The following is a 72,089-nucleotide window of genomic DNA, read 5'->3' on the forward strand; positions in this document are numbered from 1 at the left end:
ATTATTTCAGATCCCAATGGATCTGAGACCCTAAAGAAGAGTGCTGATTGCAATTCCATAGGATAACAGGTGCTTTCTGATTAAAGATTAGACTGCAGATCAGGATAGCAAGGATCACATCACCTTGCAAGCACTGAAAACTTACAAATCCACAGAATAAGTTTTGAAAATAGATTTTATTTTTTTAATTAGGCAATCAAAATTTAAATAACAAAGGTACTATTTGCAAAATCAACAAATATACTTGACTAGATTCAGTTAAAAATGTTTTTAGCCCCAACTGCAACAACTATACACAGCTTTAAAAAGAACATTTCATAAATCTACAAAAAATAAATTTGAGCATGAAAAATAAAAAAAACTATTTAAGGGACTCTATTCTCTAAGCAGCATTTAAATTTTGTAAAACAAAAGTATTTCTTGGACTGATTAAATATCTACAGCTATTTTTTCTTTACAAAACTACATATATTCTTAATAGACTAAGTCATTAATAATGACCCAGTATTTCTTTCACTTCAATTTGAATGATTTATAAGCTAAATTTTAACAATCACAAAAAGATTTATTTGTACTAAGATGTTATCGCTTTTGACAAAAAAAGCTTAAAATATTTCATATTTTAAAAGAAAATCAGCTACATAACTTTTACAATACAACCTATGATCTTTTCAGTTTTGTGAGGGCTATTGTATTAAAAACTTACAATCACTCCAGTGGCTGACATTGGTATACCCTAGGTCTTTTCTTCTCCTTACTTGGATCACAGTTTCACTTAAGGTCACTTAGGCCCATCCCCCTCCCATCCCCATCCTAAAAACAAAACAAAAATTTGAAATAACTTTGGACTGATCCCAGTATTTATATTAACATTTAAAACTCCCACTTCTGCAAGTTGATGCAAAGAATATTAATAAACTGAAGGGATGAAATTGCTAATGCTTTTCCAAATACTGCTTAGAAACATACTTGTCAGCATCTGTACTTGGTTAAATCTATATCCCATACTGATCTACGGAAGGAAAAAATAGGTCTAATAACAAATATATATATATATATATGTATACATATATATATATATATATATACACACACTTTATATATAAATATATAGTAACTGATATCAAGTTTCATGACAAGTCAGGGAAGAAATTATAACTTAAAAGTCAGGTTTCAATGTGAGAAAAATACATAAATGGATAAATTTAGTCATTACAAAGGTGTTTAATTTTATTTTCCTTTTTTTCATTTTCCCTAAGATGTTCTCAATGAAAATAGATTTAAAAAACAACAACAACAACACCCTGAAATTTGAAACAAGAAAGTGATAGGGAAGATGAAGACACAAATTCCAAAGAAGGCAACAAAGTCAGAATTATTATAAGCAAGTTCTTAAAGAAAAATCTAAACTTAGCATAAGCTTAATAAGAATTCCTTGAAAAGTTGTAAAAATTTTTTTAAAGTCAAATAAGAGTGGTAGAGGAAAAATCAGATAGGGAAATGAAAGCAAAGTAATAAAATTATAAAAAGAAAACAACTTGGTAAAGAGATTCCAAAGTAATTAAGAATATCACCTTAACAAACAGAATTGATCAAATATAAAAAAGCACAATTAAGAAAAATTATTAAAATTGCAATTGGACAAGGAGAAGATAGTAAATCTAAGAGACATCAAAAATATTTTTAAAAAAAATCAAAGAATAAGGAAAAAAACAAGTGAACTAGAATATACATCAAGGAGAGAATTTAAGAATCATTTGACCACATCTGACCAAAATGGTAGAGAGAAGCCAGGAACATTTTAATGACAGAATCCACAAAAGAAAAGAATGGGACATCTTCCAGGAAGGTATATCATGTGGAGAGCATAACTTTGCCTAGGTCAGAGAACAGAAACATAAGGAACCAATGGTAGGGATGAAGTGGGGATTAATATGACATTCTTGGCTATAGGGGAGATGTTCAGTGTTGGCCTTTGCAGGCCAGACTCAAGTCTTCTGCACAGTAATGAACTGGAAGAGATCCAGTATGAGTGCCAGGATCACATTCAGCCAACTTGGCTAGTGTGGTAAACCCAATCGGGACAGCCCCTGGGATTTATAGCCCAGTGTACCTAATGTTTCGCAGTGCAGACAGCATAGAAACAGTCGCAGGTGACTCCACCATCACTAACAATCAAGGAAATGGTTGACATCGCCAAAATTTAAAGTCGAGAGAGAGAGAGAGAGAGAGAGAGAGAGAGAGAGAGTGAGAGAGAGAGAGACTAAGGCTTTCCTTATCAGTTGGCCTACTGAGCAACCCACCATGAACTTGCTAACATCTATTGCTCCAGGCCAGTATGCAAGCCTTTAAGGTTTCTTAACACCTAAGGCCAGGGCAGATGAGTTTCTCCCCAAGCACAAGAATCTTGGACCCAGTAACAAATCCCAAAATGATTTAGAAAGGTCAGAGAAAAACAGGGAATATTGAAAATTACCTTGGAGAAAAGGACTGGCAAAATACAAGCTCAGAAAAGGAGGACAGAAAGGGTACTAAATATGAAATTTCAGTCCAGAAAGACTTCCTAGAAGAGCTATGAAATGATTTTAAAATTCAAATAGAAAAATTGGGAAAAGAAATAGAAGACTAAACAACATCTGCTACAAAGAGTGACAGAAAAAAAAAGAAATTCTTTAAAAATACAATTGGACAAATGAAAAAATAAATAATTACCACAAAAATGCAGTTGGACAAATGGAAAAGAAGATGACAGTTTCTTTAAAAATAGAATTGACCAAATGGAAAAAGAGATGCAAAAGTTAACTGAAGAAAATAAGACAGGGACTAGTGAAAATTTATGATTCTATGAGACACCAAGAATCCATTCAGCAAAAATTTAAAAAATGAAAAAAGACAATAAAATGCAAAATATCTCATTGGCAAAACAGTTGACCAAGAAAATTATATAGGAGAGAAAATTAAAGAATAATTCAACTACCTAAAAACTATGATGGAAAAAGAGAGCTTGGATAGGATTCTTCATGAAATCATCAAGGAACATTGCCCTGCTATCTTGGAATCAGATGACAAAATAACCATTGGAAAAAATTCACCAATCTCCTTCTGGAAAGGATCCCAAAATGAAAACACCAAGAAATATTGTAACCAAACTCCATAAGTATCAGATCAGGGAGAAAATCCTGCAAGTAGTTAGAAAGAAGAAATTCAAATACTGAGGAGGCACAGTTGGGATTACACAGGATCTGGCTGCATCAACATTAAAGGATCAAAAGGCCTGAAATATAATATTCTGGCAGGTAAGAGAGTTTGGTTTACAACCAAGACTCAGTCACCTAACAAAATTGAGCATACTCTTTCAAGAAAAATAAAATGGACATTTAACATGATAGCTGATTTTAAAACGTTCCTGAAGAAAAGGCCAGAATTGAACAGAAAAAAAAAATGATCTTCAAACAGGAGAAATAGTAAATACATGTAAAGGTAAACACTATGTAAAAGACTGCTATTCATTAAGATTACACTGTTTTCATTTTACACTTGAGAATTGTAAATCTATTAGAGGGAGTATATATAGACTGAAAGTATGGATATAAGTTGATTTTGATAGGATGATTTTTTTTTAAATTACTTTTAAAATGGTAGATTGTAATGATACAGGAGTAAGGGGAAGCAGAATGGGGTAAATTATATCTCATGAAGAAGTACAAAGGACCTATTACAGTAGAGGGAAAGAAAGGAGGGAATGAGAATTGTCTGAATCTTACTCTCATCACATACATTCAGTTGGGTTTAGAAAATTGTCCTACTTTTCAAGTATTAGGATGGGAAAGATAGGATAAGGGGTGGAAGATTTTAGAAAAGGGGGATAGAAAAAGAGGAAAATGGAAAGAAGGAAGAAAAGGAAAGGTGGCTGATGGAAGCAGGGACAGACTGAGGGACATGGTACTCAGAAGCAAAACACTGGTGAGGAGGAATAGGGTGAAAGGAGTGAAACAAAGTATAAATGGAGGAATAAATAGCAATTATAAAAAAGAAATAAATGAAGAAATATTATATACATCCTTTTCAGATCATGATACAATAAAATTCCTGTGTAATAAAGGGCACTGGAGAGATAGTTCTAAAATTAATTAGAAACTAATAGCACAATTTTTAAGAATCAGTAGAACAAAGAACAAATCATAGAAATTATTTTATCCAAGATAATGACATTAAGACATACCAAAACTTGTAGGAGAGAGTTAAAGCAGTTATTAGGATACATTTTATATCTCTAAATGCTTACATGAGAAAAATAAAGAGGAGATTAATCATTTGATTATGCAACTAAAAAAGCTAGAGAAAGCAAATTAAAAATACCCAATAAAATGCCGAATTAGAAATTCTTAAAATCAAAGGACATTTTTTTGGTTTATTTATTTTATATTATTATAGTAATCTTGTTTTTGGATTAAACATAAACCACCCTTCTCCCCTGAAGAAGATGAGAAACCTCAAGAATAGTGAGAGAGAAAAAAAAATACCTCAGTCTGTGTTCAGATTACAATGGCTCTGTCTCTGTGATGAGTTGCCTTCTTTATCATATTTCCACCAGAGAAGTTGCATTAATATTTTCCCCACATTTACTATTACTGACTGTATTTCCCTCCATTATGTTCCTTCCCACTCTCATTTGTTCTATTCTCTATCTCCTTTCATGCTGTCCCTGTCCAAAAGTGTGTTGTATATGAGTGCTCTCTCCTACAGTCTTCTCTCTCTTCTATTACCTATTCCCCCTTCCCTCCCCCCACCTTCTCCCTTATAGCATCCCTTTTTTTCTCATTTTTTTCTCTAGCGTAAGATAGATTTCAAAACCCTCTTAAATGTGTATGTTATTTCCTCTCTTAGCCATTTCTGATGAGAATTAAGGCTCACTCATTTCCCCTTGCCTTCCCCCATTTCACTCCATTGAAAAAGCCTGTTATTGATTCTTATGTGAAATATCTTAGCCCCTTCTTCCTCTCCTTTTTCTTCCTCCTAGTGCTTTCCTTTATCACCCACTGACTCCATCTTTTTACTATATTAAACTATTATATTGTTTCTTGCTGTGCCCTGTCTATATTTGTTCCTTCTAACAGCTCTTAAAAATGAGAAAGTTCATGTGAGTTATCAATATCTTCTTTCCATGCATGACTACAAACAGTTTGGCACCATTAAATTCCTCATAGTTATTCCTTCTCTCCACCTCCTCTATGGTTCACCCAAGTCCTGTACTTGAAGATCAAATTTTCTGTTCCACTCTGGGTATTTCAATAGGAAAATCTGAAATTCCCCTCTTTCATTGAAAGTCCATTTTTCCCCCAGAAAGAGGATGTTCAATTTTGCTGGATAATTGATTCTAGGTTGTAAACTAAGATCTTTTGCCTTTGGGAATATCATATTCCAATCCCTATAAGCCTCAATATAGATGCTGTCAGATCCTGTGTAATCCTGACTATAGAGCCATGGTAGTTGAATTGCTTGTTTCTGGTGGCTTTTAGTATTTTCTCTTTGACTTTGGAGTTTGGGAATGTAGTTACAATATTCCTGGATGCTTTTCTTTTAGGATCCCTTTCAGAAGGTGACCAGTGAATTCCCTCAATTTCTGTTTTTACCCTCTGATTCTAGGATCTCAAGGGCAATTTTGCTGTATTATTTATTGAAAAATGAAGTCTTAGGTTCTTTTTCTGGTCATGACTTTCAGGTAGCCCACAAATTTTGAAATTATTTCTTCTGGATCTGTTTTCAAGGTCAGTTGCTTTTCCAATGAGATAATTTTTGACCTTTTTTTGGAACAGTTTAATTTATTCTTGATTTCTTACAAAGCCATCAGCTTCCTTTAGTTGCATTCTGCATTTGAAGGAGTTATTTCTTCAGAGAGCTTTTATTTTTTCATCTCTGTTTCCATCTGACCAGTTCTGTTTTTTAAAGCATTCTCTTCATTTGCCTTTTGTTTTGAGTTTTCCATTTTACCTAAACTGGTTTTAATGTTATTTTCTTCAGTATTTTTTGTATTTCTTTCACCAAACTGATGATTTGGTTTTCATGATTTTTCTGCATTGCTCTCATTTCTCCTCTCAATTTTTCCTCCACCTCCTTTCATTGCTTTTCAAAGTCTTTTTTGAGCTAATCCATAGCCTGAACCTGTTTTCTATTTCTCTTGCAGCCTTTGGATATGGAATCTTTGAGTTTGTGATCTCCTGAATCTTCCAAAACTAAAATAATTTTCTATGGTCAAATTCTTCTTTTTCTATTGTTTGCTCATTTCCTCAGTCTATGACTAATTTCCCACACTTCCAAGGCTTGGGGGGGCTTTTGGAAAACCCCACTAGGGCCTCTATTCCTCCAAAGTCTTATGCTCTTTTATCTGTGCTTTGATATGTAGATGACCACAGGCACTCCCATCTGCTCTGGAGCTGTGAGGAAGAACCCTGCTTGGCTATTGCAGTATGGAAGGCCAAACTGCAACCTGGATCTGAGTGTGGGAAAACAGTTGAGTCCTGCTCCAGAGAGAGCAGCAAGATTTCTGCAATCTCCCCTACCCCCTTACCATCTGTGGGCTGCACTCTGGAGGTGCAGACTGGCTTCCCTGATTCCCACTTCAGCTTCTCACCAAAGGGATGCTCTGAGGCCAGCACTCACTCTTCTCTCATTCTAGTGCAACAGAGTTCTCTCACAGCCCCTTCAAGCTGTTTCTGGTGATCCCTGGGCTGTGCTGTGCTGTGCTATGGTCACAGATTTTTCCCAACCCACAGAACCCACATTTCCTGTGGAACTTCTAAGTTCTCTTGGACTGGGAAATTGTATCACTCAGTCTTTATGTGGATTCTGCCCTTCTGAATTTTGGCTAGAGCCATAATATGTTGGCTTTTGGAGTTTTTGGGGGAAGGAGTTTCCGGTATTTCCTGCCTTCATGACATCATCTTGGCTCTGCCCCCAAAGGAGAGAAATTAATAAAATGGAAATTAAGAAAACTTTTGAACTAATAAAAAAAATGGAGTTAATTTTATGAAAAAAATAATGAAATAGAGGATATTTGGTGAATTTTATTAAAAGAGAAAAAAACAAATCATGAGAATTAAAAATGAAAAAGGTAAATTTACCACCAATAAGTAGGATTTAAAAATAATTATTTAGAACTACTTTGTCCCTCTGCATGCTTATGAATTTGAAAATCTAAGTGAAATCAATGAAAATTTGCAAAAATATAAACTATCCAGGTCAAACGAAGAGGAAAATAAGTACTTAAATAATCCATCTGAGAAAAATAAATTGAACAAACCCCAGGGCCATAAGGATTTATAAATGAATTGTACCATTCAAGGAACAATCAAGATCATTTAGGTAGTTCAGTGGATAGAGTACCATCCCTGGAGTAAGGAGGAACTGAGTTCAAATCCAGCTTCAGATACTTGATACTTACCAGCTGTGTAATCTTGGGCAAGTCACTTAATCCCATTGCTTCACAAAGACCAAACCAAATCAAACAAAACAAAACAAGGAGCAATTATAAAATAGTATATATATATATATATATATATATATATATATATATATATATATGTATGTATGTATGTATATATGTATGTATATATATGTATACATATATGTATATATAATATTTATATATTATATACGCATAATTTATATAATATAACATAATTATATCATATATAAATTTTATATATTTATATATATTCGATAAAATTAAGTGAAGGACTTCTACCAATCTCCTTATGACATCAATATTATGATGATGTCTAAATCACGAAGAGTCAAAACTGAGAAAGAAAATTAAAGAATAATTTTCCTAATGAATATGGATGTAAAAATTTAAATGAAATATTAACAAAAAACAAGTTATCACTAGAATAATACACTATGATGAAGTAGGATTTATATTAGGAAAGTAGAGTTTGTTCATTATTAGAAAGACTATTAACATAGTTATCTAATAGCAATAACAAACAACATATGATTATTTGAAAAGATGTTGAAAAAGTTTTTGGCAAAAATACAGCACCTATTCCTATTTGAATCACTAGAGAGCACAGGAATAAATGGAGTATTCCTTAAAAGATTAGCATTATCTATCTAAAACTATCAAAAATATTATATGTAATGGGGAGAAGCTTGAAGCCTTTCCAATAAGATCAGGCTGAAACAATCACAGATGATGTGATGATATACTTAAAATACACTAGAAATCATCTTAAAAGCTACCTGAAACAATTAACAACCTTATAGCAAAGTTGTCCTATACCAAATAAACCCACAATTATATTACTAACATTATATATTACTGACAAAATACAGCAGCAAGGGTTAAAAAAAGAGAAATTTCATTTAAAGTAAATGTAGACAACATAAAATATCTGGAAGTCTACTTGACAAGACAATCTCAGAAACTATTTGAAAGCAACCAGAAACCACTTTTCACACAAAAAATAAGATAAAAACCAACTAAGCCAATAGTTAGTTCTAGCAATTATAATATAAATGACAATTCTACCTAAATTAAATTGCTTTTTCAGTATCATAATAATTACACTTCCAAAAAATTCCTTTATTGAGCTAGAAAAATAATAATTAAATTCAAAAGGAGGAATAATATGTCAAGAATATCAAGGGAAATAGAGAAAAATTTGGAAAAGAAGGTGGCCTAGCTATACTAGAACTAAAATTATATTATAAAACATTAGTCATCAAAACTCTTTGATACTGGCTAAGAAATAGAGTTGTGGACAGTTGAATAAATTAGGTGTAGAAGGAACAGTAGCAAACAATGATAGTAACCTGTTATTGATAAACCGAAACATTCCATCTTCTGGCATAAGAACTCACTCTTTGATAAAAAAAAAAAAAAAAAAAAAAAAAAAAAACTGCTGGGAAAACTGGAAGATAGCATAGCAGAAACTAGGTATAGACCAACATCTCACACCCTATACCAAGATAAAGTTGAAATGGATATGGGATATAGGTATAAAATATCATATTACAAGCCAATTAGGAGAACACAGATTAGTTTACCTGTCAGATCTTTGGAAAGGGAAGAAATTTGTGACCAAAGAAGAGATAGAGAGCATTATAAAATTCAAAATATATAATTTCGATAACATTAAATGAAAAAAGCATATTTTACAAATAAAATCAATGAAATGAAGTTTAAAATGAAGGCATTAAGTTGGGAAAAATCTTTTGCAATTAGTGTTTCTGACAAAGTACTCATTTCTAAAATATATAGAGAATTGAGTCAAATTCCTAAGAATTTAAGTTATTCTCCAATTGATAAATGGTCAAAGGATGTGAAAAGGCAATTCTCAAATGAAGAAATTAAATATATCTGTGTTTTTAAAAAAGTTCTACATCATTATTCATTAGAGAAATGAAAATTAAAAGAACTCTGAAAAGGCAGCTAGGTGACACAGTGGATAGAGCACTGGCCCTGAAGTCAGGAGGACCTGAGTTCAAATGTGACCTCAGATACTTAATAATTACCTAGTTGTGTGACCCTGGGCAAACCACTTCAGCCCACTGCCTTTCAAAAACTTAAAAACAAACCCAACTCTGAGATGCCTCCTCCTCATACCTATCATATTGACTGATATGATAATAATAAAAGGAAAATTAACAATGAAGGAGGGGATTTGGGACTCTGGTACACTAATATATTGTTGATGGAGTTGTGAACTAGTCCTAACTTTCTGGAGAGCAATTTGGAATGGCATCCAAAATTTAATAAGAACATGCATATCCTTTGATCCAGCAATACCACCACTAGATCTTAATCCCAAACAGGTAACAAAAGGGTAAAAACCCCACATGTACAAAAATATTTATAGTTAATTTTTTGTATTGACAAATAATTGGAAATTAAGGATGCTCATCAATTGAGGAATGACTGAAAAAATGGTGACATGAATCTCATGGAATACTATTGTTCTGTAAGAAAACATGAATAATCTGACTTCAGAGAAGTATGGAAAGACTTGCATGAACTGATGCTGAGTAAAGTGAGCAGAACCAGAAGTATATCATTCAAAATAACACCAATACTGGGTGATGATCGATTCCAATGGACTTGGTAATTTCAGTAATACAATAATTAAAGAAAATTCTAAAACACATGTGAGAGAAAATAGCATCCATATCCAGAAAAGGAACTATGGAGTTTAAATGCAGACAAAGTTTATTATCTTCCTTTTTCAAAAGTTGTCTTACATATCATTTCTCTCTCTCTAATACTTCCCACCCTTTGATCTAATTATCCTTTTGCAACATGATTACTATGGATTTATATTTAGCTTGTTTATGCATCGATAGCCTATAAAGGATTTCTTGGAGAAAACTGAGAAACTGATAACCTTGAAGGAATGATTGTTAAAAACTCCTGTTGCATATAGTTGGGAAAACAAACAATCATATAATTACATAAATTAAGAAATAAATGATAAAGAAAGATTTGAGTACCTAAAAGTCAAAAATCAAGGAAAGAGTTCTCATCATATTCCAAGAAATTATCAAGGATAATTCAAGTAACCAGAAAAGAACTCTTCAAATACCAAGGAACAATAATCAGGATCACACAAAATTTAGCAGTTTCTATTGAAAAGAGTAGAGGGCTTAGAATTTAATATTCTATCTGGAAATGCAATCAAGAATAACCTACCAAGCAAAAATGAATATAAATCTTTTGAAGTAAAAATGAACATTTATTGAAGTAAGTTTCCTTTATGAATTTTGTGGAAAACTTCAAATTTGAATAGAAATTTTGATTTTCAAGTTTAAGATACAGAGAAGCATAAAAAGAGAAATATGAAAAAGAAATCATAAGGGTCTCAATATGTTAAACTGTGTAGTTTTCTTATTTTGGAAAGGGATACAAGTAATTTCCAGGTGCTTTATTATTATTTAGGGAGTGAAAAATATTTTATAACTAAAATGGACATGGGAGCAAGTCTACTATTGGTATATAATAGAAACAAATAGGTGAAAAATAGGGTTAGACTGGAATAACGGTGAAAGGAGAAGAAAAATGCACAAAGAAAATATGTTTATAGTAACATGAAAATGTAGGGCAAGTGGGCATTTATACTTAAGAGCAATAATATGTCATGAAGTTTGTCAATTTTTGCACATGATGACAAAATCATAACTGAAAAAGAAATTAAAGGAGTAAAATATGAGAATCAATTCAAAAAATAAAATTTATAAGATACAAATATAACATTTTTTACTTTGGTTCTCTGAATCAGTTTTTACAATGTAAGAAAGAAAACTAATGAGCAGACATCAATTAATATAGGAAAAAAACCTTGGGAGGAATTTAGTAGTTCACAAGTTCAGTCTTGAACTCTACTAACTTTAATCACAGTATTCAATCTACAATTGCTTTGTGAGAGGTAAATCAAAAGTTAATGGACTTATCAATATGTTTGAGTCTTTTAGCATGTCTTTCCAGAATAAGAATGAGAATAATTCCTATGTATTTTGTCTTGACTAGTTTACTTCTGTATTGTTGAGTTTAATTCTGTGAACCATAATTGAGGGTGGATATTTAAAAGTTTCCATGGAGAAAAAAAGGACTTCTGGAATTGGAACTACAAATAGTAGCCCTCTCAGCTGTTAACTTACTATATGATTTTGAATAAGTCACTTAATTTATCTGGGTCTCTAATTTTGTATTTGCACAGAGATGTAGTAGACTTATATATAACCTCCGATGTTCTTTCTAATTAAAACGCTGAAGTAGGCAGTAAGAATGGTGAAGTCTTTAAATATTTGACATATGAGCTTTAGTTGAATGAACTGTGGATGCACAGTCAGAAAAAGATAAGATTCAAGAACATGATAGTTATTATGTATTAGAAGTTCTGTCATGAGGAAAGGAGAATAGATTTATTCTGTCTGGCTTAATTTGGAAAAAATCAGAGGAAAGTAAAGAAGCTGCAAAGGCAAATTTATGACAGCAGGTCAATTTTGCTTACAACCATAATTATCCCAAGATAGAATGGACTGTGGGCTATTTCAGAGGTAAGTGGGTTCCCCCCCCCCCACTTCTGTCATCATTATGAATCTTTAATAGAATTTGGATGTTGTTATTTTAATGCAGACTGCTTGTCAAGAATAGATTGAATTGGAAAGTATACATTGAAAGTACCTAAAAGTGTCATTGCTAAGTTAGCAATTATCAATTTATTTACTGATCAAAATCCTTGGTTTTAATTTAAATGTTAGTCTACTTTCTAAAGAGATCTATTGTATTAACTCATTGCTTTCAATGAAAAGATCCATTGAGACTTCTATTATTATTCTACTCTCTTACTAATTTATAAACTGATTTTTGTTGTGTTCCCAGAAGGAATTTCCTTAGGCAAATTTCCTCCTTAGTCATCAACTCTTCCCTGGATAATTTGCCTGCCCCCCCCCATTCACTTTCTCTCTTTTTTTCATTCTTTTCTTCTTTCTTTCCCTTGCTTATTTTTTTGATTTTTCCTCCTTTCTTTACCTCTTTTCTCCCCTGCCATCCTATGGTTACTACTTAATATCTTTTAGAATCATGGTGTTTTTCTATTAATAGTCTCTTCCATAGAAGTAGAATATAGTAAGAGCTTATTAAAAACTTGATAAATTCAATCAAAACATGAAGGCATTATAAAAGGCTTTTTATATTGGTTCACTACTTTAGTCCCCATTTAGGTAATTATACAAAGGACCAGAAGACAGAAAGGGTAGCATGGTGATATGGAAAGAAAACTGGGTTAGGAGTCAGGAGACTTGTGTTGTCCACTGATGTTTGCTGATGCTTAGATGCTTCACTGTGTACTATACTCAAAGCTGTGCTTGAGACAGTTCATACTATCCCATAGTCAAATTTTCAGTATAAGAATTTATGCTTCATTAATCAGTGCAAACTAACAAATAGGGGTGGATTTATTGTTGTGTTAAATATTTAGTCCAAGGAGAAGGAGCCGAGCAGGGGTGGCTGGCATCGTGCTTTCTTCTTGTATGTAGGCTTCTGTGCGCTCTGCTGAGGCTTGGAGGTGCCGCGGTGAGGCGCCGCGGTGGTCATGGCGCCAGAAGATAACCACAGCAACAACCTGCTGGCTGCTGAAACTGCCAGCCTGGAAGAAAAATTGCAAGGATGGGGAGAAGTGATGCTAATAGCTGATAAAATTCTTCGATGGGAAAGAGCCTGCTTTCCACCTGCAGTCGTGGGTGTTGTTTCTTTGGTTTTCCTTTTGCTCTACTACTTGGATTCTTCTGTTCTTTCTGGTGTTTCCAGTTTCATTATAGTTTTATGTCTGGCTGACTACCTGGTACCCATTCTTGCTCCTAGGATATTTGGATGCAACAAATGGACTACTGAGCAACAGCAAAGATTGCATGAAATTTGCAGCGATCTAGTAAAGACACGGTGCGGAACTGTTGGCTGGTGGAGATGTCTCTTCACACTGAAGGAAGAAAAACGTAAAATGTACTTCATGACCATCACTGTTTCCCCTGTTGCAGTTGCTTGGATTGGACAGCAAGTCCACAATCTTTTTCTCATCTACCTTATTGTAACTTTCTTACTGCTACTTCCTGGACTAAACCAACATGGAATCATTTTGAAGTATATTGGAATGGCCAAAAGGGAGATAAACAAGCTCCTCAAACAAAAGGAGAAGAAAAATGAATGATGTATCTCTTTCATTCAGTATCATAAATGTGACATAGTGTTCTAGGGAACGGTTTCTACAAAGTATGTGTACTAAAATGTTACAGAAGCATATTTTTGCTTTCTCATTTAATTTCTGACTGGCTTTTGATAAGAATCTGAGATTGGTCAATCAATTGAAAGGCCAGTGTCTTTGTGTAAAATTCAACAGAATGTGTCTTCACTGAAAAGGACGCCTCTGAACTTATGGTACTTTTATTACCCAAGGTTAACTGAACTGGCATTTTTAGGGCACTAAAACAACCCTATAGTATAGTATTCTTGTAATTCACTAGTAATTCACTTTAATCCTTTAGAATGTTAGCAGTAGCTTGAGTAATACAGTTCATCTTAATAGTGGAATATCTCAGGTTAAACTTTTCCTCCTAGAGAAATAGTGATAGTCTGGGTGTAAAAAAAGTAAATTTCACATCCTGCTTCAAAAAGTTACCTCCATTGATATAAAAACCAGTTTTGTCTCTTCTGATGAAGAGATCAATTAGCATTGATTTTCCATTCTATTCATTATGGAGATAGATAATCACAGAATTACTGAAAAATGGTTCCATGGCCTAGCTAAAGTTAACCTTTCCCCCCTAAGGAATACCTTGGCAATGTGCAGAAATTTGCTATTTCTGCCCAGTAGCAATCTAGCACACTGTTGTCAGTCATTCTTCACACTTAAGATACAGTAACCTCTACTTAGTAAATTCAGAAGCTTCCTTATAGTAACTCCTAAACAGAGTCCTACTGTGATAGGATAATTATCAGAATCCCTGACCTGGAGGAGAGGCAAAGGAAGGACTAATGAGTAGAGTCACCATTAACCAAATAAGAGTTTATGACCAATAGTATTCACGAAGAGCTCTAAGGCCAAACAGTAAAATTCAACCCTAAATTGTTTGTCCAGCCCCACTCTAGTAGATAAAACAGATCTTATAAGATACTATTTTAAATTCTCACACCTATAATGTTATGACTCAAGACACTGCTATCACCATAGTTTTAGTATAAAAACAAGTGGTTGCTCCGGTCCTTTTCGTTGACCACTCCAAAAAGAAAAGGGCTTTTGCTAAAAGCATGTTTGAAAGTCTGCTCCTGTTATTTGTTTTGAATTTATCAGATATTCAATTTATAGTCAACCTAATAGCCAGAAATTGAGTTGGCTTTGAATTTGAATAAAGAAACCTCTGAATCTTGCAGCTCTTCTTCACCAACACCCTGCTCCCTGTGAAAAATGTCAAGGAATGTTTAGAAACAATACTTAAACTCTTAATAAGTATGATGTAGTTTTGTGAATTTAATTGCACTGAAATTAAAACAACTGGGCTGTGATATTTATGTTCTAACAGTAAACTTTTGTTTTCACTTTACTACTGTGGTCAAGGAGCCCATGTAGCATGATTAGTTTTTTGAATGTTGTCCAATATACAAACCACCTGGAAAATATTGCATTTATTTCCTCTTGTAAATAAGCCTGTCTTTATAGCTGTTTTTGTGTGTTGTACTTATTGATGGTCTCTGCTGTTTTAATCCTGTATTTTCCTCCTGTGTTTTGTGTAGAAAGAGGCGAGAAGAGAATAAAGAGGGAAGGGAAAGAATAAAAAAATTAAACTCTTAAAAGATATTTAGTCCAAGAAAGTAAAGTAGAAAAAATTAGTAATATTTAAACTTAAAAGAGTGTCATCTGTATTTATTTTCAGAAAACAATTGCTAAATATGTATTTTGTCTCCTCTGTGCCTCAGTTTTCTTATCTGAAAAATGGAAATAATAATAATATGATCTATATTATTTACCCCTTTGCTCTGAAGCACAAGCAGAATAATGTAAGTGAAGTGCTGTGCAAACCTTTTTTAATGACTAAGAGAAAAATACTGACTCTGGATTTGGAGGATTCATTTTCAATTCATACCATCTCCCCCTTCCTTCCTTATCCCAGAAGGACTACTTAAGAGACTTTGGGCAAGTTACAGGAACTTCATAATGTTTCCAGGCTGCTCTTTAAAGCTCTAGGATACATATTAGCTTGGGATCCAGGATTTTTATTTTTCACTGCATGTAACAGAGTTGAACTATACTTTATGGTCAGCTCTTACTATCATCACTGATTTAAGTCATGGGCTGTTTTCTTGGTCCAATTTTACTTTAGAACTTATATGCACAACCTATTTTATCCTTAAGATATTTACTTCATGCAGAATAAACAATGTCTTATTTCTCCTATGTACAATTTGTGCCATAAAATTCTAACTGAATTCCCTTATTGTTTTCCCATACTTTTCACCTTCCCCTCTCTCCCTTTATCTGCCTGGTACAATCTTATCTATTGAACCATGCTAGGAACACTTGTATTGCAATAGAAATAAATGATAATGAGGAAAAAGAGGATAGGAGGAAGCAATCTCTGGACCAGTGGTTCTCTTTTTGCTAAAAAGGCCACAAGTTTGTGATCAAATGTTCTTTTGGATTGCAATTCCCCCCTCTATAAATAATTAAAACGTGCTTTTTGGTCAGTGAACTTTCCATGGTGGCAGATCCTGACTGATTATTCTTTTATGCCTGTGTCTATGCCTGGAGATAAAGTTTGGTATAATTTCTGAAGGTGAGGAAGGTGAGACGGAATATTAAAAGTTTTAATGATGGAAGGATCAAAAACAAATTTTTCATCAACTTGAGAAATTTGAAACATCCATTTCCACTTTAAGGGAGGTGCAGATTGTGGAACTAAGTGGACATTCAGGAAAGCTGTTGCTATTTATGACTCTAGAGAAGAAGTAGAAAGAAAGGTGGAATGATTACAGTAGAATAGCATTATTATGTAGAAATATAGAGATAGATCTCTTAATGAGAGATAGGTATTGAGTGATAGACCCAATCTATCATCATTGATTACTGAAACATAATTTACTTTGAAGATGTGCAGGCTTAAATAAAAGTTTTAGTATTCTTCACCCATCCTTATCTAAAACTCAGAATCTCAAGGGAATATTATCCCATCTCTTTCTCCCCTAAGAAGATTACCAATCACAGTCCAGAGTCAGTGGGGGACAGAAGGCTAAAATCAAGATGAACAGATGGAGATCTTCAGTTCTGGATACAGTTTCTGAATGTCTTATCAGTAAAATAAATGTGCTTAGACTGACAGTTTGGAAAAAAGAATTTGATGGCGGTGAAAGAAGAAAAATTCTTTTAATGAATGACTAAAGATAAGGCTCCTATTTCCTATTATTTTCTACCAAATTAACTCACAGCAGTAAACTGTTAGAGAGATTATAGACATAAATTAATTGGTAAATTCAAGTAAATAGTGACTCAAAAAAGTCAGAAGTTTTGTATAGATTCCTATTCTGGGTTGATTTTTGAACCTAGGATCAAAAAATGGAATGAATCCAAATTCCTAGAAAATAGGGACTTAATGATTTTGTATCATTAGAACCTACAATAGTGCTTGATGCATATAATTGTGAAATTTAAGAAATTTAAGAAAGTGAAAAAAATCAAGAAAAATAGAAAGCATTATAATTTTAAAATAATTTCATAAGGATCCTCAGGGATCCTCATGTATGTATTTTTTTTTAGATTTTTTCAAGGCAGTTGTGGTTAAATGTCTTGCCCAAGGCCACACAGCTAAATAATTTTTAAGTACCTGAGGCCAAATTTGAACTCAGGTATTCCTGACTCCAGGGCCTGTGCTCTATCCACTGTGCCACCTAGCTACCCCTATGTATGTATTTCTGATCCTGTTTCTATATGAATTTGATACCACTGATTCTAATCCATCCTCTTCTCTTATTCTCTCCCTCTTCTGAGGTGAGGAATCTGAACCCATTGTCTTATCGATGTAGAGAACCTGCAGTGTCCATGTATATCAATGCATATCTGTAACCATACTGCAACTTCAAGTCTTAGACATTTTGGGAGTTTGTGTATATATCATAAGCAGATTTAAGCCCAACCAAGTTGTCCTTTCTCTGAGGTTAGCTTTCTATCCTCTAGGTGTTGTCACCTCTCAGTGAAGTAAATAATGTAATGTATTTTGCAAATCTAGGAAGATTAATATGTACCATCTTTGTAATTTCTATTATTGCTATTAAGTATTTATAAATATTGTTCAACTTTAGATTTCATTAAAAATACAGGGGAAGAAGTCAACAATTGGATTCCCTCCAAAGGCAATTAATTTCTTTTTAGAACAGTTCTAATTGTTAGAAAGTTTTTCCCCCCTTTACAATACATCTAAATGTCTTTCTCTGTAGCTTATTCACATTGCTTCTTTTTCTGGTCTCTGGGGCCAAGTACAACTTGTCTAATCTCTATTTTATGTGACATTCATTCATCTATGTGAAAATTGTTATCATTTTTTCTAGAGTTAGAATCCAAAGCAATCATGAAAGTATCAAGAAGACGCTTTTCTTCTCTGAAATAAGATCCCTTATTCCTTCAATTCAACTTAATATGCCATTATCTTTGGACCAGGAGGTATGTTATTCCCTCTGCTTGGAATGATCTCTGTCTCATCAATCTTCTTCATAAAACAAGACATCTAATTATAATATGCAAATTAATATGGAGCCAGAATATAGCTAAATTAATATATCCCTAGTTTCTTGACATTTTTTTTGTCTCTCTTAATTCAGTTCAAAATTACAAAAATTTATTTGGTTGCCATTTTCCTTTAAGGGGCAACTAGATGGTACAATGGATGGAGCACTAGTTCTGGAGTACAGAGAACCTGAATACAATTTGACCTCAGACACTTATTAGCTGTGTGACCCTTTGAAAGTCACTTAACCCTGTTTGTCTCAGTTTCTTCATCTGTAAAATGATCAAGAAAAAGAAAATAGAAAACTGCTTCAGTATTTTTGTCAAGAAAATACCCTTATTTGATCAAGGAGAGTCAGACATGACTGAAATTACTCAATAATGTGAAGAAAAAATCCATTTGGTGACTCATGTTGACTTTGTTGCTCAGTAATCTCCCAGATACAACTTTTATCTATTTATTATTTTGTAATCAAAGACATCAATTTTCATATAGTCCTTCTGAAATTCATCTCACTAGATTGCACTCAATTTTCTAACCTGTTAAGATATTTTTGGATTCTGACTCTAATCTAACAGTTTTGATTCTTTCCAAAGTGTGAACTGCCAGCCAGCTTGATGGTCATGTCATCTATCCCTTATTTAAGATGTCTGCGCTGAGTCTAGCAGTTTAAGTATGACTTTGGAAAGATATGAACCATAGTCATAAGTAAGGAAAGCTAACCCAATGAAAAGGAGGAAAGCTATTCAATAAGGGTTCAGAAAACACTATGAATTTTCAGCATGACAAAGATCCTCTACTGCTGAACAGTATGAAGTGCTTTGGGATTGGAGCAACATCAAAAACATTTCTTGAAGTCAGGTGACTGGGTGAATTTGCCTTAAATAACCTCACTTTTTAGTTCTATGAACCAATTAAAAGAGTATATGATTCTAAAACTTTTTAAAGAAAATCTACCCTGATTTACATGAAATAAGAGTTGATATTATTCCCACCACACCCCACCACCTGTTAATAAAATGCTGAAACTGACCCTGAATCAGATTAAAATGTAAATAGGAAATATTGAACTAAATAAATAAACTTTAATAGAATACAGAAAATGTTAATATGTGGTTTCTAAGTCAATAGTTAGCCAGAGGCATCCTTATGTAAAATTTAGTGAACTCCCATTTCTTTTTTGAGCATGGTATTGGAACAGCCCTATAAAGGAATGTCTGAATATGAATGAAGCTCTAATGTAAGGGATATGGATAATGCAATGGATTTTGCAGTTTACAGATCTCTCTTCATGTAAAAAGGTTAACATGTGTAAGAACAGTCATGGGAATTCTAAATTTATAATCAGGATGATAACACTTGCTAAATCATCACCAATCACCATAATGGATCAATATAGTTGCTTTGTGCTATGTCACACTTTGTATTTCCTAACCAGCAGCCAGCATATCTTCTTCCCTGGTGTCCCATGGGAAAGTGGGGATGTCAGTTCTTTGCCCCATAACAGAACTTTGAAGGAATTTTTCTTTCTTCTCTTTGGAGAGTGGTTTGAACTTTCTTCTCCCCCTTGTTACCATAAAGCCAGCAAGCTATATATATATATATATTTGGTTAGGCAGTTTGACTTTATTAGCTAAAGGCAGGTCCAGCACCTTAGGTGCTCTTGGGATGGTAGGTTTGCATCTTCTTCACCACCACAAGGCTTCTGGTCTGGCAGGATATTACTGGTCCTACAAAGAGCAGTCATGTGTAAATCTTTCCTTTATTTATTTTTTTAGATGATATATCAGACACTGTTGAGTGTGGTCCGAGCATTTTTGTTGTTTGTGGTCCTCATGGAGGAAGTGGCAGACTTCCTCTCATCTGTCCTGCGCTTCAGTACCACCACAATGTCCTTGCCATCAGTGGCCGGCTCAATGCCTACTGTCTTCTGGTGGATTAGCCCATTGTAACAGAATGAGTTCTGGGCCTTGAGGTGGTTGTGTTCTGTGTTGTACATCTGCTTTTGATTGATGAGGAAGCTGGAGAAATTCCTAAGGACCATCCAATTCAGGTGGGCCAAGGTCAACTGTGGGGGTTGAGTTGAGGAGCTGCTCTCCCAGCAGCTACCTTGATCTTCCAAGAATTCCCTTCATAGAAGATATTTCATAACCACTTGAGTAATACAAGTCCAATGAAGGAGGAAAGTGGAAAGTGGCTGGGTCTTCAGGGGAAAAAATATACACACTTTTATCCCTCCTTCCCAGTATTTGTTTTTGAATATCATGCAAATCTATCAAGTGCGAACATTTTATTTATGTACTTGTACATTTGACTATATTATATAATTGAGTATAATATATTTATATTATATAACATACAAATCAATGTAGAAAATTGTAAATAATCTAAAATTATTATAGAAATCTATAAGAAAGCAGGGAAATGAAAAAAAAAAGGTTAAAAAGTATTTGGGAGACTTCTGACCTGGCAAAGAACACCAAGCAGTATTCTAAATTTTTCTGGTTTTCCCTCAGAACCTACCAGAATCAAGTATCTTAACAAATTTAGGAGCAACAGAACCCATAAAAGAACAGAGGGGAACAATTTTCAGTAAGGTCTGTCAGGGGACTCTGTGTGTGGGGAAGTGGGGGGAGGGACAGTGTGGACATGCCCAGGGCAGAGAGAAGAAACTCAGTGCATGGGTGGGCCTAATTAACTTGTGACTAACCTGAGTTGGGGACTAACTTTTGAACCACAATGATGTGCATGGAGGGAGGATTGTGCTCCTGTGCAACAGCCCAGTACACACATTCAGCCATGGTGGCTGGTCTGGACAACCCAAACCACAAACCCTTGGTGGTCCCAGAGAAACCCCTGATATTATTGGGGAAGGATCTGGGGTTCCCCAGTACAAACACAAAAATAGTCCCAGGTATTCTTACCTTTTCCCAAGTAGACAGTGGATTTACCCAATCCTGATGATCCAGAGAGACCCTCTGGCACTGAATTGCAGGTGAGGACAGCCCAGATCCAGGCCTAGGTATAGGGAGTGGGTGGCTAACTGACATCCCCTACACGGACAACACGGAAAAATTTTCTGGCATTCCTTACTGTTTGGTTCATTGAGTTAACCCCTGGAGTTCCTAACTCCAGTTATCCAGGCCTCTAGGGTTCTCCATACCAAAGGTTTGCAAACAAGCCCCTCCCCCAACATAAGACCCTAGAGAAAGCTAACATCTCAAAATGAAAAAAGACTTGTGTAAAGCCAGGTCTATGTTACCTTGGAGATAAGGATACTAGTTCAGAAAAGGAGGACAGAAGGGATCCTATATATGAAGCTTTGAAGAGTATGTCCTGGTCACCAGCTCAGAAAGATTGCTTAGAAGAGATCAGAAAGGAGTTTAAAAATCAAATAGATTGCAGTTACGTGGTACAGTGGATAGAGCACTGGCCCTGGAGTCAGATGGACCACCTAGCTGTGTGACCTTGGATAAGTCACTTAACCCCATTGCCTTGCAAAAAATAAAAAAATAAAAAAAATCAAATAGAAAAACTGGGAAAAGAAATGCAAGAGAAAAGTAACAGCATGAAATAGAAAATTAATATATTACAACAAAAAGTGACAAATACTTTAAAAATACAATTGGACAAATGCAAAAAGAAAATAACTCCCTCAAAAACACAATTGAGCAAATGAAAATAACAACTTTTAAGAATAGAGTTGACTAAATAGAAAAGGAAATACAAAAGTTAAATGGAGAAAATGCTTTCCTGTAAAATAAAAGGGGATTGGGGAAGTTAATGACTTAATGAGAAAAGAGAACCTGCTAGAACCAGCAAAAATTGACCATATATTAGGGCACAAAAACCTCACAGTCAAACACAAAAAGGCAGAAATATTGAATGTATTCTTCTTCAGATCATGATACAATAAAAAAGTAGAAAAACTGTAAAATCCCTCAATGGTAAATCAACTGACCTGGAAAGTAGACTCAGGAGAGAAAAATTTAAGAATCATAGGACTACTTGAAAACCTTGATCAGAAAAAGAATCTGGATTCTATTCCTCAGGCGATAATTAAGTAGAACTGTTCTGATATCCTGAAACTAGAGGCAAAAAAAAGTCATTGAAAAAAAATCTATCAATCACCTCCTGAAATGTATGCCAAAATGAAAACACCAAGGAATATTGCGGACAATCTCTAGAATTATTATATCAAGAAAAAATCCTGGAATTGAACAGAAAGAAATAATTCAAATGCCAATGAGTCACAGTCAGGATTACACAAGATCTGTTTGTATCAGCATTAAAGGATCAAAGGGCTTGGCATATGTTATTCTGGAGAGCAAGGGAACTTGGATTACAATCAAGAAAAAAAATTCCAGTAAAGCTTAGCTTTTTCTTTCAATGGCAAAGATGGACATTTGACAAAATATGTCACTTGCAAACTTTCCTGATGAAGGACTAGACTTGAACAGAAAATTTGATTTTAAAATAAAAGATTTAAGAGATAGATGGAAAGGTAAATAGGAAAAGAAAATGACTGCTATCTAATAAGATTACATTGGTTGCATCCCTACATGGGAGGAAGCTTCTCATAAATCCTGAGAATTGTAAATATATTACAGGGAATATACTTAGACTGAAGGTATGGACCTTCATGTTATGTTCTTGACTTTGATGCAGTGATTTTAAAAATACATTTCATTAAAAACAGGAGGAACTGTAAAGAGACAGGATGAAGAGGTAGATAAAATGGGGGTAAATTGTATCACATGAAGATGTACAAAAGATCTATTGCAATAGAGGGTATGAAGGAAAGAGGAGAGAACTTCCTGAATCTTACTCTCATCAGTTTTGTCACAGAGGGGGTTTATATCACATATTTAATTGAGTTTAGAAATTTGTCTTAGCTTTCAAGTATTAGGAAGGGAAAGGGAGGAGGGAAGGAAGGAAGACTGATAAAAGAGAGGGAAGGAAGAAGAGAAAAAGAGAAAGGGAAAAATAGGGAGGGTGGTGGGAAGAAGTGGGTAAACACATTGAGGGTGGTAGTATTCAGAAGCAAGACACTGGGGAGGAGGGATAGCATGAAAGGAGGAGATAATTACAAACATGGGGAGATAGCATGGAGGGCAATGGAAGTTAGTAATTATAACTGTGAATGGAATGAATTCTCCCATAAAATGGAAGCAGATAATAGAGTGGATTAAGATCCATGATCCTACAATATACTGCTTACAGGAAACATTTGAAGCAGAGAGATACACACACAGAGTTAAATAAAAGACTGGTGTAGAATATATTATGCTTTGCCTGAAGTAAAAAAAAAAAAAAGTAGGGATAGGAACCCTTAACTCAGACAAAGCAAATGCAAAAAAGATCTCATTAAAAGAAATATGGAAAGAAACTATGTCTTCTTAAAAGATACCATAGAGAATGAAACAATTTCAGTACCAACCATATATGCACCAAGGACTATAGTATCCAAAAAACCTGAGGAGAAGCTTAATGAGTTACTGGAACACATAGACAGCAAAACTCTACTGGTGGGGGACCTCAGTCTCCCTCTCAGAATCAGATAAATCTAACCATAACATAAACAAGAAAGAAGTTAAGGAAGTGAATAAAATGTCAAAAAACTTAGACATGATAGACAGCTGGAGAAAAATAGAATTGGAATAGAAAGCAATATACCTTTTTGCTGTGGCATCTACACAAAAATTGACCATGTATTAGGGCATAAAAACCTCACATTCAAACATAGAAAGGCAGAAATATCGAATGTATTCTTTTTCAGATCATGATACAATAAAAATCGCATGCAATGGAGGGCCATGGAGGGACAGACCTAAAACTAACTAAAACCTAAATAACCTAATTTTTCAAGAATTAGTGGATCAAACAATAAGTCATAGAAAACATTAATGATTTCATCCAAAACAATGACAATAATGAAACAATGTAACAAATCTTATGCTATACAGTCAAAGCAATTATTAGGGAATATATTTTAGCTCCAAATGCTTACATGAACAAAATAGATTAAAGAACCAAGCATGAACTAAAACAATTTGAGAAAGGATTAATTAAAAATATCTAAATACCAAAGTAGAAATTCTGAAAATTAAAGGTGAGATTAATAAAATCTAAACCAAGAAAACTTGAACCAAACCAAAAGTTTGTTTTATGAAAACAAGCAATTAAATTGATAAAATTTTGGTTAATTGGATTAAAAAGAGAAAGAACAAAATGAAATCACTAGTATCAAAAATGAAGAATGTGACCTCACCACCAATGAAGAGGGAATTAAAGCAATAATTCAAAATGTTTTACCCAACTGCATGCCAATAAATTCGATAATCTAAATGAAATACGTGAATATTTATAAAAACATAAACTGCACATATAAAAAGAAGAATTTAAATACTTAAATATCCTTATATCAGATAAAGAAATTGAATAATCCTTCAATGAACACCCTAAGAAAAAATCTCCAGATGAATTTACAAATGAATTCTGCCAAACATTTAAGGAACAATTAGTTTCCATTCTAAATAAACCATTTGGAAAAAAAGTGTATGTGAAGGAGGTGGTCTGCCAGATTTCTTCTATGACACCAATATGTGACTGATATCTAAAACAGGAAGAATCAAAACAGAGACAGAAAATTGAGGAACAATTTCTCTAATGTATTTAGATGATAAAATTTTAAATAAATTATTAGCAAAAATAGTTAAAGTAGGAAAATAGATTAGTAGTTGTTAATATGAAGTAAAAAATATCAACAAACTATATGGAAATAAGCTAATACATAGTTTTCCCAAGTAAAAATGAACATGTCTTTTTTAGTTTCTGAGACATAGTTAATTGAGAATAACTATAGGTTGGTAGTCATTTTTTTTTTCTTACAAGGATTCCCTTTTAAGAAGGGCATTCAGAATCTGACTGAGCAGTGAATTGCGATGTTAACTATGAATCTTCTTAGGTTTAGGATTGACTTCTTCCTACAGCAACTAACCATAGAAAAAAATTAAAGGAAAGATAATGTCCTGTCCCAAAGTCTTTGTGGAAATAGGTTTTTTTTTTTTGTATTTTGTGTCTATAGTAACTAAAATGTATTTTAGATATAATTAAGTGAATGAATATGCCAAATTCATCTATATAGAAAAATTGATTGGCTTTCCATTAATAGAGAAGAAAAGAGCAAAAAAAGAAAAAGAAAAAGAAAAAGAAAAAAAGTAAAGATGATGAGAGAAGTAGAAATTCTTATCAGAAAATAGGGAACCCAAGACTCTATATCACAAGATTTAAGAAATGAAAGTCTAGTCTCTCAGTCAGGGCCATCTCCAGTTTTTCTAATTCATATCTGGCCACTAGACCCAGATGACTTCAGAGAAGAAAGTGAGGCTGGTGACTGAGCATAGCATCCCCCACACTCAAATCCAGTTCACAAGCATATCATAGTAATACCTCCCTTGAAGAACAAAGGACAAACATCATCATCATCATCATCATCATCATCATTTTTGTAGGGGAAGCATTGTGGACATAAACATACATACATAAATACACATGTGAAAGTATTTGTAGAAAATAAATATAGAGCAATCTTGGATGATTCTGCTAGAAATTCTAAGAAATGGAATTTTGTTTTAAGACTGACTGCATGCCAGGTATGGGGAATAGCTAATGTTAAAGCTTTGAAAAGTGATTTATTATTTCATGAATGAATATGAATAAAAGGGTCAGTTTGGTGATAGCAAAGGCTTTAGAAGGTGATTAACATATAATAAGATTAAAAAAGTAGGTTGAGCTCAGGTTGTAAAGAGATTTAAAAATCAAATTGAGTTTATATTTGGTGAAAGAGATGATAGGAAAACAGTGAATTTTACTGAGAAGGGAGTAAATGTGGAGAGATTTGAACTTTAAGAAAATCACTTTGACAGTAATGGGGAAAGAAAAGGCAGGGAGATCAAAGAGAAGACATAACTGTCCAAGAAAGAGTGATGTTGGCCTGAACTAGAATCCACACAAAAATTAAAGTTTGAAGGGACCTTTATGTAATCTTATAATCTAGTCCATTTATGAAAGGCATCCACATTATAATGTATCCAACAAGTGGACATGAATTCTCCCTGCAAGATTTTAATTGAAAGAGAATTCATGAGCTAATGAAAGCATTAGAACACAGTTCTAATTGTTAAAAAAAAATTGTTGTCATTGTTTACCCTGGTATAAATATCAAATTTGCTTTCTCACAACTTTGACATATTACTCCCTTTCCTAGATTGTAAATTTAAACAGAACAAATTTAATCATGTGACTTAATAGATGGGTTTAAATCCTAGTTCTTCAATTTTATTTGAGTTTGGTTGTTTAAACAGATCTGATTCTATATGACCCCATGGACCATAGCATGCCAAGCTTGACAAAGATTTTGGAGTGGTTTACTATTTCCTTCTCTAGTAGATTGAGGAAACAAGTTCTCAAAGCAAGCCAGTGCCTGAGCTTTGAACTCAGGTCTTCCTGACTCCAGGTACAGAGCTCTATCCAATGATGACATTTAATGCCTATGAAGAATTGGTCAGGTTCTTTAAGATCTCTGAATTCATGTTTTTTCTTCTGTGGAGTTTGATTGTTGAATTGGTTGACCTTGAAGCTTCCTTTCACCTCTAAGCTTATAATCCTATATTCAAATGCCCCAAGTTCCTGAAAATATTTCTCTTGAAACATGACTTCAAATGCTTTCCCTATCTTTATCATCCTCCACCAGACAATCTCCCTTTCATTAAAGTCCTTAAACTGTACTACACTTTCTTGGATTTTTCAAAATATTGATCTGTTATTTCTCTCTAGAGGTAGAATTATAAAGAATTTTAGGGGATAAGTGGAGAGACACCCAGGGTAAATGTGGGTTTAGATTGAGATTGAGAGTTGAAAACCAGTTACACTGTAGTGAGCAGATTTATGTATTATAGGAAAGAGGAATGTCTATCTCCGGGTATTTTTCTGAATAGTGTTCAAAAGACACTAAGTCCTAGGATTCAAGGGACTATAAGAAGAATAATTTCTACTGGAAACTAAGGCTAAATGGCAATAAAAAAACAAATAAACAAACAAAACCAAAACATTTCTTCTACAGGACTCAAATGAAGTATTAGTGGAGGGGTTCTTAAACTGGAGTTGAAAAACTAGTCAAAATGTTTTGATAATTTCATTTATTTTTCAGTTTGTTTTTTCTTTTCATTCCCTTTATTTTAAATTGTTTATTACTTTTCAAAAATTACATGTAAAAATAATTTCATTGTTCATTTTCAATATTTTGAATTCAATTTCTCTCCCTTCATCCCTGCACTCCTCATTGAGAATCATGTAATTCAAAATAGATTATACAAGTGTGGTGATGCCAAGCATATTTCCATGTAGTTGTATTATAAAAGACAATATAAACCCACCAAAAAATAAAATAAAAAATTATGGTTCAATCGTCATTATTACTCTATCTTTTCATTTTTTGACAATGGATAGCATTTTTCATCATAAATCCTTCTGAGTTGACAATATTATTTCAATATATCGTTGATTTTCTTTGTAATTTTATTTTACTTCATGTATCTGAAAACATTTTGAGAATGCTGCCATAGGCTTCATCAGACTGCCAAAGGATTTTGTGATAGAAAAAAAGGGTAAGAGCCACTGGTAGAAAGAGTCTATTGGTCAGTTACCATTAACCAGAAGAAAGATAGCTTGATATGGAAAGAAAAGATTTTTGAGAGAATGAATAAATAAATAATCTCTCTTTTAAATGACTTTTGCAATGGGAAACAATGCCTTAAAGAAACAAGTCAGACGTCACATATTGTTACTATAACATTATGATATAAATAACGTATCAGTAGGAAAAATGAACAGTTATTTTTAGTAGATGGATTTAACAGTAGAAAAAAAATGACTTTATACAAATTACCTCCTTTGGAATTGGAAAGATGTTTATGTGATAATCTCTGAGCTGTAAGGATTTATGAAGGGTATATATTGAGTGCCTTTTCCATCTAGATATAGGGAAATAGTTTGTGGTTTTGCACATTTTTGCTCTATTTAATAAACTGGAAGGAGATCATTTCAAGTGTTAGTTTGAGAGAGTTTGAAGACACGTTTTCTGTCATTGTGAGAAAAAACCTGAAGACCCAGAAATAAAAGAGATTAAATGATGTTTTCTGATCAAGCTGTTTTCACATTCATGTTTTGAAGAGAATTTAAGAGATTTGAATATCTCTAAAAATCATAAATAAAATAATAATGTAGTTCCAGAAAAGTCACATAGTTGACAAGATGTGTGAACAACAGATTGTTTCAAGCAGTGAAGCTGACTATAGTCATAATATTTAAAATAATGTATTTTGTAATGCATTTTTTAAATGTAAATTTTATCTATACATAAAAATTGTGGCATATGCATTATATATATATATATGTATATTAGCACTCTCATTACTGATATCATTTTAATATTTAACAATATAAATATTGTTAAGTAAAAATACTTAAAGGAAGCATATCCCTGGGCTAAAAACCTTCATATTATGATTACAGTCACACAAAAAGGTTACTATCTGAACCTGTCAAATTGAGGACCCCTCCATGCTGAGACCTATATACTATTTAGAGAACAGAAGTCCCAGAGAAGTACATATGCATGGATCACTGCATTTAAATTTCTTTTAAGTAAATTGAATAATTTATGAGTAGCATTGTTTTGTGGAAAGCAAACCAGATTTAGATAGCAAAGGTGGATGAGAAACCCTAAAAAGAACTCAACAATCCTCATATCAGAGGTATTAGTACTCATTGAACACCTCATACATCCCAGCTCTCACCTGTGCCTCCAAAAAAAGTGTACCATGCAAAGAAACCATAGTCCACTAAATCATCTCTGCAGATAAACTAAACCAAAATGAAAGCAACCAACAAGACTCAAACCTATTGATAAGTTATGGGGACATCTACTCCAAACAAATGAAGACTTTCCCATAGAATAAATGTATGGAAACAAGAAATGAAATTGAGACTGACAAAATTAATAGAACTCTGCCTCACTTAGATCCAATTCATGTGCAAGCTAAGACAAACCCTGATGTCATTGATCCACTTTGAAAATGAAAACATCAATAGAATTAAATTCAAATGATTTAGGTCAAAACATCAGCTCTGCCACTTACTACCTATATAATATTAGGGAAGGCATTTTCCCATTCTGTCTGGGACTTAAATTTCTCATCTATAAAATGAGAAAATTTAAAAATTTTACCTTTTAGGTGCCTTTTATATTTCTAAATTTATTATCCTGAATATTGCTTGTATGACTGGGCAAGTAAATGAATCTTTCAGGAAACTCTAAGATTGTTGGATTTGGTATAGGTAAAAATTTACACTGGCAAAGGGAGTTTCCATCCTGGAAGTTCCCTATTCCAATGTGGGTTTGGGAAAATGTATTATAATAACTAGAATTTATATAGTATATCAAATCTTGCAAAGCATTGGGGTGGCTAGATGGTGCAGTGGAAAGAGCACTGGCCCTGGAGTCAGGAGTATGTGAGTTCAAATCCAGCCTCAGACCCTTAATAATTACCTAGCTGTGTAGCCTTGGGGCAAGCCACTTAAACCCCTTTGCCTTGCAAAAAGAACAACAAAAAAATCTTACAAGGCATGTTGAATTTATTATCTCAATAAACACACAGCATCCCTATGGATATAGATGGCTAAAGATAATATTATATTCTCTTTTAAATGAGTAAATTAAAAGATGGACATATTGTGGGATTTACCCATAGTAACATAGTTGATAGGTAGCAATGTCAGAATTTGATCACCAGCCTTACTGATGGAGTCTAGTACATTTTTAAATGCTGTTTCTTAAGGCCCTGGACTAAAATAAGATAATCTTTAGTGGAATCTTTTCTTCCCTTTCTGATTCTTTCCTTTACTTCTGTATGGATTGATGGTCTGGTTCTAACAAATTTTTCTAGTATATGACAAAAAATACCATAATTCCCCATCTATAAGACTCACCCTTTCCAAAAAACTTGGGGTCTAAAAACTGGGAGCATTTTATAAAGTGGTTGCAGAATTTTTACTTGCATTTCTTGCTTTTTTCATCTTTGTTTTGTGCCCATTGTTTTGTGTTTGTTATCAGTATATTACATTATATTTTGCTACATTCTACCCGGAAATGGCTCAGAAAATATTTTCGTACCATGCAAAATTAAAATTAAAAGTGATTCAGTTTGCAAAAGTGAATGGAAATCATGCTGTACGTTTTGATTACAGTCACACAAAAATGTTACAATTTGAACCTCTCCTGTTTGAGGACAAGCTTCTTGTCCAGGGAGCTGTTAAAAGATTGTCTTTCCCTTGATAGAGACTGAGAAAAGAATATTTGCATTTGGTGAATGTCACTATGTAGAGTATTAAAATCTCACATTGCATTTCTCACTGATTCCCTGAATATCTTAGGCCATCTTCTTTTTTTAATCATCGTTTTACTTCCTATTAAAGAAAAGAAAATTATTTTTTTGTCTGGGTCATAGCTTGAATAATTAAGAAATAAAAGTAATCATCAAAGAATGTCAGAAAAAGTATGTGCTATGTAAATGAATTAATTTTGATATAGGCACCTATAAATGTTCATATATATATGTACAGATACATACATTCTGAGACTGGCTATGGGAAGAAGAAACCCTACTGAAAACACCACAGCAGAAGAAGGGCATTAGAGGCAAGTCAGCAAAATGACCTGATTTAGAGAAGGAATTGAAAATTTGGATTGAAGACCAAAGGGCAATTGGAATTCCTATGTCCACAAAGGTGGTTCAGCTTGAGGCAAGAAGAATTGCTTCTGAAAAAGAAGTTACTGATTGTAAAGGAAGATGTAATTGTACTTCAAGTTCATGAAATGGAAAGGACAAAGCATGTGCACACACACACCAGATCTGCTGAAAAGATGACTGAAATCTATGAGCAGAAGGTCATTGAATTTCATTGTGAATAAAACCTGAGTTCAAAAATTTTATGTAATATATATATTTTTTTCAAATTTCAGACCCCTAACTTAAGGTGTGTCTTATACCTGGGGATATATGGTATAGTATATGGTGCAAAGACAGAGAAGATGGAGGGAAAAGGAATTATCAGCCTCGGGGTAACATAACTTGAAAACTGTCTGAGAAGAGAAGCCTCAGACTATGGCAGAGGGAGAGTGATTGAATCTTTTCAAAGAAGTTTTCTGTTGCCCTGAATTTTCTGTCTATCCTGGTTTCTCACCAATTTGCAACTGCTACAATCCACTAGCCTGATGAATGTTGTGAGAGCAGAAAAAATTTTGTGCCTTCTCCATTGACACCAATTACAATGGATCAAAGACAAAGGATAAAAATGGTTTTAAGTATTTGATTTGGTTAAGCAGCATTTTCCATCTAATCAGGCTTCATGGTTCTAGGAATGCCATATGCCATCTTTAATCAGTTAAAAAAAAAAAAAAACAACAGTGAGTGTGAAATTTACATGCCTTGTGAAAATACTGTTCGCTGAGTCAATAAAAAAGGAGTTTTATTCCCCTCTCTTCCTCCTTCTTGAGGGAAAACCATAGAGCAAGGTCTACTCTCCAGTCTAAATCACCATTGGCAACTTAAGAGGCTATAGAAATTAGCTACCCCCAAATCTCTTGATTGTTATTCATCTGTATTTGGACTAATTGAAAAATTATTTTATTATATTGAGATTTCAAAACAATGGTTGAGAGTAAGTTTAATTCAGTGGAAGTTAAATTAAGCTGCAAGATAATAGCTATTAAGAAGAATTACTCTCCATAAAATATACTTCAATATACAATAATGGACTTAAAGGAAATGCTGAAATGTTCTATTTGAAGCAATTACTGGAAAGTCATTATTTAAATAAAGACCCTATATTGCTGGGAAGTTTAAGGCATTAAATTCCCCTCAGACAAAAAAAAAAACTATGTGAGAAAACTATTTTAAAAATTGTATCTTTTAAGAAGGAAAATGCACTAAATAAAAACCTCTAAAATTTAGGAAGTATTACAGTCATGAATATAGAAATGTTACAGTCTTCTATTGTGGTGTCTAGTTGGCATGTCGTGCAGTACCCAAGGGCATTATGTGTCACATATTATTGCAAACAATACTGTCTGCTTTGAAGTAATGGAAATGAATAATACACCAACGATAGTTACAAATGTTAGATGTTCAGTACATCCTCTAGTGTGTTTATCATTTAACAAAAATAAACTCCAAAGTTCCTCAACTTTGTTTCTAATGTGAGTAAAGCTGATCTGAGCTCAAGCTTCTCAATGATGTTTAGGTAGCTAGAAAATCACATCCATATCAGCCAGGATGAAAAGTGGACTTTTCTTAAACAGAATAGAAAAATTTGTTTGTTACTGTTGAATTAATAGAGCTTATAAATAGTAGGCATTTTTATTCTTAATTTCAAAGATAAATGCTTGAAAATGCTTAAGTATTGAGGTTATCCTTTCCGAGACAGGTATTTGCTAAAACAAGGCTATACTCCTATGTTTCCCTGTGCTGCATTCAACTAAAATACAACTTGCTATTACTGAATTCTTCTTTTGCGATGCCAGGACTTGCAAACCTTAACACTTTGAAAAGCCTCTTAGGGATTGGCCATTCTCACCCAACCACTGGGTAAGCTGCACTTCCAATTTCATCAGAGTACTTCTTGACACTTCAGTAAGGGATAATATACTGTAGCACAAGAGCATCTGTTTATCTTTGTTATGCTTTACTTTTGTGATTGCATTAACTAGTGGGAAAGAGAGAAAAATTCCTAATGCACAATGTATACATTTATGTGTGATCTATGCAGACATAAAGGTTCTGTGTATATATGTCATATTTCCATTTTCATAATTGGACATTTATAGATGCTTATTTCAAAATCAATCCATATACATAGCCCATATTCTTTTCCTATGACATTCTTTAATGTTTACTTTTATTTCTTAAGTATCCAAACTATGGCCCAGACAAAGAAACACTGTTCTTAGGTCTTTGATAGGAAAAGGATTTAAAAAAAGATGTCCTAAGATATTCAGGGAATCAGTGTGAGATGTAGTGTGAGGTAATAAAACCTGCATAGAGACACCCATCATATGCAAATATTCTTTTCTCAATCTCTATCATGGGAAAGACAGTTTTTCAACAGCTCCCTGGACAAGAAACTTGTCCTCAAATGGGAGAGTTGTATTATGAATCAGTGGTTTGAATGATAAAAATGAACATCTGTTCCTAAATGTAAGCATGACATGAAGTAGAGAGGTGCAATTTACAAATTAAAATATGGGTCTAAAATTCTAAAAATACTTTGAAAAATTGAAGAACAAGTCAAAAATAAATAGAAGGAAAATAATAAGGATAGCTCTGGTGGCCTGGAATGGGTGAAAAGAAAAACACAACCAACAACTATAAAAAATCATTACAACTGTGATACCTAAGGATATATATATATATATATATATATATATATATATATATATATATATATATATATATATATATATATGCCTGATTAATAGCAAAGCAAAATATGATAGGTCAATGCTTTAACTAGATATTAACAAATTGGTGCAATGAAGCAAAATTCTCATTTTCCTCAATAAGTCTTGACTAGAATGCATCCTCTTGATCCATTCTCTGTATTTTCAACATAAAAATTGGAGGGTATCCAGAGGACAGCAAAATTAATGATAAATGTTTGACAATGAGAACTCATGAGAAATGACTTTAAAAAGAAGTATAATTATTTAGCACAATTTGAGAAATGCCTTGTAAACTACTTTTAACTGTATAAAGGTTATTATAATTAACTTAGTCACCTGCAGAAACATACTTCCAAAAATATAATTGGGCAGTAAGAATATCTTAAGTTTAATAGAATAAGTACTATTCTTACCAAGATTAGATTTCCTTTATTCATCATATTTTATTATTATTCAGTATTATAGATGAGTCAAGTTACTTTGCTTTTTGCAGCAAGATTTTAGGAATCTGGGTCATACAGATGGTCAGGAGAAATTTGAGGTTAGAAGAAGATGAAACCAAGAGACTGAATCTATGCTTGTACTCAGGACAAATCACATAACCACACACACCCCCAGGAAACTCCCTAAAAGTAAGTGCCAAATCTGCCTTGGTAAGGGGGAATTTTCTTACTGGAGTTTCCCACTAAAATAAATGACAGGTCTAACCTAGTCCTCATCCCTGTCAACAAACTCTCAGAATTCTAAGAACTAAATAGAAAAGATAATTTGTATTGAATTCATAATAATTTAATTGAGTGCTATTACATACATAGAAAAAATAATAAACACTTAAAAATGCAATAGTAGCAATAATATATACTTCAGTATAGCAAAATGCTAATGCTAGTTATAGTAATAATAACTAGCATTCATGTAGTGCCTATTAAAAATTTAGCACTGCACTAAACAATTTACAAATATTGTCTTATTTGATCCTCAGAACAATTGTGTGAGATAGATGGTATTATTACCTCCTATTTTAGAATTGAAGATTTTGAAGGAAAAGAAGTTATGTGACTTTTCAAGGTCACAGTCTGAGGCTAGGTTTTTTTTTAACTCAAATCTTCCTGACTCCATGCCCAGGTATCCGTCCATTGTGTTACATATTTATCTGAAAAGTGAAGAAATAAAAATTTATCAAGAACATTTTATGTTCTCAGCATTATATGAACATTTTACAACTGTAATTTATCTCATTTGCTCCTGGGAGTTTAAGTGGTAGCATCATTATCATTTTACAGTTTAGGAAATTGTAGTCAGCATTTTAAGCACCTTGCCTGGACTCATATAGCTAGGATGAACTTGAGCTGGATTTGAACTCTGTTCTTTCTGACTCCAGGACTTGTACTCTATCTACTTCAATTTCTAATTAAAGTTATTAAACCCTGAGGGAAATGTGGTGCTGTTACCATTTCTTCATACAAGCTGTATTATTATTAATTCTGAGCCCTTCATAATTAACTCCTCTATAATTTTAGGACTAGGTGATGAATGATCTGGTCATCTCCATCATAAATGTCTCTATTACCTTAATCTTCATTACTCTGATATATTGTGGCTCATAGGCCTTTTGATTCTATTCTAAGAACTTAACCATTTCTTAGACTATATCTAGAGATATACCAATTTCATTTGCAATCAAAAAGTAAGATGGTATGAATCTGCTTTGATTATTTCTTAGTAAAATAATATTTCATTTTCCAAAATTATTTTACAGTTTGTTGAGCCACCTTTAATACAGCATAAAAAATGTCCAAAATCATTTTTTTCTTTTATATAACCTTTTAGACAATGAATTCTATTATACTTTTAATATTTGTAATTATGTTCCTTTCCAAATCATATACGGTACACTTTACAATTTTGGAAGTATATGTTAAACTGTTATTATGAAGACATCAACTGATGCAAATATATTCTCTATCAGCTTTGATTTAAGGGTGCTATGAAGTTTTTTTTCCTATTCAGATACAACCTCCTCCTTGATATATTTATACTTAATTCATCTGAGAAGTAAAAATAACAAGATATTTTTAGGTACCACCTTCATCTATTGGTTCAATGTCACCTCCATATTTAATCTTGAAACATTGTCTCTATTTTTCTTTGACATTTATTAAAAATTTATAATTATTGATTGCAAATTATATGTTGATGTGAGAAAAGTCCTTTAAATAATGAATTGCTTTCCATGTTGTCATCAAAAAGCAAGATTTTATGCTATGTGCAAATTTTATATATTATATGAAGCACTCATGAATGAAAACTGAATGAAAAACTTTGAGATAATTAAAAAAGACAGTGTTAAAGCTATAGTACTTTCAGATAGTTTATTACTAAATTTCTACCTGTAAATATTGACACTTCTTTCCTTGTCAGACAATGTGTTGCTCCTTTAGGTGTTTATAGTTATTTAGGACAAGGGGGTGGGAGTGCCATGAATGCCTACATAAAGCATGTAAAATGTAATTTCTCTATTGTGGAATCCCTATTACTGAAGGGTAAATAATAATATGAACACTGAACACAATGAAAGTCATGAAATGAGTTTCCTAAGAAAACCTTCTATCACTGAAAGTTATAAAAATAATATGAAGTCCCTATCAATGAAAGTTATGAATAATGGAAAACAAGATTAATGTTAGTCAAAAGAAAACACTACTGATTCATGTCAACTGTGATCAGTCCAATATCTCACATACTGATGACTCCAGCATTGATATGGCACCAAGATGTCTGTGACCCTATCTCAGTGATAAGCATAGTAAAATCCAAAATGTAAGTCAATCTTCACTAACTAACTCTTCAACTTCTTCTCCCCTTGTCTGATATCTATAATTATCATGTGGGGTTTGGAAGGGCCTTGGAAGAATTGCAGCACATTGTTTAGCCACAGCCTTAGACTGCCCTGATGTGAATGTCCCTTGTTGATTATTGAACTACTTATATAGTCAATTTGGAGTTTCCCAGTCTCTTTCTTCAAAATCAGACTGGGGGAAGCCTTGACTATCCCACTGAAATGGAATTTTCACACAAGAAACCTATGTTTGGAGACCTCATTGGTGTTATCATCCTTTTGTAATAAATAAATCACATATTTTGTTAAAAATAAACCCACATGGTCAGGAATAATTCTGAAAGGAAAAAATACTTTACCATGCAGGATTATGAAGCATCTTAGCCAATAAGCATGGATTTTAACCTGTTCCACTGCTTTATGATTTTGTGAACAAATTCCCTTCAATGGCTTCCCTTGAAATAAATGTTTCATTATTTATTATATTAATAGTGTTCAAGGTTTTTTTTCCCTTGATTGTTGTAACTTATGTTTTGTGCTGAACTTATTGTGATTGCATAATTTTACTATTTTCAATACTTTTCAAATTTAGTTTCTGTTTTCAGTTGCTCATAAGGAAAATCAGAAATTTTGTACATACTGTCATCTACATCTTTTTGCTTTAAATTGGGTGATATACTGTTTAGTTTTCTACCATATATACCAACTAGATATTGGTTTCCCAGTGCCTTTTTACATTGCTTTAATACTTTTCTTGTCACTTCTGATAATTGTATTTGATACATTAAAGTATTTTTTGATAGTTCAACTTGTTTTCTGTGGCTCTTACATTGAAACTCCCATTCAGTAAGTTACTACGTGTAGGTTCTGATATGACTGTGTAACTTTTATCAGCTAACGGGGCAAAGCATTAATTCTTTATGGTTGGAGGAAAATGCATTGGGGCCTTGGTGACAGTGACAACAGCAGTTTTAGGAGTTCTAAGCCCCCAAAAGTAAGAGATTTGGGCAATTGGTAAGAATGAAATATAAACTGCATAACAGAGAACCAAAGGAATTCTAAAGGAAGCAAGGAATATCTGGGTAGCTTTGAAAACAATATGTAATATTTATTATATAGGATTTCTTGATATGGAAATTTATTGTTTTATACTGAATCCTATCTTGCTCTGCTTCATATATGGTTCTCTTCTTTTTTTCTTTGTATGTATTTAAGTGAAAGTAAGTCAAATATTAAAAAACAAACAAACCAGAATTGGCCAAATAGTGAAAAATGCCCAAAAAGATCATTGAAGATAATAACTTCTTAAAAAGCCAAACTGGGCAAGTAGAATTTAATGATTTCATGAATCATTGACAAACAATAAAAGAAAGTCAACAGAATGGGGAAAGGAAAACTTGAGATATTTCATCTGAAAAGCTATTTAGCTAAATAATGGATCAAAGAGAGACAATTTAAGAATCCTTAAACTATGTGAAAACCATGATAACAGAACAAGTATTGATATCATATTTCAATAAATTATAAAGGAAAACAACATAAATTCATAAAATTAAAGGGTAAAATAGAAACTGAATGAATTCACCCATCATCTGTTAAAAAATCCAGCCTCAGACACTTAATAATTACATAGCTGTGTGGCCTTGGGCAAGCCACTTAAACTCATTGCCTTACAAAAAACCTAAAAAAAAAAACCTTTCAGGAACCCATTAGCTAAATTCCAGAGCCATCAGTTCATGAAGAAAATGCTAAAAGTAGTCAGAAAGAAAAATATTATTAAGCCACAATCAGTATCACATAATATTCAAAGATGCCAAATTAATGGAGCAAAAGGTTTGAAATATGATATTTAGGAAACCAAAGAATTTAGGATTATGAGCAAGAATAACCTACATTGCAAAACTAAATATATTCATTCTGAGTAAAAATTAATATTTAATGAAATAGAGGACATTAAAGCTTCTCAGGTGAAAAGCCCTGATATAAATAGGAAATATAATTTTCAAATACAGGACTTAAGAAAATATAAAAAAAAGAAAAACATGTAAAACACTCAATAAATTTCTTATTTTTTAGGTTTTTGAAAGGCAAATGGGGTTAAGTGGCTTGCTGAATGCCACACAAGCTAGGTAATTACTAAGTGTCTGAGACCAGATTTGAACCCAGGTACTCCTGATTCCAAGGCTGGTGCTTTATCCACTACACCACCTAGCTGCCCCCACTCAATAACTTTAAACCATTTACATTATTTGGAAGATCAGCATGTATCTCTTAAGAACTTTATCATTATTAGGGCGATTATGAAGTACACACACACACATGCACAAACACACTGCGTGTGCACACAAGGAAACAAGCATGAGTTAATTATGTTGGGTGATTTAAAAAATGGCTGTGTTAGAAAGAAAGAGCCATTTTAGGAAGAGGAAAGGAAAACAAAGAATATAATAAATTATTCCATATAAAAGTGGCAGGTTTAACAGTGGAGGAGAAAATGAAATGAGGGGAGAAAAGGACCAGTGCTTGAACATTGTGTATCTCTGACTTTATTCAAAGAGAAGGATTAAATTCATAAAATCAGTTAGTAGAGAAATCTATTTTAATGAAAGGAAAATAAGAGAATTAGCAAAGAAAGAAGAAGAAAGGGCAAGGACAATAAAAACAAGAATAGCAAGAAGAACAAGAACAAGAGGATCAACAAAAAGAACAAGGAAAGAATGAGAAGAACAAGAAAGAGAAGAAAGAGAAAAAGAAGGAAAAGAAGAAGTAAGAAGAGGAGGAAATTATAAGAAAGGCAGGGAAAAGAAGTAAAAAGGACCTGTGAGGAAAGAGACAGGATCAAAATAGAATTATAAACAGACGAAGAAAGGATAGAGGGGAAATACAAAGTTTGTAATCATAATTGTGAAGAGAAAGAAATGATCTCGTTCAAAACTTGAAATTGGAGAGCAGAATGAATTAGAAACTAGAATCAAGCAATATATTATTTTTAAAGGAAGTTTTCTGAAATAGAAAAACAGATACAGGATTAAAATTAGGAGCTGGAGCAGAATCAATTATGCTTCGGCTAGAGTTAATAAATGAATTAACAATCATGATTAGGACAAGAAAAAGCGAATATACACATAATCAAAAGATATAATCAGGAAAATATTCATATGCTAAAAGTTACCAATGGTAATGAAATAGTATCAACACTAAACTGACAATCTCAGTGAAACAGATGAATATTTATAAATAAGAAATTGTCTAGATTAACAGAACATCAAATAGAATACTTAAATAACATAATCTCATAAAAAAGTTATTGAACAAGTCAGAAATAAGCTGCCTAAGAAAAAAATTTCTGAGAATTTATGAATTTATTATTGAATTCTATCATTTAAATGAACAACTAATTCTAAAATATAAAACATTTGGGAAAAAAGTAGGTAAGGAAGGAGAAGTATTAAATTCTTTTTATAACATAAATATGATTTTGTTTTTTCAAACCAGAGAGAGGGGAAAAAGCAGAAATCAAATTATAAACCAATTTATCTAATGAATAAATAATAGGAAAATATTAAATAAATTAATAGCAAAGAGAGAGTACAGCAATATATCTCACAGATGAGGTATGATAAGGTAGGATTTATAATGAGAGTGAAGGGTTGGTTCAATATTAAAAAAATAAGCATAAGTGACCATATAAATAATAAACAGACAAATTAGTGCTTTCATTCTTGATTTAAAGCACGTGCACACAAATATAAAAAGCATAGAAAAATATGATTTTGTCTTAAAATGAGAATTTTAAATTGAAACTAAGAGTATAAATAATAAGATTTCCTATTAAGATCATGGTGAAGCATGGATGCCCACTATCTTCAAGATTATTTAATATTATGTTAGAAATGTTAGCTATGGTAAAAAGAGAGAAAAAAGAAATTGAAAGAATAAAAATAGGCAATGAAGAATCACAACTACCAATTTTTGCAGATAATATGATGATATACTTGCAGACAGCTAGAACATCACAAAAACTACTAGTTTAACAACTTTAGTAAAGATGTGGCTATACAATAAACCTAAATAAATTATCAGAATTTCTGTATATTTGCAACAAAACATAATAAAATGAAAGAGAAATTTCATTCTAAATAACTGCATACATTATGAAATACTTAGAAGTATGCCTGTCAAGATAAAGTCAGAGATTATATGAACACAATCACAAAACTTTTTTTCCTCAAAGAGAGAACTTAAGAAATAAATGAATAGTAATTACTCATGAATAGATCAAACTAATATAATAAAAATATTACTTATGTCTATATTAATTTACCTATTCTGTGTCAAACCAATGAAATTACCAAAGAATTATTTTATGAAATAAGAAAAAGCAGAAACAAAATTAATCTGGAAGAAAAAAAGATAGTCAAGAATTTCAAAGGTATCATTTGAAATTTAAAGGAAGGCATCCTAGTATTACTGAATTTGAAATTATATTTAAAAAGATAATTATGAAAACAATTTAGTACCATCTACAAAAGAGAGTGGTGCATTAGTGGAATAGATTAGGTGCACAATGCACAGAAGCAAATGAACAAAATAATCAAATGATTGAAAAAATTCAAAGATATAAGTTTTGAAGTTAAGATCTCTCCATTCAACAAAAATTGATGTGAAAACTGGAAACTATTTTAGAAGAAACTAGACATAGACCAGCAGATGACTTTTTATTTCAAAATACAGTCAAAATTAATTATTTAGAGAAAATAATATTATAGGTAAATTAAAGAGACGGAAAAGTCATTTGTCAGATCTTAGTATAGGAGAAGTGTTTATGACTAAAGAAAAGATAGAGTTACTTTCATGAAATTGACAATTTTTTCTCACAAGTAAAGCCAATTCATTCAAAATCAGAAGAGTAAGAAGCTGGAAAAATAATTTGCAGCAAATTGCTTTAGTGATTGCTTCATTTCTCAGATAAGTAAAATTTATAATAATATGTCATTACCGAATTTATAGAGAAGCATACTATTTTCAAAAGATAAAATAAAAACTATCTTTAGTCACATGATATAGATGTTAACCCACTATTGATTAGAGAAATGTAAATTTTAAAATTTCTGAGATAGCTCACATCTGTGAGATTACAAATAGTATAGAAAAGTAAAATGACATACTGGGGGGAATGTGGAGAGACCTCAACAACCATCTAGTCCATCTTAGAAATGAAAAAAAAAGTTTTATTTACAACATTCTACTAATGGTCATCCAAATAATGCATGAAGATCCTTAAGTATCTACAATTGAAATGAAATTTACTTTGGATAATTTTAAATGTATTTATATAGAGTTTAAATTTTGCTATTTAAAACTTCTTCCTTTCTTCACTATAGAGCTAAAGAATAAATCTGTTTAATCCTTCTTCTATGAAACAACTCTTTAAATACTTGAGGACAGGCTTCAGATATCCTAAATCTTCTCTTGCCTAGGATAAATCTGATTATTTTAAATAATTCTCATTCATTCTCATTCATTCCCCATTGTGGTGGTGACCCTTAAAATATCTCCAGATTTTTAATATCTTTATAAATTATGATGTCCAGAAATGGGCACAATATTTTATATGTGTTCTGACTTGAGTAGAGTATGGGATTTCTCTTACTTTTTTGCTGGAAGTCATGCTTCCTTTAACATAATGTAAAAATCTAAGAAAACATAAGCATACTTGATTCTCAGTGAATCTGTAATACACTAGAAAACCCAGATCATTTTCAAATAAGCATCTATATAGAAATATGTTTCTCATCCTCTGCTTATGATTTTTGAGCTTGTATGACATTTTATACTAATTTCCCTTGATTTTTGTTTTATTCCATTAATGGGATTGTTTTATCCAGTCAAGAATTTATTGAATCTGGACTCAGATTCATTGTGTCAGCTATTCCCTATCATCTTTGAATCATTTGAAACATTGATGAAGATACCATCTCTTTTGTCCAAGACTGGAAAAAAAATGTTAAACAATATAGGATTAACAATAAATCCCTTGAGTTCTACTTTAAAAACTTCCTTCTAAACTTTTGTTGGATCATTTTTTAGCTCCAAACATTTAAGTAGTTCTGAATAAATTTGAATTTCTTTTTACTGTGTGTCTTCTGATTCTATGAGCAAAGAGAAGAAAAAGAAGAAGGAAAACAAGGAGAAAAAGGAGGAGGAAGAGGGAGGAAAGAAAGTAGAGAAAGAAAAAAGGAAGAATGGGGAAATGAATATTGTATGATCAAGCTTAGTCTCGAAAGAAATAAGAAAATTCATCTCCCAGTATTCTTTGCAGAGCTAGAGAACTACTGAATGTGCAACATTGTATTTGTTGTCAGATTTGATTGATTTGCTGGTATTGCTTCTGATGAATTGTTTTCCTTTCCCATTTTTTAAAAGATTCTTTCCTAATAAAGAATTACTTTCTGGGAAGATTGTTAATGTGATGCATTTGGAAATAAAGGTGATATATAGACATAAAGTTTTCATTACAAATAAAATTTTAAAAAAGACATTGATATTCTGATAGTTGGGGAAAAGAAACAGAAAAAATAATTAAAGATAATTCTTCTAGATAAATAGGAAGATAAACATATGTTCTTTCTTGTTTATTTCTGAAAATTGCCAAACTTGTAAAATAATTTAGGCTTGCAGTTTCTTTCATATAATAGCAAAAAGTTATAATCAATGTTTGACTGTTTCACATGGAATTATAGATCATGGTTTGGGACACTAACAGGCCTTAGAAGTCATTTAGTTCACTGATCTCATTAATGCAATGAGGAAAAAAACTGAAAGACAAAAAGTTTAAAATTTTAGTTACAAAATAAAACAGATTTTCAGAACAGTTTGTAAAAGCTTAAACTACTACTTTTTAAAAAAAATTAATATAAGATATATTGTTGCAACTCCTTCTGATTCTTCTAAAGATTTCCCTAGTTTGGGGATATGGATAGCAAGGTACCCATCACTAGAAGTCTTGAAACAAAATATGAAAGATAACTTGCTAGAGGTGGTACATAAGTGATTTTTGTCTTTTATTGGACTGAAAGGCCTTGGAGGTCCTTTACAAAAATTAGATTTCATGATTTTCAATTTTATCCACTTATTTCAGTAATGTACAAAGTTGAAAGAATGAGGACAAAAAGCTAAAGAAATCCAGTCCTATGACTTGGTAGAAATTCATAGAATAAACCTGGAAAAGTCACTTATCTTTTTTAGGTGCTGTTTTTTTTTGCATTTGTTTGTTGCTATGTTTTAATTCAGAGAATCTGATTTGTTTGCTGGACAGAGTTATCACTGTGAAAATTCCCTCACTGTAATGTAGTTTTACCATCTGAAAATCAAGGTAGACATTTTCAAGCATTAGTAGAAAATTATAAGTTCGATAAATCAAAGAAAAATTTGAGGTGGTAGAAAGCAAGAATGGAGCTGGTAAGAAATTATTTCTCTAAATATGGAAATAAATCTATGTGTATACATATGTGCATATATTTATATGTTTATACAATTTATAAAACTTTCACATGCAAAACCTGATTTCAACTTCTAGCTGTGCTTCTTGCTATCTGTGACTTTTTTCAAGGTTCTTTCCATTCAGTCTCAACTTTCTCATTTCAAAAATGAAGCCTTTTTACTAAAAGACATCTAAAAATTTAAGCCTACTCTAAAGCTACAAGCTAAGTATGTTTAGAAATTAAGATATGAAACCCATTTGTATAACCAAATGCTTTACATGCTGAGATGCCATTTTATAACTTTATATGAAGAGCATGAGCTGTTTTAAAGCTTGGATAATTTCCACCAGAAATATGAGAGGCAATGCCTTACTAATCCATCTTCTATTTATATATTTCTGGAACAATGTAATTGTCATATTATATCTAGACCAAAATCAATATTCAAATTTTCAAGAGTTATTTTGGGTATTCATAACCAGCTTTGGTTATTTCATTTCCTACTAAAAACATCAACTTAAGGCTATATAATCTGCCTTTGTGGAATTCTTAAAATTTGTCTACAATCTTGTATTTCCTTTTTCTTCAGTTTGAATAACAAAATCTCCATAGTAAATAAAACATTTAATGAATTTTCATGTTGGGGTTATGAAAAAAGTGAGCCCCTATGAATTTTTGAACTAGATCATAATCTACAACTGGTTTAGCTTTTGAAAAAGATAATGATTGGAGTTGCTGTTTTCCCTTAAAATTTCTATATGCTTTGTTGACTTCTTGACTTCAGTTTTCCTAAGTTCCTGAAGTATTCTACACACACACACACACACACACACACACACACACACACACACACACAAAGGTGATGTAAATTTTTCAAATTATAAATTCATTTGACTTATTGGATAAGAGATTTCTCTTTTGACAAAATGGAAATTTGCGTGGAAACGTAGGTATGGTGTTCTGCTTGACAGCAGATATAGGAAATGGCCAACTGGCTTTTGAGCTAAAAGCATCCAAATGAGAGCACTAGCTCATCATTTTTTTCCATTAGTCTTTACATGAATAACTCAAAAACAAGGTATTTATCTTAATATGTAACCTCATGTAATGTTCTTTCCTATTTTAAATGTTGAGATAATAGATAAAAATTATAAATTATATATTAAATATTTATTAAATATATATTATATAAATTATATATTAAAAATGAGGAGAAAGATTATGAGAAAATAAGGTATATAAAGCTATGTTTGTATTCAGTATGTGTTTCCTTAATTGTAAGCATCCATCTTGTGATGGATCATCATGTGATCATTTCTTTTTGTTGTTTAAGCCACTACTCCTTTGTGGTATTTAACATGTAGTGCTACCTTCCGCAGTTGTTTTTCCTTAATAGTAGCAAAACTGTGTTGGTTGAGAAGGAGGAACAGTTTCAGTCTTACTGTTAGGTAAGAAACTAATTAACTCATATTGGGGGTCATTTATCATTGCTGAATTCACTATTTCATCCAACCAACTCAGAATAATGCTAAGTCTCTTTAAATAGTAACAAACTAGTGAGTTATGCAGGGGTTCTCTATTTTCTAAGAAAGTGGGGAAATATATATATATATATATATATATATATATATATATATATACATATGTATATATGTGTGTATATATATATATATATATATATGTATATATATACACACAATTATAAGCTTTTAAAAAGTGTTTCCCCAAAGAATCTCATAAAGATTACTAGATTTCATCTCATAACATTTAGGTTGAATTTATATCTGTAAATTTTGTGCAAGTGAAGAAATGGAGGAGTTGAATACCACCCACTACGCAAGTTGGTGCAAACAACTTAAAAGACTGTTGCTGCAGAGTTCAGAATTGAGGAGGGTAGGGATGGGGTCCCTGATGAATCCTTCCATTCTGAATATGTATTCAAGAAAAATTGGAAGTGACTTTTCCCAAGACAAGTTTAGGAAAGCGGTGGTTCAGAACTCTAGAGCACAGGAATGACTTAAAATATGTACCTAGGAGATTCTGTCCATAGGAATAATAATTAGAAAACTAGCAGAGATCAATCATCTGTGACAGCTGGGCCACCTTTCTCTACATACGTTTTTCCCCCACCATTTCCCCTGATATTCATTGCCTTTTGTAGCTCCATATGAATTTTGTGATAACTTTTCCTAGCTTGATAAAATAGTTCTTCAGTGTTTTGATTGATATGACACAAAACAAGTAATTTAATTTGGGTAAAATTGTCATTTTTATTATATTTAACCCAACTTAACCATGGGCAATTGTTATTTTTCAAATGTCTAAGATCTGACTTTATTTGTGTGAAGTGTTTTGTGATTTTGTTAGTACATTTTTGGGGCTTATCTTGGGAGTTCGATTTCCAAGTATTTAATGGTGTCTGCAGTTACTGCAAATGGTATTTTTCTTTCTATCCTTTGCCTTTGAATTTTGTTGTTCTTATATAGAAATGCTGATCACTTATGTGGGTATATTTTATACCCTGCTACTTTGTTGAATTTAATTGTTTCAAGTAGTTTTTTAAAGATGATTTTCTAAGGTTTTCTAAGCATACCATTATATCATCTGCAAATAGTGAAAGCCTTGCTTCCTCATTGCCAATTCTAATTTCTTCAATTTCTTTTTCTTCCCTTATTACTAAAGCTAACATTTCTAATACTATATTGAATAGTAATGGTCATAATGGACATTGTTGCTTCCTCCTCTGATGTTACTGAAAATGCTCTTAGCTTATTCCAATTACATATATTTCTTGATGTTTTAAATAGATACTGCTTATTATTTTAAGAAAAATTCAATTTATTCTCATACTCTCTAGTGTTTTTAAAAGGAATAGAATTGTATTTTGTCAGATTTTTTCAGCATCTATTGAGGTAATCGTATGTTTTCTATTGGTTTTGTTATTGCTATGTTCAATTATGTTAACTGTTTTCCTAATATGTCATCATCTGTGCTTAAGTGGAATAAAATCCTAACTGATTATGGTGTATTTTTCTAGTAATTATTTGCTATAATCTCTTTGCTAAAATCATATTTAATATTTTTACATCAATTTTCATTAGGGAGAAGAGACTATAGCTTTCTTTGTCTATTTTTGACTCTTCATGATTTTGGTTTCAGCACCATATTAGTGTCTTAAAAGGAATTTAGCAAAACTCCTTGATCTCATATTTTAAATACTTTATATAGAATTAGAGTTAATTGATATTTAAACACTTGATAGAATTCACTTGTTAATCCATCTGGACCTGGAAACTTTTTCTTAGGGAGTTTATTGATGGTTTTTTTCAATTTCTTTATGAAATGCAGTTAATTAAGCATTTTATTTCCTCTTCTGTTAATCTGGATAGTTTATATTTTTGTAAATATTCATTTATTTTCCTGATGTTGTCAAATTTATATGCATACAGTTGGATAAAATAGCTCTGAATTATCTCTTTAATTTCTTCCTTATTGATGGTGAGTTTACCCTTTAAATTTTGAATACTGGTAATTTTATTTTCTTTCTTTTTTTAAATCAGAGTAGTCAAAATTTTATCTATTTTATTGTTTTTTCCATAAAACCAACTCTTACTTTTATTTATTAGATCAATGGCCTTCTTGTATTCAATTTTTTTAATCTTTCCTTTGATTTTCAGAATTTCTAATTTGATATTTATTTAGGGATCTTTGGTTCATTTTCTAGTTTTTTTAAGTTTCATACCCACTTCATTCATTGATCTCTGTTTTATTCATATAAGCATTTAGACACATAGAATTTCCCTTATAAAACACTGGCTGCATCCCATAAATATTGATGATGACTCCTTGGATGAAATGATTGGTTATTTCTATGATTTTTCATTTGATCTACTCATTCTTAAAAACTAGTTTATGTAGTTTCCAATTAATTTTGTTTTATTTTTCCATGGTCCTTTATTGCATGCATTTTTTTATTATATCAAAGTCTGAAAAATATACGTTTATTATTTCTGCCTTTCTACTTTGATTTTACAATAGTACATGGTCAATTATGGTATAGGTGTCATGTTCTACAGAGAAAAAGTAATAATCTTTTCTATCCCCATTCAGAATTGTCAGAGTTTTTATCATACCAATCAGCTGCCTTATATATTTCCATCACTGAAACTTTCAAAAACACAAAAGCAAAGGAAAAGATTATTAACATGTAGCCCTATCACCTAAGAAATCTAAGGAAGCTATGCCCTTATGCACCAACCTAGTGGAGAGAATGGCATGCTGCCTATTGCCCCTTCAGAATTAAGAGAGTTATTTTGCATGCTGTCTCCATCAAGAAGGGCAGTAAATTTCTTCATTGGAACATTTTATATACATTCTTGATGCTGCCTCTACAATCATTCCAAAGTCCTAAATAATCCCAATTAGTTCACCAATTACTTAAATTAATTAAATATATAGAAAAATGTTAACAAATAACAAAGCATGGCTCTGCCACTCATGTCATCACAAACTTGTAGAAATATGGAATAACTAGATGACAATTCTGAAACTTCATGAACCATCTATGTAGACTCCTTATACATTCTTATAGAACTAGATCCTCATTTAACTGTTCTTCCTTATAATGTGTTCATTGAGAAAAGAGAGAGGCTTTCAAAATATAGTCCAATTACATCTTTATATTTTATACTTTATACAAAACATTTATAGTCTTAGTTTCTTAAGGAAATCATAAATAGAAATGGGAAAACAACATGGTTGAAAGATATTTTTAAATATGACAAAAAATCCAGTGTATAAAGAAAAAAAATCAGTATTGATTTTGTGGTAATTGAGCAAGCTTTCTAAAAGTTTTTCATTATTTCCACATTTATGTCTTAATAATATACATATGAAATATGGAAACTTTTTAAGAAAACTTTGATTTTATTTTTCTAATTGCAGGCAAAGATAGTTTTCAACATTCATTCTTTTGCAAGATTTTGAGTTCCACATTTTTCTTCCACCCTCCCTCACCACCCTTCCCATGGAAATGAGTAATTGGAAATGTTTTGCACATATACAATTGTTTTTACATATTTCCATGTTAATCATGTTGTGAAAGAAGAATTAGAAATAAGGGAAAAATCATGAGAAACAAAGAAAAGCACAAAAGAAATTTTAAAAAATGAATAAAGTCTTTATTTTGCAATCAGAATAGATAACTTTTCTCTAGATGAGGATGGCATTTTTCATAATAGACCTCTCAGTATTGTCCTTGATCACTGAACTGCTGAGAGAATCTTTATTCATCGTACAATATAGCTGTAAATGTGAATAGTGATCTCCTGGTTCTACTCACCTTTCTATGCATCAGTACATGTAAGTCTTTCCAGGGTTTTCTAAAATTCAATCACTCATGATGTTTAGAGAACAATAGAACTTCATAATATTTATATACCATAACTTCTACAGCCATTAACCAATTGATGGTAATCTCAATTTCCAATTCTTTCCAACTACAAAAGAGCTGTTGTACACATATTTGTAAATTTGGGTCTTTTCCCCTATTTAGTGATCTCTTTGGGAAATAGACTTAGTGGAGCTATTGCTGAATCAAAGGGTAAGCACAGTTTAATTGTTGTTTGGATGTAGCTCCAACTTGATCTACAGAAGAATTGGATCACTTCACAACTCTACAAAGATTTTTTTAATGTTCTAGTTTTCCAAGATCCTCTACAACATTGATCATTTTATCTTTTTGCCATTTTAGTCAATCTGGTAGGTATGAGGTAGTAATTCAGAGTTGTTTTAGTTTGCATTTCTCTAATCAATAATAATTTGTAGCATTTTCATATGCTTTTAGACAGCTTTAATTTCTTCATCTGAAAACTGTTCGTAACATTGATCATTTTTCACTTGGAGAATGACTTTTATTCTTTTAAATTTGACTACATTCTCAATATATTTTAGAAATGAATCCTTTATCAGAAACACCATTGTGAAAATTGTATCCCAGTTTTCTGAATTTCCTCTAATCCTAGTCACATTAACTTCATTTGTGAAAGCTTTTAATAATTAATATAGTTGGGGTAGAACCAAGTTGTGGGCATACGAATAGAAGCTCTCTCCAAAATATTGCAAAATCCTTAAATTATGGCTTTAACTAAATTTTTGAGAGAAAGAATCAAAAGAAAGATCCAGTGAGGCAATTATCCAGTCCAAGGTAATCTGGAAGATCTTGGAAAGCTCTGTTCCACAGGGGTGGAGGAGGTGGCAGCACAGCTAGGAATATTGCACTACAGAAAAAAGAGTTCCAGTCTTCCAGGAACAGTCCACTGGGTGCCTGGACACCTGGGTCCCCTGGGTGTCTCCCAGTAGCAGAACCCATTTCCTGAACTACAACCCAGGAAATACCAAGATCAACTTAGAAGATGAGCAGGGAAACTGCTGATAGAGCAGGCACAAAGCTCAGGCCAGCATGGCCCTCCTTAGCCTGGTGATGGCCATCAATATAGTCCAGATCCAGGAAATAGAAACAGGCCTGTAGCCTCCAGCTTCTGCTTCCAGAGTATCAGGGCATGGAAGATAAGGGGGTGGGGGGACACTGTTGAGTTGTCCTCTGTCATTAGGACAGGATGCATGTGCTTTGTCCATATTCAGACCGTGTTTGCAGTCTGGAACCTCCCATTGCCATGGAACAGAGATCCTCCTCATAGCTCCAGGGCAGAGAGGCACACTTGTGGTCATCCACAGACCAAAGCACATACCTGAAGACCAGTCAGAGACTCTCATAAGACCTTGAAGGAAATGAGCTCCTTGTAGGGGTGTCCAAATAATACTCAAAAGCTCAGTAAGCACCCCCAAACCAGGGAAGAAGCTGGGGAAATGAGTAAACAGGAAAAAAAGGAATATGACCATAGACACTTACGTTGGTCCCATGGAGGACCAGTACATATACTCAGAAGTTGAGAAAGTTCCAGGTTCTGCATCTAAATCCTCCAAGAAATACAAGAAATATAGAAGTTGGGCTCAGGCCATGATAGAGCTAAAAAAGTTGTTGAAAATCAAGTAAGAGAGGTAGAGGAAAAATTGGAAAGAGTAATGAGGAAGATGCAAGAAAAACATGAAAGAAACCCAAGTCAGCAGCTTAGTCAAGGAGATAAAAAAAAATGCTGAAGAAAATAACATACTAAGAACTAGTTTAGGTCAAATGGAAAAACAGTTTAAAAAAGTTAATGAGGAGAAAAATACCTTAAATAGCATGATTGGCCAGATGGAAAATGAGATAAAAAAGCTCTCTGAAGAAAACACATCTTTCAAATGTAGAATGAAACTAAATGAATCTGATGATGACTTTGTGATAAATCAAGACAGAATAAAACATTACCAAAAGAATGAAAAACTAGAAGAAAACATGAAAATTCTCATTGAAAGAAGAATGGATTTGGAACACAGCACCAGGAGAGACAATTTAAAAATTATTTGGCTATCTGAAAGTCATGATCAGGAAAAGAGCCTTGACTTCATTTTTAAAGAGTTTCTGTAGAAAAATTGACCTTGATATCCTCGGAGCAGAAGGCGAAATAGAAATTGAGACAATCCACTGATCTACTACTTAAAGAGATCCAAAATATAAACCCCAGGAATATTATAGCCAAGCTCTAGAACTTCCAAGTCAAAGAGGAAATATTACAAGCAGCCGGAACAAAGAAATTCAAATATTTTGAAGCTGCAGTCAGGATCACACAGAATTTAATAGTATCTACAATAAGAGCTCATTGAGCTTGGAATATAATATTCCAGAAGGTAAAAGGACTTAGAATACAACCAAGAATCAACTATTCAGCACAGTTGAACATCCTCTTCCAGGGGAAAGGATTGACTTTCAATGAAGCAGGGGAATTTCAAATGTTCCTGTGGAAACAGCTAGAGCTGAATAGAAAGCTTGATCTTCAAGTACAGGACTCAGGTAAAGCATATAGAGGGTGGATGAGAAAGGTTAATTATGAGGGACTTAATGATGATGAACTGCCTGTCTTCCTTCATGGGAAGAACATACTGATAATACTCATATGAACCTTCTCATTTATTAGAGCAGCTAGAAGGAGCTTATATAGACAAGGCACAAGAGGAAGCTGAATATGAAGGTATAATATATTTTTAACATGAAGTCAATGGGTGAAAAAGAAATGTATTGGGAGAAAGGAAAGAAGAGGTAGAATAGAGTAAGATATTTCATGTAAAAGAGTCAAGAAATAGCTTTTACAATGCTTTGTAAAAGGGGGAAGGTAAAGGGGATTGAGGGAGCCTTCAGTCTCATCGAAAAGGCTCAGAAAGGAAACCATATATATATTTAAGAAGGTAGAGAAATCTAGAAGAAAAAGGAGAGAAAGGGATTGGGAGAAAGGAAATAAGGGAAAGGAGGGTGGTTGTAGGGGACAGAGGAGAGTGGAGATCATAGGAGAGGATAGTCTGATATAACACACTTTATTTTTTATTTTTTTGCAAGATGGTGGAATTGGATGATTTGTCCCAGACTACGGGACTGCATAGTTGCTGGGTCTCTGGGGGGGGGGGGGGATGTAGGCTTGGGGCCTCTTGGCCCCAGGGTCAGTGCTCTGCCCACTGCAACACTTGGTTGTTCCACAGCACACTTTTGAAGAGGAACAGAGAGAAAGGAGAGAGAAAATATAATAATTGATAGTGGGGAAAAATGGATAGAGGCAATTACAAGCAGCAACAGCAAAAATATGAGGAAAAATATGTGGAAGATGTGGAAATTACAAGCAGTAACAGCAGAAATATATGGAAAAATATGGAAGTAACTTCTCTGATGGACTTATGATAAAGAATGTGATCGACCCCAGAAAGAGCAGATGGTATTGGAATACAGACAGAAGCACATTTTTTTCTTTCTTTCACTTTATTTCACTTGAGGATTTTTTTATTTTTATGGGGGAAGAGGGTTTATGTTTATTCTTACAACAATATTAAAATTAATACAGTTGAAATTATCCATTTTGTAATTTATAATATTCTCTATCATTTTGTTTACTCATAAATTCTTCCCTCTTCATAACTAAGATAGATAGACTATTTCTTATTCTCTAAATTGGCTATTAGTATCCCCATTGATGTCTACATCCAATATCAGTTTTGACCTTTTCTTAGTATGGGATTTAAGATGTTTGTCTATGTCTTGCTTTTGTCAATTTTCCCAGAAGTTTTTATCAAAAAGTCAGTTCTTATCTCAGCAGTCAGAGTCTTTGGGTTTATCAAACAAAAGACTGCTACTGTTTCTTTTGCACATAGCCTATTTCACTGATCCACTTCTCTATGTCTTATAAAGTACCAGGCAGTTTTGATGACTGCCACATTATGATATATTTGATATCTGGTATGGTTATGCCATCTTCCTTTGTTTTTATTTCCTTCAGTTCCCTTGAAATTATTGACCTTTTGTTTCTCCAGATGATTTTATTACCTTTTTCCTAGCTCTGTAAAGTACTTTTTGGTAGTTTGCTTGGTATAACATTCGAAAAGTATTTCAATTGGTGCAGCTAGGTGTATAAAGCACCGGCCCTGGAGTCAGGAGTACCTGGGTTCAAATCCGGTCTCAGACACTTAATAATCACCTAGCTGTGTGGCCTTGGGCAAGCCATTTAACCCCATTTGCCTTGCAAAAAGCAAAAAAAAAGTATTTTAATTAAGTTAAAATTGTAATTTTTATTATTTTAGATCTGCCTACTCATGAACAATTGATACTTTTCAATTATTTAGATCTGATTTTTTAAACTATGAAAAGTGTTTAGTAATTGCATTCTAAGGAGGTATTGGGTTTCTCTTGTGTAGCAGATTCCCCAAAATTTCATGTTGTTGACAGCACTTCAAAGAGAATTTTTTTTCTATGTCTTGCTGCTGTACTTTGTGGGGTATTATATAGAAATGATGATTTAGTGTGTGGGGGGTTATTTTATATTCTGCTATACTTTTTCTGAAATTGTTTCGAGAAATTTTGATTTAATTTTATATGATTCTCTAAGTATACCATTATATCATCTGCAAACAGTGAGAGGAGTTTTTCTTCCTCATTGCCTAATCTAATTCCTTCAATTTTTTTTCTTTTTTCAATACTAAAAGCAAACATTTCCAAACCAGCATTGAATAATATTGATATTGATAATTGACATCATTGTTTCACTCTTTATCTTGTAAGGAATGCCAACAGTTTATCCCATTACATCTAATGTTTGCTGATGGTTTGGGGTAGAAATTATTTATCATTTTAAGGAAAACATCATATATTCCCATGCTTTGTAGAATTTGTAATTAGAACAGGTACTATATAGTGACAAAGGCTTTTCAGTATGCATTGAGATAATCATATGATTTCTTTTAATTTTTTATTGTTATGCTCAATTATGATGTTAGTTTTCCTAATATTGAACCCTCTCTGAATAACTGGTATAAACCCTACCTGATCATGGTGTATTATGCAAATGATAACTTGCTCTAATCCCATTAAAATTTTATATAAAATTTTAGCATGAATATTAGGGATATTAGTCTATAATTTCCTTTGTCTTAAATCTTTCTGATTTTGATATCTGTACCATGATGGTATCATAAAAGGAATTTGACAGAAATTCTTATTCACCTATTTTTTCAAATAATATAATTAATATAGAATTAGAATTAATTGTTCCTTAAATGTATGGTAGAATTCATATGTAAATCCATATGACCCAGGAGGTTTTTTTTCCTTAGAGAGTTTATTGATGTTTTATTCAATTTCTTTTCCTGATATGCAGTTTTATAAATATTTTATTTCTTCTTCTGTTAATCAGAACAATATATATATATTATAAATATTATCAATTTTACTTATATCATCATATTTATTGACATGCAGTTGGGAAAAATAATTCAGAATTATTTCTTTTCCCCCTCTTCATTGTTGGTGAATTCACCTTTTTTTATTTCGGGCACTAGATATTTGGTTTACTTCTGTTTTTCAATTAACTAATTCCTTATAAAATTTTTTTGTTCTCATAAATCCACCTCCTAATTTTATTAATTTAGTCACCTTTTTTACTTTCAATTTGATTAACCTCACCTTTTTTTCAGAATTTCTAATTTGCTTTTTAATTGAGGCTTTTAAATTTGTTTTTGCTCTCCTGTTTCTGTCTTTTGTTCATACAAGTTTTTGTAGATATAAAATTACCCCTAATAATTTCTTTGCCTGCATTCCACAAATTTTACATTGATATCTCATCATTATCATTGTCCAGAATGGAATTGAATATTATTATGATTTGCTAGTTGATCTACTCATTCTTTCAACTTATATCATTTACTTTTTTATTAATTTTGATTTATTTTTCATGGCCTTAACAATATGTAATTTTTATTATATCATGCACTTTTTTCTTTGTTTGAGAACAGGATTGCTAACTGATTTTTACTTCCACTGAAGCACTATATATTTTGCTTTAGTCTTTTACATTTAATCCTATGGTTATTTAATTCAAATGTTTTGAAGTAAATAACATATTGTAGATTTCTGGGTTTTAATCCATTCTAGGATCTGCTCCATTTTTATGGAAGAATTCATCCCATTCACATGAACAGTTAAAATTACTAATTCTGGAGGGTGGATTCAAGATGGTGACAAGAGAACAGCCTCTTCTAGGGGTTCTTTACAGAATATTTCAAAATTCTTAAAATTATGACTCTAACAAAAATTTCAACAGACAGAACCCACAGAAAGATCCAGTGAGGCAATTCTCAGACCAAGGTAATCTGGAAAAGAGTGGAAAGGCTCCACTCCATGCGGTTAGAGTGGCAGCCTGCCAGAGTGAAGAAACTTCAGCCTTCAGGAGGTAGCCCCATGGTGTCTGGGAGCCACAGCTTATGACAGTGGGGGCAGTTTCTTGACCTACACCCTGGGGACCACTAGACATCAACTTGGAGGATCAGTGGGGGTACCTCTGTCAGAGTGTGCACACTAAAACCAGGCCCTCCAGGTGGTTGTGGCAGTCAGCATGATCAGCACAGCAGAGGTGGCTGCAGCAGCCCAGATCCAGGAAATGCAATCAGGTGTGGAGGCAGCAAGCAGGAGCCTCCAGGCAACTGAGCCATGAGTACTCAGCCCACTGAAGTTAGGGGAGACTTCCAAGATTTGTCCTCTGTACCTGGAACAGGATTCTGGGGTTCTGACCATATTCTGATCCTTATCACATTCCAGGCACCCCATAGAACAGTGCCACTCCACCTCAGTCCTATGGCAGAGGAGTGTGCTTGTGGTCATTCACAGGCCAGGAGGGCACTCAGAGCTTCACACATTGAGAGCCTTGTGATAGGGTGCCCCAATAATACTCAAAAGCTCAGGAAGCACCAAAACCAGGCACAGGTTGCAGAAATGAATAAAAAAGAGAAAAAAGAGAAACACCATTAAGAAATACATTGTCTATGATACCAAGAAGGATCAAAATATTCTATCTGAAGATAAGGAAGTACAAGCTCCTACATCTAATGACTCCAAGTAAAATTGAAGTTGAGCTCAGAATATGATAGAGCTCAAAAAAAAAAAAGATTTTGAAAATCAAGTAAGGGAAATGGAAGAAAAATTGGAAAAATAAATGAGAGAGATACAGGAAAAATGTGAAAAGGAAGTCAGCAGCTTAGTCAAGGAGATCCAAAAAAATACTGAAGAAAATATCATTTTAAAAACCAGCATAGGTCAAATGGATAAAACAGTTCAAAAAGTTATTGAAGAGAAGAATGCTTTAAAAAGCAGAATTGGGCAGAGGGAAAAGGAGATAAGAAAGTTATCTGAGGAAAACAAATCCCTCAGATGTATAATGGAGCTAAAGGAAGCTGATGACTTTGCAAGAAGTCAAGATACAATATTTCAACACCAAAAGAATGAAAAATTAGAAGAAAATGTGAATCATCTCGGTGAACAAAAACCCAACTGATCTGGAAAACAAATTCAAGAAAGATAATTTAAAAATTATTGGGATACCTGAAAGTCATGTTCAGGAAAAGAGTATTGACCCCATTTTAAAAGAATTCCTACAGGAAAATTATCCAGATATGCTAGAAGCAGAGGGAAAAAGAGAAATTGAGAGAATCCACCCATCTCTCCTGGAAAGTGATAAAAAAAAAACAACCCCCAGGAATAATATGGCTAAGCTCCAAAACTCCCTAGCCAAAGAGAAAATATTACAAGCAGCCAGAAGGACACAATTCAAATATCATGGAGATGCAGTCAGGATCACACAGGACTTAGCAGCAACTACATTAAGGGCTCCTAGGGCTTGGCATACAATATTCTGGAAGGCAAAAGAGCTTGGAATGAAAAATCAACTACCCAGCAGAACTGAACATCCTCTTCCAGGGGAAAAGATGGACTTTCAAGGAACCAGGGAAATTTCAATTGTTCCTGCTGAAATGACCAGAGCTGAACAGAAAACTTGACCTTCAAATACAGGATTCAGGTGAAGCATCGAGAGAGGAGAAGGGTAAACTAAAAGGGTTTTAATGATAATGAACTGCATGTATTCCTGCATAGAAAATGATAGTGATAATACCATATGAAACCTCTCTTTTAATAAAGCAGGTAGAAGGAGCTTTTATAGATGAATCACAGGAGAGAGTTGAATTTGAAGACATAATATATTGTATTAATGGAGTCAATGACTAAAAGGGAGATGTACTGGGAGTAAAAGAAATGAGAGGTGGAATAGGTTAAGTTATTTCATATAATTTATTCATCTATTCATTCATTCATTTATTTAATTATTTATTTATTTGTTGCGATGAGTTATTGCAATGATATTGAAGGGGGTTAGTCAAGGGGGAATGAGGGAACCTTCACTCTCATCAGAGGTGGCTTGGAGAGGAACCAGCATATACACTCAAGAGTATATAGACATTTAGAGTTAAAAGGGAGTAGGGAGGAAATGGGCAAGAGGGCATGTGGGTGATAGAGGAGAGAGTGGATTGTGGGTGAGAGTCGTCAGATATCACACATTTTCTTTTTTTACTTCTTACAAGTCGCTGGGATTGGGTGGCCCATCCAGGAGCATGGGGCTGGGGGTTGCTGGGTCTCAAGGGTGGTATGTGGGTTTGGAGCCTCTTGGCCCCAGGGCCAGTTCTCTTTCAGCTGTGCCACTCAGATACCCTGCAGCACATTTTGGAAGAGGGACAGTGTGAATGGAGCAAGAAAATAGAGTATATGTTACTGTAGAGATATGGAAGGAGGGAATTGCGATCAGCAAAGACAACAGTGGAAAAATACAGCAGTAGCTTTTCTGATGGATTTATCTTAAAGAATGTGATCTACCTGAGACAGAGCTGGTAGTGTTGGAACACAGACTGAAGCACATTGTTTTTCTCTTTCTTTTACTTTATTTCTCCTAAGAGTCTATGTTTTTTGGGGGGAAGTGTTATTAAGTTTACTATTAAACAAGAAAATTTTATTAATGTATAAAAAATCACTTGTACAAAAAATAAAAGAAAATTTTTAAAAAGATTATTAACTCTGAATTTCTCTCCATGCCACCTTTCCCCATTTATACTTTGCTTTTTCCTTACCCCTTTTCTCTCATCATTGATATTTTGTTTCCTTTCCCTTTTAACTTTTCTCTTAAAATTATCTTTACTTTTACTTTCAGCTACCCTTTTATCAATCCATTCTTTTCCTTTCTTTTCTTCCTCCTCCTCTCCATATTTCCCTGTAGTATATGATAGATGTTTATCCTTAACTGCAAATGTATGTTTTTTATTTTTATTCAGTGTTCACACCCTCCCTTGTGCCTCTTCATGTAGTGTTATTTATCCTCTAATGCCTAGTCTTCTCCTAGTATAAATCTTCTTTTCATGTTTTGTGTTGAACTTTTCTTGTATCTGTAAACCATCTTTCAGAATATACTCCTTTTATCCATCCTGATAGAAGTAACTTTCTCAAGAGTTAATTATGCATTTTTACATGTTCTACAAAGGGTTCATAGGCTTCACCAAGTTGTTAAAAACAAGCAAGTCTTGGTCTAGCCTACATGAAGTAAGACTGGAAGAAAGGAGACTTTCTTACATGAGTATGCTTACCATATGTATTTTAAGAGATTTCTATTTGCTGCTTAATTCCTTTTTGGGATCCAATCCTAACTCTCTGGGATTCATTCTCCAATATGGCTTAGCAGTCTTCTCATAACAGATTATTTCCCTCAAGCATCCTTCCCACCCCAGAAGATCATTAGACCCTAATAGACACTTTCTTGAAATGAGTTTCTTAAAAGAATAAATTTTTCCATACCAACAATCCATACTCAATTATTCCTTTCTTGGCTCAGTTGATGATAGTCTTGACTTCTTTCTCCACTCTAACTCCTATTTGTTCCTTATCTCCTTACAATTTTTCACTTTACCACAGTAAAATGAAAGCTATTTAAGGGCAGGGACTTTATTTTCTTCTATTTCTGTTTCCAGTGCTCCACCTTCTGTCTCTACAATGCAGCTCCTTAATGGATACTTTTTGACATCTGGGTTAGATATATTTTAATACCATGAATAAGCAATAAATCTGTGCTTTTATCTTGTCATGAACACATAGGACAATAACATGACAGTCAAATCCTAGGGACTTGCACACAGAGTTTAAAAGAATTGCCTAGTGTCACACAAATAATCTTTCAAAGGTAGAATAGAAGACCAAGTTTCTCATAAGAAAGCACACTACATAATACAGGACAAAAATGCTACCCATTTTTTGTATTTGGACTCATAAATAGGAGTCAAAACAGTGAGAAAGAAGATATCAGAGATCACAGAATCTTTTCCATTGCAGTGTCTAAGGTGAAAACAAACTTTTTATTTACATAGACTAAAGTTTTCCTCTCCATTCCCATCTACATTTTGAGCATCTCTGCATTAATGGATGTAAGGGTTAGTTAGATATCATATCTAAGTCCTAGCCTCAAACCTGAATTGTTTTCTCTTTCCTTCCCTAGAAAGTCATTCGTATTTTGCCTGAAGAGCACAACCTACTTCTATTATCCAGTTTCTGTGTTTGTATTAACTACATGAGCATATTTACTTGGAAAAATTCACTTTCTAAGGTAGAGTAGAACGAATGAAACACTATGTTTTTTTCCAAAATGTTATTCTGTACAGACTGCAATTTAGAAGAAATAGCCACATTCAAATAGATAAATAGATATTTCCTTAAAGTATATAGAGACAGCATTGTTGTCTCTGGAGTTAGGAAGATCTGGTTTTGAATCTTGCTTCTAACTTTCTTTGCAACCCTGAGAAAATAATTTAGGCTATTTAACTCTGAATTTTCCTTATCAATAAAATGGAGACAACAATAACTGTAGCACTTATCTCATGAGATTGCTATAAAAATCAAATGGACTAGGGCAGTTGGGTGGTGCAGTGGATAGAACATCAGTCCTGGAGTAAGGAGGACCTGAGTTCAAATCCAGTCTCAGACATCTAATATTTGCCTAACTGTGTGACCTTGGGCAAGTCACTTAACCCCATTGTATTAAACAAATAAAATTTTCAAAAAAGTCAAATGAACTCAAGCAGATGAATAAAAATAAAACAAAATAAAACATACAGGAAAAAAACATCCCTCTCAAATCTGATGAACATTTTATAAAAATATCTCATGTATCTCTTTTCCTTAATTCTAATTCCTCATGCAAGAAATTACTAATTTGTGAATATGTTTAACAAAATATGTATGCAAAATGCTAACCTGACTGTTCCCTACTGAGGGGATGGGAGTGGGAAGGGAGGGTGGAGCAAATTTTTTTAACTTGGAAATATGCATGTATTAATGGATGGAAATAAATAAATAAATTTTTAAAAACTTGGTTTAAAAAATCCAATGGAATAATAAATATAAATTGCTTTTTAAACCTTAATGTGTCATAAGTTTCCATTATTATTGTTATTATTATTATTATTATTATTATTATATTTTATACCATAACTATTCTAAAGTGGAGTGCTATCTTGACATACAGCAGGATTATTCTCATTTTTTTTCTTTAGTTATTCATCTCATATGTTGCCAAGTGACTGATAATTTAGGTTGATTTCTAATGATTTATGCTATATCCCTTCTGACCTCTATTAATTTTTCCACCCACAAATCATGATGGGTTTAGAGATAGCCCTCTGTAGAAGAAAAAGTACTTTACAATGTGAGAAGAATTGAATTCAAACCAGTTCTAACAATTTGCTATGAAACTATTATGAGGGTACATTTCCAGAGGAAACCTTAGTATCTTCATATATACAATTGTGTCAAACAATATATGCACTGCATAACTAATGTATTGATGTGTAGAATGGGCAATAAAGAAAAGGATTCAAAGGAGGGAGCTACTGAAATGAGTCTTTCTTATAATGAACTTAATGAAACAGTGTACCTTAGATGGCAAGCTAAATTTTTCTTGACAAACTATTAAACATGTATCTTAATAAAAAAATTACATCATACGAAATTTTTCATTTCCATTAAAATAAAGTTATATTTTGGGGGCGGCTAGGTGGCACAGTGGATAGAGCACTGGCCCTGGAGTCAGAAGTAACTGAGTTCAAATCTAGCCTCTGAAAATTAATAATTACCTAGCTGTGTGGACTTGGCCAGGCCACTTAATCCCCATTGCTTTGCAAAAACCCTAAAAAATATAGTTATATTTTACAGACACAAATATTTTACATATAATATATTACGCACCTTAAGTTAAATTATGTTATATTTACATTAATCATTTAATTAAAATAATTATAAAACATTAGCTTAATGATCTCAGAATAAGAAAACACTCACATAAATGAAGAAGGCAGATATAGGTCCTCTTTTAATATTCTTTTCATTGGAGCTCACTAACTTACTCCATCAGTACACACACTTTTGAGTGCTCACTGAAGGACAATGAATTTTAAATGTAATCGAGCAGGTTAGATTGCATTAAAAAAATACATAGCTCTTTCAACCTTGATAAAGTGTTCTGTATCAACATAGTTCAGGTGCTAAAAAACAGCATTTTTCAACTAATACTATCTGATGACAAATCATTGAACATCACGATCTCTGAAAAATCAAAATCACAGGGGAGTCAAAAGGCAATGAAAAGATTCATGGCTGACATGAATAACTTACCATATATTAGTAATGATGACTTATAGGTAAGAAATAAGGTTGAAAAGATTTGAAGAAAGTTCCTAAGAGGACAGAACTGATATTATGGGAAATTTAAAATATGCATTTAAAATTTTTTTTTAAATAAAAGTTTACAGTTTTACATAACATTTTATTTTCTAGTAATCAACTACTATATGATAGGAGATACAAATATAAAAAAATCTCTGCCCACAAAGAACTGAGGGTATTTTTTTCTGAAACAAATTTATTAGGTGATTATGGAGAAGATAAAACTTCAACTTTAGTCCTTTATATTTGAATTATTTTCCTTCTTTATTGCCCTAGGGTGACTTCTAAGTGCCCTTTTATACTGAAGTCATGTATCCCTGGCTACCATCAGGACAGTTCCTGATTGTTGATACCTTGATATTCATAGCATAGAAAGAATAATGGTAGATTAACTTTTATTTTTCCTGTCACATTTCCTGCTCCTGTTGAACTTTTCCAGTATCTTAGTTCACTGACTTTACAAACTGTGATAACCAACTTTTCAAGTGGCCAATGAGTCACTAATAGATTTGCCAAATTCGTTTTCTCTACCCACATCTTAGAAAAAATCAAACTTCAAAATCAAAAGACTTTGTTTTAGTTTAGTGATTTCCTTATGGAAGTCTCTATGAAAAAAAATAATAACAAACAATTCTAATGTCTAACTCTTAGGCTTAGATTGCTGCCTGAAACAATGAGAAGTTACTTATCCATATTTGCTAGTGGGAAGACTTGAATCTAAGTTTAATAAATTCTAAGAAAACCTTCTATTAATTCTGCCAAATGCTTTAGAAATACAATAAAATTGTATTTTATTCCTGAAAAGATCTGAAATTACAATGGAGTCAGTGTCCCAAATGAAGGCCTAGAAATTTGGGTCTTTTAAGAACTATTTTTTACTTATGGGAAATTGGGGTCCTAGAGATATTGGAGCATGAGGTTAGATGAGATGAACAATGTCCCTGCTGATTCTAAGTCAATGAATTTATTCATAAAAAAAGTTTCTAAGGGAAAATACCTCTACTGGGAAAAATGATGAACTCTTTAAAGATATCAGTCAAAACAGTCACCTTTTCTTATATCTCATTCTTGATGACTTCCTTATGGTGATTTATACATTTTTTTAGGTTTTTGCAAGGCAAATTGGGTTAAGTGGCTTGCCCAAGGCCACACAGCTAGGTAATTATTAAGTGTCTGAGACTGGATTTAAACCCAGGTACTCCTGACTCCAAGGCCGGTGCTTTATCCACTACACCACCTAGCCACCCCGGTGATTTATACGTTTATGGTCCAGATGTTTCTTGATATCATTTGGAGTTTTCTTGGCAAAGAAATGAGAGTGACTTGCCATTTCTTTCTCTAGCTCACTTTACAGACAAGGAAAGTGAGCCAAAAATGATTAAGTAATTTTCCCAGAATCACAAAATTAATATCTAATCCCAGATTTTAAGCTTTTTTTGAATCTAGATTCTTTTGCCATCAAGCTGCCCTGATACTGTTAACCATACTAATTTTCTTGATTTTTCCCAATTCCCTTAAATTCTATGGCATCAAAATCACTTGTCTCTTTTCTCATCTCTCTAATAACTTCTTCTCCATCATTTTTTCCTCTTTCCCTCAGCTCCAATAATTCAGTTGTTATGAGAAAAATATTCCCTTTGTCTTTTACTCTCTCTACAATTTCTTCTTTAATTACTTGATGTGCTTCCAGAGATTATCTATCATTGTGATGAAGATAAATCATATATCACCATTTCTAGCCCTGCTTTGTCTTTCAAACTCTAGAGTGGTATTATCAACCTTACACTTGTACTTGCATGTAATATTGGCATCTCCACTATGTGTAATAAATACTGTTATCTTTCAATATGAGAAGAATTAAACTAATAATTTTATTCATTCTTCTACCCCCTTCCCACTTGTCCCACATTACCCCCAAGACTTTCACTTCTTTATGGTTTCTCTATCTCTTTCAATGACACAATAATTTATTATCTATTTTTATAACACTGAAATTGTTGACTCCTTTTTCAAATTTCATGCCTAGTCAATTTGCTAGTCTTTTTACTTTCATACTATCGTGGACATTTGTTTCCATGCCATTCCCACTGCCATTATCATACTAGAATTCCTGGTTAGTGATTTTAAGTTATATTATAATTGACTCCAATAGATCTCACTATCTCTTTTTATTTCCTTTAACAGAAGTAAAAGAATATACTCTCAAATTTGCACTTATCTCCTGAACAAATATCAAATTCCTTAATCTGTCACCAACAATACCATAATATCTAACTCCAGGTTAACATTATAGATTATTTCTTTTTTTTCTTTTTTTGTTAGATTTTTTTTTATTTTGAGTTTTACAATTTCCTCCCCCCATTCTTGCTTCCATCCCCAACCCCCCACAGAAGGCATTCTGTTAGTCTTTACAATGTTTCCATGGTATACACTGAACTCAGTTGAATGCAATGAGAGAGAAATTATATCCTTAAGGAAGAAAAATAAAGAATAAGAGTTAGCAAAACAATATCTTTTTTGTCTAAATTGAAGGAAATAAACTTTTGTCTTTGTTCAAACTTCACAATTCTTTCTCTGGATGCAGATGGTATTCTCCATTGCAGACAGCCCCAAATTGTCCTTGATTGTTACACTGATGGAATGAGCAAGTTCATCAAGGTTGATCATCACCCCATTGTTGCTGTTAGGGTGTACAATGTTTTTCTGGTTCTGCTCATATCGCTCAGCATCAGTTCATGCAAATTCTTCCAGTTTTGCATGAATTTATATCGCTCCTGATTTCTAATAGAGCAATAGTTTTCCATGATATACATATAGAAATATATCCATATATCCATATATACATATATGTATATAGGTATATCTATCACAGTTTGTTAAGCCATTCTGCAATTGAAGAACATTCCCTTAATCTCCACAAATGGAGCTGCTATGAATATTTTTATACAAGTGATGTTTTTATCCTTTCTCATAATCTCTTCAGGGTATAGACCCAGTAGTGGTATTTCTGGATCAAAGGTTATGCACATTTTTGTTGCCCTTTTGGCATAATTCCAAATTGCTCTCCAGAAAGGTTGGATGAGTTCACAGCTCATCCATTGTTGGTGAATGTGTTAGTGTCACAGATTTCCCACATCCCTTCTAACATGTATCATTGTCATTGTTTATATTGGCCAGTCTGAGAGGTGTGAGGTGTTTTAATTTCTATTTCTCTAATAATTTAGAGCAATTTTTCATATGACTATGAATTGCTATTTCCTCAGCTGTAAATTGCCTTTGGATATCCTTTGAGCATTTGTCAATTAGGAAATGGTTTGTCTTTGAAATTTTGACTCAGTTCTCTGTTTATTTTAGAAATGAGCCATTTGTCAGAAATGTTACTTGTAAAAATTTCTTACCAATTTAACACATTTCTTTTGATCTTGGTTACAGTGGTTTTGTCTTTGCAAAAGCCTTTTAATTTAATTTAATCAAAATTATGTAATTTGTTTTTAATGATGTTCTCCATCACTTCCTTGGTGATAAATTGCTTCACTTTCCATAGATCTGACAGGTAAAGTACTCCATGATCTTCCAGGTTGCTTATAATATTGTTTTTTATTTCTAAATCCTGTATCCAATTTGATCTTATCTTGGAATAGGGTGTGAAGTGTTGCTCTAATCTAAGTTTCTTTCATGTAATCTTCCAATTTTCCAAACAATTTTTTGTAGAAGAGAGAGTTTTTATTCCAATAGCTGAACTCTTTGGGTTTATCAAACAGCAGACTACTATAATCATTTCCTGCAATTGTACATAGTCTATTCCAGTGATGCACCACTCTATTTCTTAGGCAATATTAGACAGTTTTGATGACTAATGTTTTATAATATAATTTTAGATATGGTAAGGAAATTCTTGACTTTTTATTTTCCATAGAAATTTACTTACAACTTTTTCTAACACATTAACATAATTTTTGGAATTTTTATTGGTAAGGCACTATACAAAAAATTTAGTTTTGGTAGAATTTTCATTTTTATTATATTATTTTGACCTATCCATGAACAGTTGATGTCTGCCCAGTTATTTAAATCTGATTTTATTTGTGTGAGAAGTGTTTTGCAATTGTTTTAAAAGTTATCTAGCCTAACTTGGCAGGTAGACTCCCAGGTATTTTATATTGTCTGGGGTTACTTTGAATGGAATTTCTCTTTCTAGATCTTTCTACTGTACCTTTCTAGTCATATATAGAAACATTGAGGATTTATGAGGGTTTTTTTTATATCCTGCTGCGTTGCTAAAGTTGCTATTTATTTCTAGTAGTTTTTAGATGATTTTTTGGGATTCTCTAGATATACCATCTGCAAAGAATGAGACATTTGGCTCTTGCTAATTCTAATTTCTTCAATTTATCTGCCTTCTCTTAGTGCTGAAACTAACACTTCTAATAAAATATTGAATAGTAGTTGTGATAATGTGCAACCTGATCTTATTGGGAATACCTCTAGCCTATCCATATTGCTTATAATGCACATTGATGGTTTCAGATAGATAATGCTTATTATTTGAGGAACAATCCATTTATTCCTACACTGTATAGTGTTTTTAGAAGGAATGGGTGCTGTATTTTGTCAAAAGCTTTTTCAGCATCTACTGATAAGATCATATTGTTTCTGATAGTCTTGTTATTGATATAATTAATTATACTAACAGTTTTCCTAATATTGAACCAACCCTGCATTATAGGGATAAATCCTACTTGATCATAATGTATTATCCTAGTGATAACTTGTAATCACTTTGATAGGATTTTATTTAAGATTTTTGCTCTATACTCATCAGGGAGATAGGTCTATAATTTTATTTCCCTGTTTTAACTCTTCCTGGTTTAGTTATCAGTACCATCTTGGTGTCATAGAAACAGTTAGGATGAGTTCTGTCTTCACCTATTTTTCCAAAGAGTTTTTATAGAATTGGAACCTATTGTTCCTTAAATATTGTTTTTTGCAAGGCTATGGGGTTAAGTGGCTTGCCCAAGGCCACACAGCTAGGTAATTATTCAGTGTCTGAGGCCAGATTTGAACTCAGGTACTCTTGACTCCAGGGCCAGTGCTCTATCCACTGCACCACCTAACTACCCCATAAATCTTTGATAGAATTCACTTGTGTATCCTTCATCAATTTCACTTAGATTGTCAAATTTATTGGCATAGAGTTGGGCAAAATAATACCAAATTATTACTTTAATTTTCTGCTCATTGTTGGTGAGTTCTCCCTTTTCATTTATGATACTAGCAATTTGGTTTCTTCTTTCTGTTTTTAAATCAAATTGACCAGAGGTTTATCAATTTTATTGGTATTTTTCATAAATCCAGCTCTTGGTTTTATTTATAAGTTCAATAGTTTTCTTACTTTCAATTTTATTAATTTATCCTTTAATTTTTAGAATTTCTAATTTGGTATTTCATTGGGGAGTTTTAATTTGTTCTTTCTCTAATTTTTTTAGTTGCATATTTAGTTCATAGAATTCTTCATTCTCTAATTCATTCATGGAAGCATATAAAGGTATAATATATCCCCTGACAGCTTCCTTGATTATATTCCATAGGTTTTAGTATGTTGTTTCATTATTGTCATTATCTAGGATGAAATAATTAAATTCTTTCTTTGATTTGGTTTTTGATCCATTCATTTTTAAAAATGAGGTTATTTCATTTTTAATTAGTTCTGCCTTTATATCCCTCTGTCTAAATATTGCATATGATTTTTACTGCATTATGACCTGTGAAATAGGTTCACTATTTCTGTCTTTCTGCAATTGATCATTAGGTTTTTATGCCCTGATAGATGGTCATTTTTTGTGTAAGTGCCATGTACTGCAGAAAAAAGGTATATTCCTTTCTATCCCCATTCATTTCCCTCATATGTCTATCATATCTAGGTTTTCTAACAATCTATTTACCTCCTTCACTTGCTTCTTGTTTATTTTATGATTCAATTCATCTAAATATGAAAGCAGGAGGTTGAGGTCTCCCAGTAGTTGAATTTTGCTGTCTATGTCTTCCTGTAGCTCTTTCAAGTACTCCTCTTAGAATTTGAATGCTATAACATTTGGTGTATACATATTTAGTATTGAAATTACTTTATTGTCTATGGTACTTTTTAGGAGGATATAGTTTCCTTCCTTATCTCTTTTAATGCTATCTATATTTGCAGCAGCTTTGTCTGAGATAAGAATTGCTACCCCTCCTTTTTTCACTTCAGCTGAAGCAAAATATATTTTGCCCCAACCTTTTACCTTTACTCTTTTTGTATCTCTCTGCTTCAAATCCTGTAATATTAAGTCAAGCCCTTTTTTTCTCTTCAATGTTTTCAGGAAGCCCTATAATTCTCAGGTTGTCCTTTCTTGATCTGTTCTTCAGGTCAGTGGTTTTGTTGATGAGGCATTTTACATTCTCTTCTATTTTTTTGATCTTTTGGTTTTGTTTAACAGAATCTTGTTGTCTCATGTAGTCATTAGTTTCCGCCAATTCTATTTTTATAATAGAAGAATTTTCTCTGTTTATCTTTTGAAGGTCCTTTATCATTTATTCAATTCTATTTTTGAAGGAGTTTTCCATTTGCCAAAGTGCAGTTTTGAGTCATTTTCTTTTTTTATTTGCCCAATTGAATATCTGAGAGAGTTATTCTCATTTTGTAATTGTTCAATTGCATTTTCCAAGAATTTGTTTTCTTGTTGCAAGGTGTTAATTTTTTCTTGAATTTCTTTTTTTCAGTTTTTCCAATTGATTTTTAAACTCCTTCCTGATTTAATCAAGGAAGTCTGTCTGGGATGGAGGCCAACTTATATTCTCCTCAGAAGTGTTAGATCTCTCTGGGTTAGAATCTCTTTCTTCTAATTATTTCTCCATGAGTCCCCCTTTCTATGGCCTTTCTTCATATTTCTAGGATCTTGTGTTTGAGGTGGGGGGTGGGGGGCTGGCTTTCAGATGCTTGTTTTTGAAAATCCTAGAGTCTTTGCTCACTTGGTTTAGTAATTCCAAGGGCCAATCCTTACAGGGTGCTGGTTGTTTTCTGTGGAGTATTTGCAGCCCTCAGCAGCAGGGTCTGAGCTGATCTTAAATGATGTGCTGAACCCTGGGGGAGGGAGTTAACCTCTTTCCATTGATTCAATTTTGTTGCCCACACTTGAGCCTAAGGGGAGGGTTGTTTATTATTTTTTCTGTCCAAAGGGCTCTGCTGAAAGTATAGAGCTCAGGTCCCAGGCCCAGATGGTTGTTCTCCAGGCATGCTCTGAGACTCTATACTGTAACTCACTCTCCCATAGCTCCTCTCCCCTCTGCCAAAGACTCCCTAGCTAAAGTTGAATCTCACACCCACTACTCACCAAATTCTCTATGACTGAGGCTGGCCCTCTGACTTCCCCGAGATGCTGTTCCTGAGCTGGCCCTCTGCTCTTGTCTCCCAGTTGACCACAGTCCCCTGAGACAGACCTTCTTGGTAGGTGTTTTTCTCCTGGTTTCTCTTTCTGGGTTTAGTGGATTGAATTTCTGTTAAGAGGTTTTTTTCTTGTTATTTTTGAGGGCAAAGTGGTGTACTTAACACAGTACCTGTCTTCTCTCTGTTATCTTGGCTGGAAGTTCTAGATTATTTCTTAATAATCCTTTGCTAAGCTTTAGTCAAATGGATTACCAATTTACCTCAAATATGCCTCATGTCATATGACTCCTTTGTCTTTGCTTATACTATTGTCTATATCTAAGTCATCTCCTCCATATCTACCTTTCCAGATGCTGTCCTTTCTTTGAAGACTCAAAAACAGATACTCCAATGAAATCTTCTCTGATTCCCTAGATGCAAATGATTTCTATTTCATGTTATTTCATAACTTTTTTATGTAATTTTAACTAAACCATTTCCAATTGTTCTGATTCATTTCTGGTCATTGGACCCAGATTACTCTGGAAAAGAAACTGAGACTGGTGGCTTAGCAAAGCACCCCATTCATTCAAATACAATTACTGAACTTGCCAAGGCATCACCTCCATCTGAGAATGAAAGACAAGCATCATCATGTGTGTGATATTTTTTTCTTAGAGATTTTACTCTTCTCCCATTGGGAATTAAATTCCTAATGGAGGGAGAAATTATGTTTAATTAATTAATTAATTAATTGATTTATGTATTTATCCTCAATTTATCAATAACACATCAAACATGATAGATGCTTATAACATTCTTGATGAATGAAGAATGATTTGGACATATTAAATTGGAGCTAATTGGGGATCAAAGAAGATATATCCTGCTAAAAATGAAATATTTGGGACTGAAATGTAGGAGAGATTCATGGATTTGGGTGTAAAATCTAATCAAATCTTGATATTAATTGAATTCATGAAAGAGATAAGAGTATAGGAAGGTTGAGTATTGAACATTTGAGTATAAATTAGAGTGAAGAATGATGAAGAGCTAGAAATAGAGGAAATAACATAAAAGTTGGTGGGGGAGAATAGAATATTATGGCTTTCTGGAAACTAATTACAGAAATTTAAAAATATGCTTGGTAAACAGTGTCCTTTATAAAGGACATTACACTTCATTAAAATAAAGCCTGTTATATTTGTTTCATGTGTTAGGTTATCTATGCTTAGCATATGTTAGATTTTAACTGTAAAACAGTCTGTTTCCTTTGAAAAAAGAGAGGTATATGAGTCATTCTGAGTCACTTAGGAACTAATTTAGAATCACAGTAACATTTTGTACCTCCATTACAATAGAGAGAAATGAAACAGATAGGGGAATTACCTAGCAAAATTCAATTCAAATTAATAAAATGTTTGTTAAGAATTGATTATATCCTTAGAGCTATGCTAGGAATGTACAATTATGTTAGGAACACATATGAAAACCAATTTAACCTTTTGGGGACCTGATAGCCTGTGGAATAAAACAGAAAAAAAAATGTGTGTGGCATAATAAAATCTAGCCCTCAGTTTCTATGAATGACTAAAACTAGGAAAACAAACCCATTCAAGTATGATCTTGTCAAGGTTCATTATTCTAAGTCAGTTTAGGATCATTATCTGAAATATCATAGACTGAACTAACAATAATATATCTGCAGATGAATGGTTTTTGCAAGAGACTAAGCAGCAGAACTGAGGGAAGTAGAAAAGGGAAGCATGGAGGTAGATAAAATGAAAATAATTGCTAATAGTAAAATTGAGGAAACAGAAAAAGACACACATACATGTGACCATTGCTAGCCACAGAAAGAAATCATACTGAAGTTATATATCATAAATAATTTCCATAGTATTATGAAGGTATCGAAAAATAAAATGGCATTAAATATTATATAAATAAAGTGAAAGTGCTTTTACTAAAATGAATTTTTTTCTCAATCACATAACCTTGAAGGCTTTCTTAAGTTTATCTGTTAGCTAGCCCAGTCCACTTCTGGGATCCAAAATCTCCCTTACAAGAGAATATGAATGTCATGCAACTTCAAAGGAAGATTTCAATGATGTAACTTTGACTTTAACCCAGTAAGAAGTTTGATCTCATCCCCACAGAACATCATTATTTGATTCAGTGACTAACATCCTATAGTAATTCTGAGAAGCAACATTGATACCTTTTGCTGGTATTATGGAGAATCACAACCAAAGAAAGATGTTCTGAGGAGCACTGACTTAATCACTGACCCTTCACCTCTGCATTTACTGAAAAAATCCAGGAAA

General features: G+C 32.9%; 2 pseudogenes; one reads left to right on the forward strand and one right to left on the reverse strand.

Annotated features, from left to right (window-relative positions):
* The first annotated feature begins 13,088 nt into the window (after window positions 1-13,088).
* On the forward strand, window positions 13,089-13,740 carry LOC141489673 (ADP-ribosylation factor-like protein 6-interacting protein 1 pseudogene; annotated as a pseudogene).
* Window positions 13,741-19,914: 6,174 nt separating this feature from the next.
* LOC141489243 (large ribosomal subunit protein eL28 pseudogene) lies at window positions 19,915-21,062 on the reverse strand (annotated as a pseudogene).
* Window positions 21,063-72,089: the final 51,027 nt, after the last annotated feature.

This window comes from Macrotis lagotis, chromosome 5 (assembly GCF_037893015.1).
Source record: "Macrotis lagotis isolate mMagLag1 chromosome 5, bilby.v1.9.chrom.fasta, whole genome shotgun sequence".
Taxonomy (NCBI): Eukaryota; Metazoa; Chordata; class Mammalia; order Peramelemorphia; family Peramelidae; genus Macrotis; species Macrotis lagotis.